This window comes from Protopterus annectens, chromosome 6.part0 (assembly GCF_019279795.1).
Source record: "Protopterus annectens isolate FY-2018-M chromosome 6.part0, PAN1.0, whole genome shotgun sequence".
Taxonomy (NCBI): Eukaryota; Metazoa; Chordata; order Ceratodontiformes; family Protopteridae; genus Protopterus; species Protopterus annectens.
Window position 1 is genome coordinate 760479462 of NC_056737.1, and position 72089 is coordinate 760551550.

Genomic DNA, 72089 nt, shown 5'->3' on the forward strand with positions numbered 1-72089 from the left:
CTCATAGATATATATATATATATATATATATATATATATATATATGTGTGTGTGTGTGTGTGTGTGTGTGTGTGTGTGTGCTCGTGTAAAGATAAAAAATTATACTTGCTGTAGAAGTCTGGCCTTCTCGCCTGAATCTGCTGGTCATCACTATGGTTTTGCAAGTCATCATATCAATAATGGCATTGCTGGCCAGAGCAGGTTAGACCTGTCAGGGATGACAGGTGATCACCCAACTCTTACCAGATATCAATTTTTTTCCATGCACTTGTGGTACATGTGCATGCCTGGATGTTCTCCAGGTATGAGTCATGCATATCGTGATTAAGGTCTCTTTCTCAGACCTGCCAGGATCATGGCCTTGTGCCTTCATAGGTGCTGCCATCATTCAAACAGCCAGAACCAGAATGAGGATAGTATGATGATGGCTGTACTAAGCACAGTTAGAACCACTCCCTTTTGTGTGTGACATCACCTTGACCAAACCCTTTTTACTAGCATGCTCATTAGACCAGGTATTGATAACACTTGCAGGTTTGATGCAACCAAAACTGCTTTGTCTCATTTTGTTTTCTTAAAGGGAACACTTACCAGACCTTACAATTACTAATGGATTATTTCTAAGTTTATTGAAAACAATTGTTGCCATTAATATTATCTTATAACATTTACATTTTATCTTATGTCTGAGTTTACCAGCATTTGGTTTCATGCAATGAAATAGGACATATTCCATTTTTTTGTTTGTTTTTTTTTAATCACCATGTTTTTTTTAATAGGCAGTGGAGCTAGAAATGTCAATACTAATGTGATGAAGTATTTCTAGGACTTTTGTATATGTATTACTTGTTAACAGTGTGACATACAAAATTGTATGGCCAAGGATTAACCTTCAGATTCATTACAGCCTGACATTCAGATGACTCCATTTTGAATTTTACCAGTATATCCTTATATTGGCTAATTTTGGCCTAGTAGCATGTGCCTTCAAACAGCTTGGCATTGCAGCAGACTGCTGTGGAGTTTGTAAACGTCCACATCACATCCATGGCTTTTCATATTCATTCATGTAGTATGTCACAAGCATTCACAATAGGCAAAAATCTGGAATACGCCAATGTACTTCGCAACACAATTGCATTACACTATGATTCATAGACATGCATATGAATTAGCCAAATTTGCATACTACACATGTAAATCAGCCTGAATTTATGCCACAGGGTTGAGCTGCACCATTTTGATTCGTGAATAGCCGAGATAGGTGTCAAATTACCGAGGATAACTCAGGCATCAAAAAGTAAGAAAACGTTTATAAAATAAATAGTAGTTATTAACAGGCCAATTTACAGTTGCTGTCATAATGTTTTAAAGGTCAGTTGCAATGCATTTTGAACTTTATTGAGCTTCTAAACATAACATTGAATGACTGTTTAATTATGGGGAAGTACTTGCAAGTTTTTTGGCATGCTGTGCTGTTCACTGAAAATGTCATAAATGAACAATAGATATTTACAAAACTTTGGTGTTGCCCATATGTCTGAGAATTTGTTATTGCAGCTGAGAATGTGTACTGTGCAGAAGGCAGAATACAGATGTGATGTGCAAGTGTTGTGTTATTACAGTCAGTGCAGGAGGAATACCTGGCAATGGCAGACAGGACTACATTGTAACGTAGGTGTAAGTGCTCTATCAGGACTTAATAAGCTGAACATGTGGTGCATGTTGAAACTACATTTCTGTTTTCTTATTTATGTACTGCTTTTTTTCTGACTTTTGCCCTTTTACTATTTTCCAGTACAGTATAGATGGAGAATAAGGTATCCAGGCACAGATATGATAATTTTAGCCATGAGGAAAATTGTGTGCTTATGGCAGCACTTAAGACATATGGCAAACTGCTTTTTGGTAAGGGGGGGGCAGACAAGCCAAGAGGAGCCAAACAGTTTTTGAAATCAATACAGTTGGAGGCAGAAACAGATCTCTGGTACAGTATAATTATGTGGTAGGATGTGTTAGAAGCAAGGCCAGGCAGAATGCAATTTTCAGGACCAGTAAAGGGGGCCTCCATATCCTATTAAGCTAACACCAGATGATGAATTCCTTCTGTTCATTCATGGTGATGACCACGGCACAGAAGAAGGTTTGAATGAAATAATTAGAGGTGGCGTGAACACTGTTCCATCAAACCAAAGTCTTCAGTATATTCATTCATTAGCTCCTGAAGGTTGGTTTAAAGTATGCACATTTTAAATGCTTAACACTGAATGGTGACAAACAGTGCTGTAATTAAACACATCACAATTCATTGTGATTAGGTCAGAGTTGCACATCAGCAGCTAATGAAAATGAAGGCAGATTGCATGGTAAGTGCCACACCACCACCACCACATAAGCATGCTACACCCTATGCTATTTCACTACTACTATCGTGTTATAAAGATTCAGCATCAGAAATAGTTTAGCTGAACCAATAAATATGGATGAAGTCAGGTTATACTTATGAGACAAACTGAGGGAAGTGGCAGGCAGTCTCCCAGTGTAATGGCAGGTACTCTTAACTCACAACACATTAGTAACTTTACAGAAGGTGTCAGTGCATCACAAAGTCAAACACAGACTCACATTCCACTCACACCTATACACCAGGAACAAACCTGCACGTCTAGACCAGTGTCTCCACACACAGAAGAAAAGTTTGAGGATGAAGGCAGGCATTCTGAAGTCACATTGCCCACAGTGACAAAATTACAAACAGGTGTTAGGGGCAGAAATTATTTTGAACTACCTCAGGAAACACATAAAGCATTGGCTGTACAATAGGAATTTTGCCATGACATAGTTAGGTCTCAAACCAGTGCATCACAGAGTCAGCTAGAAGAATATGAGTGAAGATTTCAAACAGTGTTTGAATTGGCAGAGAGAATGGATAATGCTATGGCTTCACTGAATAGTAGCATGGTGGCACACCAGGCATCAGTTGCAGCCTCCATTTGTACACTGATTTGGACATACCAGAGTCAAGCTTAACTCAGTTTTACCAGGGAAGGGGACAAGGACTGTCCGGAGGTATGGGGAAGATCACATGAATATCTCAAGACAGTAATGTCAGCACTCACATTGAGCAATCACAACACATTTCTCACAGGCTGTAAACAGTTATCTACACCTAGGAGAACCTCATGTTCCAGGTCACGGTCATGGTCACAAAGCACTGTCAGGTCAGTTACAGGAGGATCACCTTCCTCCTCTAGATCACCCCATCGGACTAACTCACCTTACAGTTCTCTTGGTAGCCATTCATCCAGATCAGTTACACCATCACCAGGCCTATCGATAGGAGATGTGTATGACTCATTTGATCTGAAGCTACTGTGACTTACATTTTGTGATAAATATGTCTGTGTAATGAGAATAAGATTTAGTTGGGAGTGGGGTTGGTGTGATCATATATGCAAAGTTATTCCCTTCGCAGCTATTACTTTCACCATATTCTGAAATTGCAATCTCGTAAATTTGTTTTTAAATGCAACTGCATTGTGGGGAAGAGGGAAGTCTATGTACATCTTTTAAGTACATAATTTAACACTGAGCCGAAAAGCAATGGTACACGCATTACCATTCCATATGCTTACAGTTAAATAAGAAGTCAAACCAGCAATGAGCCAACATTTCCAGGTCCACTATACCATACAGAAATGAAACACTGAAATAGTCCTCCTGCCATATGCACTTAATAGCTGCCAGTACAACCTCATCACTGCACAAATGAAGAAAGAGTTTGACCTCATAAATATTTTTAACCACAGTAAGACAGAAATCTGATGTGCAGTGAAACATAATTCTTTACAGAGAAATTGAAAATGAAACGTACATTTTTCACTCCAGACAGTACCATTTTCTATTGCATACTAAATAAATAAGCAAAACAGTCAGTAAATACAGCATGTCCAACTGTTGACTTATTTATTGATTTTCTGCCTTTCAGCATCACTGCAAAGGAATTAATGAGCACACAGGCAAGCATCTAGTAATAAAAAAAATATTTTAAGATCTGAGAGAATGCCAGATGAGCAGTGACAGCAGATCAAACACTACGCATCATAGCCCACAGGTATCACTACACCACAGGTATCACTACATACATCAGTTATAGTCTTCTTTTTTAATAAAAAAAGTGGAAACACTAATCTGACTGTCCTGATCCATAGTTCTGGACTAGACACCAGCTCTTAACCTGTGCAGCTGCATACCATGCATGAGCCTCCGGCATGGGGTCCCTGACTACTGCTGCCTACTGGTCATCAGTCATAGTGGGACTAGAACTGGTAGCTGCAGTGACAACATGGGTCACTTCACCACCAGACCGGCACATGATTATATTATACAGAATGCAACAGGCAGTGAACATCCTACATACAGTAGCTGGCTCATACTGAAGAGCACCCCCCAAGGTCATCCAGGCACCCGAAACAGCTCTTCAGAAGGCCAAATACCTTTTCAATCACAATATGGTTTTGGGAGAGGAATATGTTATGTTTCCCCTCTGCAGCTCCAGATGGGTTTTTTACTGGGTTCATGAGCCATGACTCCAGTAGTTATCCAACATCCCCTTATGAAAAAAAAGAGAGAGAGAGACAGAAAGGGGAGGGCAAACAAAACAAGAAAATACAGATTAATATACAGCAATTATGTTTAACATGAATAACTACTTACTTAAAGAAGTCAGCTTACCAACAAGATGATCACTGGGCATCCTACCATGCATGAAGAGGCAGTAAAGTGAGCTAGTGTGCCACATATGGAAATCATGTGCAATGTCAGGATGCTGGTCAGAGACATTGGTGATGCACCCCCATGTATCACACACTTCCTGGTCATTGATGGAATGGAAGCCCTTCTTTTTGCAATACTGCTCACTGTGTGGAACAGAGGGGCCATCCCATAAAAGGCACCCACAGTCTGAGCTTAGTCTTGAAGTGACACTGGGAAATAGATGTACTGATCTACATTTGCCAGGACTACATCCAGTAATTGCTTCAGTATCCTCAAACCAGAAGTCTGTGAGATCACAAAGGTGTCCCCAGATTGTCTCTGGAAATCCCCATAGCAAGCATAGTGAAGGCTCTACATACTTTGATGTCCACAGGAATAAGAATTCCACATATTCCTCCACTGCCCCTATGGGGGTCAAACATATCACTAAGACCCTTATAATGCCCCTGTCAACTCTAAACCTATCAAGAATTTCTTGATTATTAAAGTTATAACGAGTAATCCTTTGCTTATATTTCCCCCCTTCTTGGTGGGCAAGCGCCACTTGGTGCAAGCGGTTTTGGCCTGCCCAAGACAAGCACCTCTGACCTAGAAATAGCAAAACTTGCCACAAAAGGTAACATTTTAGTCAACTGCAACTCTAATGCATTCACAAGCCTTTGCTTTTTATATTGCACCTGTGATAAGTGCAGGAAAACCGGAAAAACTGACTATGAATTGCAAATGGAGTAAAATAGCATTAATCAACATAAGATCATTTACTTCACTTCTTATTACCATCTCATTATCTGCTCATTTGCATAACTACATTCTAGGACACCACAACTTGGTGTAAATAGCCTCTATGAATGGTGGTTCAGCTGTGCCTCTCTCTCTGCAGTCGGCCCCAAATTCCCTAATGCATTTGCATTAATGACTATGAATACCAGCAGATGTGTCATACAATTATTCCAACACATCTGTTCATTTTTGAATAATAGTATGAATTCATCCTATACCTGAGTCCCTATTTCACAAAGAGTTTCCTGAAAATTTGACCTGTGTAATTGGGTTCACTGTCAGACATTTTCTTCTCAAGCGTTTCAGATAAAACACCATATAACTGCAATGTGTCTGCAACTGCTTGGCTTGACAATAATTTTATTAACAGCAATATACTTGTAGCTGTCCATTGTCAAGAGATACTGCTAACAATTCAGTTCAGAAAGATATATTGCCATGGCTTTGATGGCATTTTATGTTGGCCTCTTGATGTTCTGCACATATGCTGCAGGATATTTTCTCAACATCAGCATTAATATTTGTTCAGTAAACACAGTCTCATTCAAGACGTGTTTTTTCAGTGCCTTGATGATCTTTGTAAAGTTGTTTCAGAATGTCTCCAGTCATCATCTCAGGAATAAGTACTTTCCTGCCTATGGGTACATCATCAGTAGCTAGTTCATCTCAACAAAAAACAATAAGAACATAAGTTGCTTGGCATCTTGTATCCTGCCTAGCTATCCCTAATAGAGTACTTCCCTGAATGCATTACATTTAGAATTATTTTATGTCACACTTCAAAGCATGTCCTGCTTATCCTCCTTGGAAAAACTGATAATTATGACAATGTACATTTCTGGGTCTACCATTTCTATTTATACATCCCTCTAGATCATTAGTCATCTTAATGTACCTATGGTTTTGTTTTTCAAGATTAGGCAGTCATCTGAATGTGTCTGCTACAACCATGTGAGATCCAAGCCAATGAATCGTTCTATAGTTCTATCCTTGTGTTGTGAGAAACACGCAGTGTGGTCTGACAGGTGCTGCAAACAGTGATGTCACATAAATGGTAACCAGTGGCTTGGGAGCTGTCACTACAAGAAATGACTTGTCATAAAGGTTATGTATGGCACTAATGTATTCTACAGACAATTGTATGCAAATCTTATTAAGGTATAAAGTGTTATAAACCCAACAGCAATCAACTTGTCATGACGCACCAAAGCTACACCTAAGTCTTTAAGCAATGTCTACTTCCAAGATTAGGGTTTGTTTTAAAGAATAAAACATTTAAAGCAGGCATCCGTAATAATCAACGACTTCATTCCTTCAAACAATGTCTGATAGACAGTGTGCCACATTTTTTTCAACAGACCTTGAAGAGTATGTGTTTTCTCCACAAACTTTAGTACTTACAGAGATAAATAATTCAACATTCCCAAGAATCTGTGCAAGTCATCTTCATTTGATGAGATACTTTTGTATGACTCTAATTTATTTGGATCATAATTGATAACACCGCTTGTGAAAATATTTCCAGAGGACAAAGTATTTGTTTTGTTTCATTGTGCACTTGTCACTATTAGACATTGTTGTCATGGTCCATTTGCTCAGTCCATCTTTAAGAATAAGGGTGATGTGCAGAGCTGCAGTAACTACAGAGGGATAAAATTGATCAGTCACAGCTTGAAGTTATGGGAAAGAGTAGTGGAAGCTAGGTTAAGAAGGGAGGTGATGATTAGTGATCAGCAGTATGGTTTCATGCCAGGAAAGAGCACTACAGATGCAATGTTTGCTCTGAGAGTGTTGCTGGAGAAGTACAGCAAAGGTCAGAAGAAGTTGCATTGTGTCTTTGTGGACTTAGAGAAAGCATATGACAGGGTGCCTAGAGAGGAGTTGTGGTATTGTATGAGGAAGTCGGGAGTGGCAGAGAAGTATGTAAGAGTGGCACAGGATATGTACGAGGGTAGTGTGACATTGTTAAGGACTGCGGTGGGAGTGACAGATACGTTTAAGGTGGAGGTGAGATTACATCAAGGATCAGCTCTGAGCCCTTTCTTATTTGCAGTGGTGATGGACAGGTTGACAGATGAGATCAGACAGGAGGCCCCATGGACTATGATGTTTGCAGATGACATTGTGATATGTAGTGAGAGTAGGGACCAGGTTGAGGAGACCTTGAAGAGGTGGAGATATGCTTTAGAGAGCAGGGCTAAAACAGAATGTATGTCTGTAAATGAGAGGGAGGGTAGTGGAATGGTGAGGATGCATGGAGTAGAGTTGGTAAAGGTGGATGAGTTTAAGTACTTGGGATCAACAGTTCAGAGTAATGGTGAGTGTGGAAGAGAGGTGAAGAGAGTACAGGCAGGGTGGAATGGGTGGAGAAGAGTGTCAATAGTGATTTGTGACAGACTGGTACCAGTAAGAGTGAAAGGGAAGGTCTACAAGAGGGTAGTGAGACCAGCTATGTTATATGGGCTGGAGACGGTGGCATTGACAAAAAGGCAGGAGTCAGAGCTGGATGTGGCAGAGTTAAAGAAGTTAAGATTTGCACTGGGTGTGACTAGGATGGACAGGATTAGGAATCAGTATATTAGAGGGTCAGCTCAGGTTGGACAGTTTGGAGACAAAGCAAGAGAGATGAGATTGCGTTGGTTTGGACATGTGCTGATGTGGGATGCTGGGTATATTGGGAAAAGGATATTAAGGATGGAGCTGTCAGGTAAGAGGAAAGCCTAAGATAAGGTTTATGGATATGGTGAGAGAGGACATGCAGGCAGTTGGTGTGAAAGAGCAAGATGCAGAGGATAGGAAGAAATGGAAACAGATGATCTGCTGTGGTGACCCCTAATGGGAACAGCCGAAAGAAGATGATGATGATGATCACACTGATCAATTTCTGTTGTGCATGTTCTCGGTAGACAACTACATATCAGCTATGCTGGCCATGCAATGAATACCCTCAAGAATTTGATCCATGTTGGTCTGGAAAATCTTCTGCAATGCACTTATCCCAAGTGACAGGCATTTCTACATTTACTATCTTAATGTAGCTTGAAACATTGTTAAAAACTCATGAAGAAATATAGATAAATGTTCTGCTTCTGCATCAAGCTTGCTGAATAAATTCACATTTGTAAAATGAAAGTTAAGCTCTTTAGCAGATGAAATCTTATCCAAATTTGTCTTTAGACTAGTATGCTATTTCTGGGGATCCAGACCCATGCAAAGGGAATCATCCCTTTTAGTTCTAAACACAAGGCAATGACATCAATCTGTATGTTCTTTCATTTCTAAGAACATCTATATTAGTCAGCCTATTCAGCTTTAATGGCAGTTTCTCCGTAATATTAATACTATAGTTCAGTGGTGGTTCGGTGAACAGTCATCTTTCAGCTTTAGGATAAAGTTAGCTATTCCTTCTTTAAATAAAACATACCTTTATGTGACATGTATTTCTTTGTATCATTCACCTGCTGTGAAACTACTGCTGTATCAAAACACTGACTGCAATGAGCTGTAATATCTTATTTGTGGGGTAGACCAAATATGGCAGGACATGGTACTTCCACAATATAAAAGCTGACATCTATCCATCTGGAAATTATGAACTGGGATGTCATAATTCTGGATCCAAGGCAAGGAACCTCAATATCATTCTAGTAATTCAACTTTATCTCATGGACCAACTCTGGCTACCCTAGAACATGTGTTACACTGAAAATTCATATATTTGCTGGATTGTGCCCCAAGGAAGGATAATGCCGGATACCCCTAAGCCATTTTTATGATGAATTGTGTACCTTTCTCCTGGTAATGGATATGATGTAATGTCTAAGGTTGTGTAGGCTTTGTCTCAGCCTGAATTGAGATCCAGACTGTTCATGTACAGTATGCTAACCATAATAGAAGTGATTTTGCTAATCAGTCTCCTCAGTATGTTCGAAACTGTCCACAGCATCAATGAGTGACTCTGCAGAGACTTAGTCTACATTTGGGCCTTCATAACTGAGGGTCAAGACTTACTCTTACAGCCTTGGATTGCAAATACCTCTGTAATTTCTCTGACAACATTTTGACCACTGCCCCTCTTGCCACACACAGAGCATGTAACATTATATGCAGGACAATGAAGTGTCTGTGCCACATCTTTGCCATTTCCTCCCTCTGGTCACAGCATGAATACTCTGTGAGTAAAATAGGATAAGTTGGTGTTACTGCTTATTACCTGCCAGTATTGTTTCATATCTCTGACCACTGAACACACCTGTAATTGAGTACCCTTTCAGTTTACTATAGATACCATTCAGAAGAGCATCAACAGAGATCTTAGCAATAATTAGTTCAGACACTCACTAAGTTTGTCAGTAAACTGACATTTCAAGTGCTAAAGTACACAATCTAGGAACAAAATCATCAGTGGTTTTGCTTGACATTTTGTATTTCCAGAAGGTGCAGTCTAGGTATGCTAAAAAATATTCAGTTTTAACTACTCATCAGATAATTCCACATGAATACAGAGTTGTGTTTTCTTTATCTGTGAGATCATTGGCATTCACCCTTCATCTCCAATACCTCTGCATATTTTGCTTACCTGTATCTGTAATCCCTTCTTCTAACCACATAGTAATCTTAAATGACAAGGCCTCACTCAGGTCAAAATCCAACTAGTTTATCAAAGCAACTGTGGTACAAAATCACAATTCAGACTGCTTTTTAAACATGTAAGGGGAAAAAGGTTTTCCTCTTTTATATTAATGCATTTATTTATGGTCATACAAGCAAAGGAATGCTTGTCTCATGATTTAACTGAATATCAACACTAGCATTACAAAATAAAAGTTGAGACATTCAGACTCTGCATTCTGCACTTTACCTTTTTACTTAAATTTTTTCAGCTCAAATTATAGTGCAGCAAGGTGAAGTGATGTAAAGTATATACGAAGCAGAAAATTATTTTTTCAGCACATTACAGTACCTCACAACAATTCCATGGTCTTAAAATGAAGGGCAGGCTGCATCTTATTTATTTATTTGACATTTGTTTACCGGGAAAGTTCAGCTGGGCTACAAATAACCCATTTTCAGTGGAGGCCCGGGAAGAAATACTCCAAGTACAAAAACATTTCAAGTAGAACAAAGTAAAATACTTAGTAGTTATAGACATGGACTTTCACTTAACAGGAACGAATTACAACACAGTACTACAGTAGCACAAATATAACAGAAAGATTACTTGCTTAGGATAATTACAGAATATTTTACATAACATTTAGTATCTATGCTAGTTATGGCATAATGGATTTATGGTAGTCGGAAAAGAAGCAAGTAGCTTATAGTTTAGAAAAGAAAGGTGGGGAATGTAGTATAATGAACATAAATGAAGAGAAGTGGAATAAGAGAAAGTTAAACTGAAATGGACAAGGTAAATAGAGCTAAGAGCTGGGTAGAGGAGGAGAGAGGAAATACTAAGAGGGAAAAGCAAGGTGATAAAGGAAGACAGAATTTATAGTAGAAGAGAAAGAAGGTGGACGGGTGTTGAAATGGCTAGAAATTAGCCTGGAGTGGAGCAGGAGCATATCCAAGATTTAAATAGGTGTTTATAGCATCTCTATAGAGTGTGCTATTCACTGATAGCACAGTACATGTATATATAAACGCAATTCATTTTAATAAAAAGGAGGTTTGTTAGAGCAGTGTTTTGATGCCTGAAAGTTACATGCAATACATTTGGCAATCAAACATTCAGTACATTGGCATGCTGCCAAAAATACTTGGCTCCAAAGCTATTTTCTATGGGGAAGAACATTATATGAAATGTATTTATTGCACTATTTTTAATAAAAAAGAAAAATGAAAAAACGTACTAGGTGGATGAGCTAAAACTATTACAGCTTTTATTGAACACAAAAAGTTGCAAGATATTTTTTCCTAGTACTTACTGCTAACAATAGAAGAAATGTAAATACAATAGGGCCATTTCAGCTTCTTAAGGGGCAAGTCACTGGAAATCTTTGGTCTAATTGTCCCAGTTGTGGCATCTGTCACCATGTTCTGGAGTTAAGGTCATCTATCTATAACTCTCAACCTACTGACATCAAAAATCTGGGTAAAGGCACTTGAAAAAGTAGGAACAGGTGGTCAAAATCTGGACACCTAATTTAGTGTAACTGTTACTTTCCAAATAGCATAACTACAAGCCATTCAGAAACACAAGTTTTAAAAAATGAGAGTAACAACAAAACAATGGGAAGCTGGTAAGGACTACAGGACAACAAGTATACTGGGGGGCTTTTTAGTCATGGTCCTTTGACCAAGACATGGGATGGAGTGCAAAGTTGTAGTGCAGTGAGTTTTCTTCAAAAGTCCTCTGTGTATCTACCTTCCCTAGTTCATATTGCAGAACACAAGAATAATCATACGGCTGACATTCATTCTGTTCTCTCATTTTATGATGCACCCTCCCTCCATTTTGGTTGTGTTATGCTTTTAAACATTACAAACTAACAATAATTCTCATACATCTTAGCAAAATTGTTACATTGTAAATTATGACATTAGTCCATGAAATAATAAAAAAAAAAACTCTAAAAGACAATTACATCACGACAAAAATGTACCAAACTATTCTTAGTCAACAATTGTCATAATAGATTTTTAACAGGCCAACTAATAAGCAAAGTAGAAGCTTTGCCTAACAGCGCTCTTACCATATTAACAACATACTGCACTTTTCCTTAAGACTTTATAAGAATAACCCAGATAATAGGTTCTTCACTAGATTCAGAGAAACAAAAATGAGACATGGCAGCAATCAATGTAGGTAGGATCAGTAAGTCTGTCCATACATTCAGCATGACTATGTGACAATATGTTCATCCACTTTGCACCAAAATTCTATTAAGCAATGGTAGTTTTTTATTTAAAACAAAAAAAAACATTATTATATAAGCATTTACATTTTTCCTGAAAATTGCCTAGTTGGCAATATCACTGTAAATCATAAAGTGTACTTCCCAGAATGCTCCTTTCTTGTGAAATGAGTAAGCTGATTATGTGTTACAGATAGAGCATGTCTGCAAAAGAACTTGACTAAATTGACCATTTGTGCACAGGAGAATAATATGTTGATAAATACATCACAAATTAAGCATATGAGATTTGGGAGACAAATTGAAAGGTGAAAACTGAATACAACACACAGTGATTGAAACTGTAGATTCATTTAAGGACCTGGGTACATGGCTAGCTGCAGCTTTGAGTTTTTCTAATCATATCAACCAATTGGTTAATAATAGTTGTAGAGCTATAGGTTGTATAATAAGGTTTTTAAAGTCTAGGAAATCAGAAATGATGAAGTCATGTTAATTACATTAGACTCAAACTTGAGTATGGAATAACAATATAGAAACATTCTAAGAAAACTAGCATGAGTAAACTGGAAAGAGAATAGTGGAAATATACTAAGGGATACCATGGATGTGAAAATTTAAGTTATTATGAAAGCCTAAACTATGGGTGGCCGTGGTGGTGAAGCGGTTAGCATTGCCACCTCACAGCAAGAGATTCTCCAGTTCGATCCTCGGCTGGGGTGCCTTCTGTGCGGAGTCTGCATGTCTTCCCTGTGGTTGCGTGGGTTTCCTCCAGGTGCTCCAGTTTCCTCCCACATCCCAAAATCATGCTGTAGGTAGGTTGGACACTCTAAATTGGCCCTAGGCATGAGTGCGTGCATGTGTGTGCCTTCTGTGGAAGGTTGGGCGCCAGGCTGGCAACTCGACACCGTAAAACTCCACTGCCAGTCGTGAGCGGACAGGTGATCCGCTGTGGCGACCCCTAACCTGGCAAAAGTTGAAAGAAGAAGAAGATGAAATACTAAAATATCTGAACTTGTACAGTGTCTCATATAGATATTTAAGAGATCTTATTTTAGTATATGGGGTATTTAGAGACACTACCTCTGGAAATGTTTGGGTTATCAAAAAGTAGTAGAGAATCATCAGACAACCTGTGTAAAAGATTCTATAGGAATGAGATGTGTACAATTGGATTCTCTGAGACAGCAGCTGATGCATGGAACAAATTAGCAAATTGCATTAAAGGAATCGTTAGTTTAGGTATTTTTAAGAACAGCCTGGACATCTATTATGGGAACAACTGTTTTGGTATATTGGCAAGTTAGAAGGGCATTAATGTCTGTGCTTGAAATATTTGTATGCATGTATTATCCTATTTTTTCATTCAAGTATACTTGCTGAACTTTTAATTTTCTGGGTCACTGTCTTAAGGTCAAACAATATTCTTTTGATCAGGTACAGGTATATAAAGTTAAAACAAATAATTACTCCTTTGACATACTTCATTCTGTCATTGATAGATGAAAAACATGTTACAAGAAAAATTATCAAGTCTTACTTAAAAAAAAACACTCATTCTCAGGAAGCAGAAGCTTTTCTGCAGTCTGTCAGAAGAGATAACAGTGGAGTGGCTGCCCTTCAAGTCCCTATGTCACAACATGCTGAAGGTTACAGTCTCCTATGCAGTGTATGTCTGCTGATTATGACAAAGAAAACCTCCCATACTCTGATGATCTTGTCACCAATATTTCTCCTGTCCTGAGCCGGCTTTACAGGACAGTTTATAATTCCAAGTTCCTGAATACTGTGGATGATACTGATGTGACGAGAAAGCTCTGTCATTCCAATTACGTAGCAACACTAGCTGTTTGAAGTTGAGCCTAGATATAAGACAGCCTGTACTCTACAAAATTCTTTTTAAAGTAACAGATATAAGCACAGTAAATGCAATACATATTTGGACTTATAACTAAAATAGTTTAGAGGTTCTTGCAAAGGCTGAATATTCTTTGCACTCCCCTTCTCTCTCCCTCCCTCCTCTGGTTACTATTAACTCTTAGCCCATACCTTGTACACTGTGCATTTTATATTCTTCACATTATATCTCGGGTCATCTTCTCATCTCCCTCTTTTCCCTCATTCACTGTCTTCCTCTCCATTTAAATTACTTCAACTTAACTGTTCACTCCCTTCTGGAAAACACCTCACCAGTAGCAGTCTCTTCCTCCTTTCACTGAACTGCTTGTCATTATAGCCACAGCACCACTATGCACAAGATGCATTTCCAGGTTTTACAGTCATACTTGGACCATTAGGGTTGATGGCAACAAGGGAGATGATGTTCTTCTCAAGGAAATTATGTTTATCCAAAGAGTCAAAAATCCTGCAGCATATTCATCAGTTGGTTTTGCATCCCTCTTCTGACCTCCAGAAGGTGTAATCAGTGAAATGAAGTTAGGACAAGTGGTGTCGAATTTACTCCTCCTTCATGTGGATCACCACCAGGAAGCAGCAAATTGATTCTGCACTGTCACAGTTTCACATCTTCTTAATATAATGGTATGAGCAGATTTACACTTGCCTATTGATGCCCAAGTCAATGGAAAGGATTTCTTTGGATAGAAAGTCTTGCAATGCCAAAAGAGACAAAAACACTGCCCTCCTCTCTAGAATAGTGATATGGAAGGCCAACTCTTAAAGAATCCAGATCCTTTAGAATGCTTGTCCAGGGAAATTGCCCCTCCACAAAGCACATGTACCTGTGACAACAGTCACCTGAGAGTTTGAAGTTCAGCTACATCCAGCCATTGTATCTTAAATGGGTGAAGAAAAGACTCAGAAGCTGAGACCACTGTACCTTCAGGGTCCATTGGCAAACCCTCCTATGGAACCTGGCAGGAGGATCCATGAAAGGATGATAAAGTAATTAAGCCCAGAGCCTCCAAACCAGTTTCCTTGGGTAGTTATTAATAGGACTCCAAAACAAATACTGCTTTCTGGGGGCACAAACCTGTTCTGGAGCTAAAAAGGCCTAGAAAATGATTTTATGTCCAGTGGCCACCCAATGAAAATAAGCAGCTGAAGTAAGAGAAAGTGAAAATCTGCAATATTAATCATAATTTTGAGGGAGGCGAACAAACTCAGAAGAGACTTTTGTTGCTGAATGGAAATGGCTTGTGATGAAGAGTCAAAGAACCAGTTACCAAGATAAGAGAAAAATTGTGGATCCCTGTGGCCAGAGCTGAGCAGCTACTGCAGACATTCATTTAGTAAACACCCTGGGATGGTGGTGAATTCAAGCAGAAATTTGAAATTGGTAGCACCTGTCCCTACCCCAGAAGCGTAGAAACCTACCTGATTCTTTCCCACTCTTTATGAGAAAATTCAAACACATGCAGTCTCTTTTGGACACACAGTATGACAGACTGTACCCTGACAACTTAAAACATGTTTGTGCAGATAATTATCTGTAGACCTCTGACATCCAAGATAAGCCTGATATCCTTGTTTTTTTCCCAAACACCAAAACATATCTGGACTAATACCTTAAAGCCTTTCATATCCAGTGGGATCTCTTGAAGAGCTCTTTGGTCAAGGTGTTTTTGCACCTCCTTTCTTGCTACCAGCTTCTGAAAGGTTATATGTCTGGCAAGAACAATAATGAACTTTAGGTGATGCAAAAAAACAGACTGAGTTATCCATGACAATGGTGACCCTGACCCAAGAAGCCTTGCAGATAGTCTGCCTGATAGGAAAAGGAGGGAGAATCTCCTCTCAAGTATCACCTGAAGGAGGCAGTTGGGAAAGTTGTCAGGATTGCTCTAGTCTACCCTGACATTGACTATGGTCTTCTGGAAGTCACTGAGGATCACAGCCACTGAGTCCATGACCTTGCTGATGGACAAACTGTCGAGACTGCCTGCTCCTAGTACTCACAGGTTGCTGTAACTGTGTACAACACCTGAACCAAATGGAATGATGGCTGGTCTGCAATCTGAAAAAGTTGTTATTCAGCTATCTGTATCAAACAGATTATCTTGGTATGTACTTTGGACTTCAGGAAGAAGATGAGATGCCAGGCACCTGCATGAACAGTTTTAAAAGTTGCAACTATGGGGCAGGTGCCAGGAGAAGATGAGAGAAAGTTGTGAGAACAGTGAAAAATAGAGGCCCAACTACTACTACTGGGGGTACAGAACATAATAAAGAATAGTATAAACACAGGAAGGCAAAGAGACTTAACAACTATGATGCTCTAGGTGTTTCAGAATTACTCTTTGTTAGCAACAGCCAGCTAAACTGTTTAAACAGACTTCCACTGGCCCCAAGACAGAATTAAACAAAAAATGATCAGACAGGAAAGAATGAACTACATGTACAGATTACAGAGTTGTTTTGTTTTTTTTTTTTTTTTACTAAACCAGCTCTAAGGATTTAATTCACTCTGTGCATAAAACATTATTTTATAGCCTGTAAGTAAAAGAAAATTTGAGTTGATGGTTTGGTCTCATGTGCAATACTCCATTCCAGTAGTTTATCTAATCCAGAACTGGATAATAATAATAATGTAGATATCAGCTTCACCTTTAAAAGTTTGCAAAAAGCAGTCTGGTAGCACAAATACAAATTACCATATTTACTTAAACCAGTTATTGCATGGTAAAAGGTATTTGTACTGTGCTTTTAATATATGAAGTCCTTTGACTTCCCAGAACTTTGTTCCAGTGATGTGGCACCTGGTGTGGGGAAGCACACAAGTCTAGATACTACTACTGTGCTTAGAACAATTACCGCATGACAAGGTAGTCTGTAATGTGCTTTTCAAGTTGGAGGCAAGTGCTTATAGATTGTACAGAATTGCTTCAAATCTTTTGTATATTGCTGGAAACTTGCCTGAACTGTTCTTTGCATAGTCATTTCTGAAACATTTGAAATAACATCGAACAGAGAGTTGCTTTATGGTTACAGAGTGCTTGATTACAGATGTTTGGTGGATGCGGATGTTTTAGCAGGTGGTGTTTGGTAGATGCGGATGTTTTACAGGTGGTGTTTGGTAGATGCGGATGTTTTAGCAGGTGGTGGTTGGTAGATGCGGATGCTTTAGCAGGTGGTGGTTGGTAGATGCGGATGCTTTAGCAGGTGGTGGTTGGTAGATGCGGATGTTTTAGCAGGTGGTGGTTGGTAGATGCGGATGTTTTAGCAGGTGGTGGTTGGTAGATGCGGATGTTTTAGCAGGTGGTGGTTGGTAGATGCGGATGTTTTAGCAGGTGGTGTTTGGTAGATGCGGATGTTTTAGCAGGTGGTGTTTGGTAGATGCGGATGTTTTACAGGTGGTGGTTGGTAGATGTGGATGTTTTACAGGTGGTGGTTGGTAGATGCAGATGTTTTAGCAGGTGGTGGTTGGTAGATGCGGATGTTTTACAGGTGGTGGTTGGTAGATGTGGATGTTTTACAGGTGGTGGTTGGTAGATGCGGATGTTTTAGCAGGTGGTGGTTGGTAGATGCGGATGTTTTACAGGTGGTGGTTGGTAGATGCGGATGTTTTACAGGTGGTGGTTGGTAGATGCGGAGGTTGTACAGGTGGTGGTTGGTAGATGCGGATGTTTTACAGGTGATGGTTGGTAGATGCAGATGTTTTATTGGCTGGCATGTAAAGCTGTTTGCTGCTGTTGCTGTCATTGCTTAGGGCCACTGGAAAGGTGACAGAGCTGTTAGAATAGATGTCCTGAGGAAGGCTGCAGAGCAGTCAGATTAAAAAAATTACAGTGATGAGTTTGGCATTTTAAGAAGTGAATTTGTTATCAATTTGCAGTGGTGATTTTTGAAAGTTTTGTAGCCAATGTATTACTGAAATTTGACGACATGGACATCTGTTTTTGGACAATATTTATAGCCATTTAGTTTTCATGTTATTTAGTGTTCTCATGTATTTGGTAGAAGCCTCATTCTCTTTTTCCTGTTGACTTTTAGTGGAAGACTTTGGTTGTAATTTACTATGGATGATTTATCTTTTCTTACAGATTCCCCATATGGAAGATTTAAGGTCTTTTAGATCTTGAGACTTTGATCAGTTAATTATCATTTAGATCCCGAACACTGTATGCTTGATTTCATTATGGAGTTGCTGACTTCCAGTTTTTACAGACTATATGGATGTTAAGCATCATTTTATATGTAAGAGTGCCTATTCGTCTTTGCCCTGTTTGTTACTGTGCAACATTATTACACATCTGCTGCTTTAACACAAATTCTTTTGCTTTGCATCATACAACATTGTTCATTTGCCAATCAAACAGTTTACTGCTGATATATTACTGTTTTTTTTTTCATTATACTGTTGTTTGAGTTTGTAGTTTCGTGAAATGAGTAGGAAACAACCATTATAGTAAAACTGAACTTGAGCTCTGACTTATTTTCGGGGCTGTTGATTCCCAGTGTGGAAAATTGCAGAGGTCCGTATACTACAAGACAGTTTTGAACAACTGTTGCATGAAAAATGTGCTTTGTAATATTATTAGCAGTAAAAAAAAAAAAAAGCAATCACGCAAAAGTGGAAATCAAAGATTAAAGCACCTTTAAATGAAGTACTGAGTATTGTAAAGGAAATAAAAGACCTAGAGTTGGGATCATTCAAAAATGGATGAAATAATTGTGTAGGAATAAATAGTGTATTTACAAACATTAGATTCAAAATATTGCCCAAATAGATGACTAAAACAACTAGGCTGAGAGGAATTAAAATGTGTATGGTTATGTTCTAATGGACAATAATAAAGGAACATACTTATGATGGAAAACTGTATGCATAATGCATGTATATGATAATAGAAAGTGTTAGCGTAATCTTTTTTCATAGTTATTAATGTATCTAACTTTGTCACAAATGATCAATGTGCTCAATAAATAAAGTTACTTACAAAAAGAAAGAAAGAAAAAGGCATTTGGTACAATGCAGTGCTTTTAATGTGCAGAGTTTTGTGATCTCCTGGCACTATATGCTTTTCAGTGACATTTATGCCCAGTGTGCAGAAGCACACCAGTCTAGCTACTGTAACTTGGTTTAGAACAAATGTTACCAGAAAAAAAACAATTTTGTTCTATGCTTTTCATGTGAGTGGAGTCCATTGACCTCCTAGGCCTGGCTTGTTTTCATTTATGCTAATGCCTTTATCTTCGGGGGTTGCACAGGTCCAGAGAGTACTATTCACTTTAGAACAATTGTTGCATAAAAAAGGCATATTACACTATCCTTTTAATAAGTGGAATCCGTTGACCTCCCAGCACTTTCTTGTTTTCAGTGATGATGAAGTCTACTGTGGAGTGGCATACAGACCCATATAACACCACTCAGATGAAACAGTTGTTCCATGACAATACAATTTAGTCAGGATGGGAGGCAAGTACTTTTTTTAGTGATTATCACCCCTGCAATTAAAGGCTGGATTTTTAACCTTTTAATTGATGAAGTGATCAAGTAAATCCAGGAAGTATCACTTAACTTTGTACTAATGGGTATTATTGGTTGGATCCAAACCAAAAAATACAGACTTAAAAATTCTCTTTGCTCTCCAAAAAAAAAAGTGGTTTTATTTTTTATAACAGACTTCTTCAGGAAAAATAATACACAAATTTTCTACCCTTTTTATATACAATGACCCCTCACAATTTTACAAATTGTCATTTTACATTTAATTTAAAAGACACTTGATATTAATGCTTTCATTTAAGCCTGGATACACATTGGCATTCAGCCTAATTTGCCAGGCTACCTTTTTAGATTCTAATAAAGTGTCAATATCTCCCCATGTGCAGTTTTTTCCATAGCTTCTAAAACAAAAAAAAAAATAAAAACTTGCATGTTTACTTAAAGAGTTATCTGCATTGTTCTTTATGGTGCCAAATGTTCTCCTATTCTTACTGCTAACTTTCTACTAGTCTTACCTACGTAGTAAACATTACATGTGTAACAGGTAGCTAAATAATTGTAATTTCTCTGAATTACAATTAAACCTACCTTTAGGGAAAAAAGGTCATGTTACAACATGGCAAAATGTATGTACCTACATTTTTTGCACATTCCACAAGCATATGTACCAAAAGTTTCTTTCAGCTTGTGATCTGTCCTGTTACTCTCCAAAATGTCCTTCATGTTCTTACTGCTCTGTTTTTGTATACTTCATGAAAACATTCAGATATATATCCATTAGTATAGTCCCTTTTATTGAATATATTCTTTAAAATATTAATTTCTTCCTCAAAAATATCTTCTTATGTTTAAGGATGTTATATAAACAATTAAGAGGGGTGGCTATGGGTTACAACATGGCACCCTCATATGCCAATGTAGTGACGGCAGAATGGGAAAGTGAAATAGTGATATCAGATATTGGTGGTGCAGCGGTAGCATTGTTGCCTCACAGCAAGAGGTTCTCCCATTCGATTCTCGGCTGGAGTGCCTTCTGTGTGGAGTCTGCATGTCCTCCCCGCACTCGAGTGGCATTCGAAAGACATGCGTAGAATGGGTGTGCCTTCGTTAAAGGCTGGGCGTCGAGCTGGCACCTCGGCACCCATAAAAAATCTACTGCCAATCATTTGTGGACTGGAGTTCTGCTGTGGCAACCCCTAACCGGGAAAAGCCAAAAGAAGAACAAACATTAGCAAGTCATCGAGCACAACTGAATCAAGAATTTATAGAAAACCAGAATTTAGGAATATGTACCCACGTAAGAGTAGTGCACATCCTGAGTTTGTTAAAAAAGTTATATAAAGGGTCGAGCAAATATGTATTTCACTGTTAAACAGTAGGGAGGACATTTTTACAGAAGAAATTAATATTTTCAAGGATATGTTCAATAAAAGGGGCTATACTAATGAATATATACATGAATGTTTTCATGAAGTATATGAACACAGACCAGATGTATACAGTCCAATTCTGAAAAACATGAAAGTTGGGAAAGAGGTTACTCTATTATCAAAGATAAATTAAAGAGATTACAGTATTGCATGCCCTATTAAGTACAGTATGGATTATAATTCTGTGAAAAACATTAAGGGAAATTGAAAGATAGTAAGAGGAAAGACAGACTTGTGTAAAGAAACAGGAGATAATCCTAATAATCCTACATTGTCAGATAAAGAAACTAACAAATTGAAGGACATTTTGGAGAGTAACAGGACAGATCACAAGCAGAAATAGTATTTTGGTACGTATGCTTTTGGAATGTACAAAAAATGTAGGTACATAAATACTTGTAAAAATATAATTTTACCTTGTTGTGACAATATTTTTTTGCCCTAAAGGTAAGTATAATTCTAATTCAGAGAAAATAGTGTATTTAGCAACCTGTTACACATGTAATGTTTACTTTGTAGGTAAAACTAGTAGAAAGTTAACAGTAAGAATAGAACATCTGACTGTCAAAGAACAAGCAGACAGCAATGCTTTAAGTAAACATGCAAGGAATTGTACAAATTTTAAAGTGTAATAAAAAGAGAAAGAAAATACTTTAAAAAAGTTAACCTTACAGAAGTGAAGCCGTAAGGCACAACTAAGTCAAGCATGATAGGAGGAGCCATTAAGTTTGATCAGTTGGATAAACAAACATCAGACATAGACTTCAGAAGATATAGAACTGAGAGCTTTATATTTTAACAGAATGGCAATGAAATTCATAATTGATTTGACAGAAGCTCATCAGATCAAATCAGAAAATGAGGAAAGAACAAATCTTTGTTTCTGTAAAATACCAGAATATATGAAAGGTGATGATTGCATGGGATATGTGCTGACTTTGAATGAATATTCAGGAACTGCAGTGGAGAAATGAAGATTTAAAATCCACATTTGTTATTTGTCAGTAACTCTGCTCTTGCTTTCCCAGACCCATAATGGTAAGAATGGTAACCTCTTTTCTAAAGCAGATAATATTAGCTGCACTTTGATCTCTAGGGAAAGTGATAAAGCTGGTAGACTGCAGGGTCTTCTGCGCACATTTTTTTTTTAGCAGAGACTATACAGAAGAGAATGTCATTCTTCCTAGTGGTAACACATTGTGGATAGTATCTGGGTCAGTCGAGGGTGCATATGCCGAGAGGTCCAGGTACTTTCATCTCTCCCAAGTAAGTGAAGTAAAGGTGCAGCAAACATTATCAGGAAGAAGTCACAAACTAATCTAAAACATCCGATTTGTCTGCAATCTCTGACTGGTACAGAAAGAAGGGGTGTCTGGCAGTGAACCTTTTCCCTCATTCACAAAGTATATGTGGGACACACAAAAGTCTGCCTTTGCAGTTAAAAGATAAAACAATACACTGGAAGAATGATGACAGCCAAGAACTACATGTTTCAGTAATCCCCACTTTTTGACTAATGGTCTGGAGACTGTGGGATGACATTTATTGCAAATGGGACTACTCTTACTTTTTTGAAGAACTGAAAGACAGAGGACCTGATGAAAGACAATTAGTAACCTTTTCAAAGGTTTAGTAAATCTTCAATATCTCTCTTCACCTGTGTGTATATATATATATATATATATATATATATATATATATATATATATATATATATATAGCCATGTTAAACCATATCTTCATAGGAAGGTACTAGGCTTTTAGCCCTAGGGCCTATATAAGCCAAGCCAAAAAGGTACCCTGGCTTTCGCCACCCAAGAAAATTATTTTCCTGTGCGACAGGGCGCAGAGCCACAGAAGTGATCTCCGGGGGAATTTCCTATCTCCCATCTTAGCTAGATATGTATTTGTTGTTATAAAGGAAGGGTTTATACTAACTGAAATAAGTTTAATTACTCTGTCTGCCCCACAGGGAAGTAACCATGACTGTTTCTTCAGAAGATGAGAGGTAAGGAGAGCTGAATGATAAGACTGAGAAAGACAGGACTTTGGTAAATCCCTGAAAAGCCAGCACTTAGGTACCCACTTCTTTCTGAAAATGGACATTCCCCCTATCATTGGGTAAATGTGACTGGAAAATCTTCTACAACAGCTGTACCCAGTAGTTCTACAAAAATATTGCAACGTGGATTTTTGAAGTATGTAGAAGAAGTTTATAACAGAGCTACTTATAAATAAATAAGATATGGGTAATGATGCATACATGAGCACAATTATACCATAAAGTAGGTAGTACTACCTAGTAAGAAGGATATGAAGTCTGGTAAGGGAAATTTAGGAGCTAAAGTAAATGGTACTAAAGAAAATACTAAGATATGTTAGGGAAGGTAATTGTGATTGTTATGGCACATACTAGTGATAGCAACTACCTGAAAGAGTTGCAGAAGCTTGGTCTAAATAAGACAGATACAACTACATTAATCAGAAAAATTACTGTAAATAACTGAGTTAATGGGTTCATAGGTGTATACTAGGCTAATGACCACTGAGGCCTTTATAAGCCTAGCCATGCAACCCAAATCTATCCCACAAGTTCTTTTGGTTATTTTAAGGGGTGTATGTTAATAGGGCACGACTAACAGTTGCCTCTGAACAGCAGAGACATAGCTGTCAGACCTAGGGTGAATTTCCAACTTACATACATACATACAACTACTTCAAGCACATGCATTAATGCCCTTCTAGCCTGCCAATATACCAAAATACTTGTTCCCATAATAAGTGTCCAGGCTGTTCTTAAAAATATCTAAACTAGAACTTGCTTTACTGTAATTTGGTAGTCTGTTCCATACATCAGCTACTCTGTCAGAAAACCAATTAGTACACTTCACATTCCTATAGAATCTTCTACATAGGTTATCTGATGATTCTCTAGTACTTTTTGATAACCCTGAACATTCTCAGAGGTAGTTGTCTCTAAATGACCTATATACCTGAATATCTGTAAGAGACACTGTACACGTTTAGATATTTTAGTCTTTTATAACTTACATTTCCATATCCTTGGTATATTTCCACTATACTCTTTCCAGTTTACTCATGCTTGTTTTCTTACAGGGCTTCCATATTGTTATTCCATACTCAAGTTTGGGTCTAATGTAACTAACAAACAATGATTTCATTATTTTTGATTCCCTAGATTTTATAAATCTTTTTATATAATCTATAGTTCTATAACTATTATTAACCAATCGGTTGATATGATTAGAAAAACTCACAGCTGAATCTACCCATATACCCAAGTTCTTAAATGAGTCTACAGTTTCAATCAGTGTGTGTCTTATTAAATATTCACCTTTCAATTTATGTCTCCCAAATCTCATATGCTTAGCTTTTGATGTATTTATCAGCATATTATTCTCCTGGGCCCAAATGGTCAATTTAGTCAAATTATTTTGCAGACATGCCACATCTGTAACACATACAATCAGTTTACCCAATTTCAGGTCATCTGCATATAGACTGTAAAACACCTCAGATGAAAAAGTTAGGTCTGAAAGATACAATCTAAACAAATAAGGGCCTAGGATAGAGCCCTGCAGGACACCATGACTGCAACCAAGGATTTCACCTGTCCAGTTGCTGTATGATACTTGCCATGTCCTATTTGTAAGCCATGAAGCTATCCATCTTATCAAGAATACATCAATACCTAGTTGTACTAATTTATTGATCAGTGTTTTGTGTATGACTGTCAAACACTGAAGTTAAAGCTATATAAATTACATCACAGTACAATTTTTCATTCATAGCTGCTGTTATATAACATCATGTTACAGGTGGTAATAGATCTATTTTCAACATATGCATGCTGATATATGGTTTCAAGTCCCAACCTATCCAATTCTGACAATAACTTATCCAGTATTATATTCTCCATTATTTTTTCACAACATGAAAGTAGACTTAAAGGTCTATACAACTCTGGGTTTGTCCTACTCCCCTTTCCCTTAAAGACAGGTTTAATAAGTGCATTTCTCCAATCCTTAGGAATCTCCCCGTATTTATTTGATTGAGTGAATAATAGATATAATGGTACTGTAAAGTGTTCTCAGGTCATTGTTACTAATGCTGACTTCTCCCTGTGCTTTGTTGGGATCCAGTTTGTGCAGTTCTTTTTCAATATAATCTTAATTTGATTCCAGTATTTGTAGTTACCTGAATGTCACTAGGACAACTTACCACTCCTTTTGTGGAGCCAAACAGTTTTGCATAAGATTTTGTAAATATATCTATAATTTGTTGTGTCTGAAAATAAATTTTAGAATCTGCACACAGTTTATCAATTTATATGTCTTTACTCCTTCCATATCTTATGTATCTATAAAAAGATTTCCTATTATGCTCAATATTTTTATATAAATGTTTTTCAAAATTTTCTTGATCTTGTCTCACACTATGCTTAATCTGTTTGTCCAACTTGTTTATTTCAGTTTTCAAAAGTTGTAGTTCAACCTCTATTCCATTTTATTTTTATTTTTTTTTGTCTCTCAAGTTAATCAGATATCTTGTTCTTATGGAAATATATCCCCCTGACATTGTATGCCTAGGTTCTGATGTTAAGCATTTTTTTTTATTTTTTGCACTCAAACAATTTCTCTTTCAAAATGTTCCACATTCCATCTGCTGTTTTTCCACTGTCTGAACACCTCACTCCAGTTAGTTTTACATAGTGACTGTTTTGCTTTCATCTACTCTGTAATTAACCTTCTGTGCATTGGTTTAGATTTCAGTTTGGCAGAATTGTCTAGCAATAAATTAACCTTTATAACCCCATGATCACTGAACATCAACGGCGGTAAAACTTGACTTGAAATAATAGTAATTTCTTTAGGAACACAATGTGTAGGATGTTCCATCCCGTGGTAGTTTTTTTTTACAATCTGAAGCAGTTGTTGTTCCTGAACATACGTTGTGAATAATTTCCTTACTAACATTGTATCAATATCATTCCAGTCTGTTTCTGGTAAATTTAAGTCCCTAGATAATATTATTCTTCACTCCTGTGTTTCATGCAAAAAATGTATAATTTTCTCTAGGTCATCTGCACTTGACTTTGGTGGTCGATACACTCCAACAATTGTTATATGTTCCAGGATTGTGTTTATTGTCACAGTTACTCAGTCTATAGTGTTGGTGTTATCACTGAACATGTAATAATCACAGGTCTCATAGCTATCTTTAATCCCCATCATAACACCTCCACCTGATTTTTTGTTAGAATGTCTGTTACAATAAAAACATTTATACCCTGACAGAACTGGTTTCCAGTCATTGCTCTTTAACCATGTTTTACAAAAAATAACATCAATCTTGTACGAATGTACCAGATTTTACAATAAAAAAACTTTATTATTAATGCTCCTAGCATTAACAAGCATCAGAGATGCATCAAATGTTGCTATCTGTGAACTGTTAAATGTTCGACCTGGTAAAGATCCTGCCTAGTGTTTGGCAAATATTGCAAAATATCTGCTGCAAAAATTCTCTTCCCTGATCTTGACAAATGCACACCATCCTGTCTGAACATGTGTGCTTAAAACTAGGCTTGGATACTCTACACATTTCCATTTTTTAAAACAAGACATTTTTTCCATTTACCCCAAAAATATTTTCATTCACTATCTTTTCTATAGGTTAGTTGTGAAAAATATGTACTAAAACCAATACAAGCTATACTATCTAAGAGGGCTGTCAGTTCCCTACTAACCAGTCAGGGAATCCTTGCAAATTACATCATTTGTACCAACACGAATAAAAACAGATCTGTACTTCCTTACATTAAGACGTTCCAAGGCTTGTCTCACATATTTTTGCTCCTGGCAGGCATAATACTATTCAATGTTCATTAATTTCTCTGCAAATATAAGTATCAGTTCCTTTAATAATTGAATCTCCAATTACAAGAATATCTTTGCTGACCAGCTCTGAAAAATCTTCAGCTTCTAATACAGTAATATCTGCTCTATCAATTATGAAGAATTGATCTTCATCACCATTAGTCTAATTAATCCCACTGTTTTCATTGTGTATTAAATTCTCATCCATAAAATCCACAGCTTGAGCCATATAGTCAGCATGTCTTTCTCTTCTTTTTTCTTACAGTAATGTTCTTCAATTCTTCCACATACAATTTTGATTTCTTCCTTTTCACCTGCCCCTTGCCTCTTTTTTCTATGTGCTTTTTTGGAAAAAATGATCCCTTTTTCTGTAGACTGAAGATTTTTTGATCAAAAAATGTTATCATTCCTTGTACTCTGTGTGTTACATAACAAAGCTGTGTCCTTTTTAGCACATATTCTCTTTACTCTACAGACATTAAACCATTTCTTTTTCTTCCTTGTTATTTGTTGTGAACTTCTTCCTTCCTTACTTTTTTTGTTTCCCTCTAAACAAACTGGATCGGGGATCCTCAGATTGCTGAATACTTGCATCCAGCATTCCAAAGTTGTCAGGGGCATCTTCTTGTTTCACAGCGGTTGAATGATCTTTGCAGGCAGTAGATGCATCATTTCCTACATGTGTTCTATTTCTTCTATGCCTAACATTATTTATCTCACCAGTCCAGTCATTAATATATGAAACAACATATTTCCAAGCCCTGCCAATTGCACAAGTGCAATCATCATCAAGTTTTGATTTACTTCTAAGAATTGTAAGCAATTCATCCAACTTTTGACATGAGGAACACAGACCACCAGTGTTATCAGCTGTTATCTTTAAATATGCATAGCATTTATTACACTGTACAAAGTATTTGTGCAAATCATTAATTGCATACCCATTTAAGGAATCCATATTCAGCTTCAAATGAATAAAATATTGTAAAAGAAAAGAATAATCAAATCAGTGACCACAGAATTCAAAGAGAACTTACATCAACCTCTATGACAAAAAAATCACACCAGCAATATACAACTAAATACTAAAAGTAAGTACAGTAAAGTTGTTCTGACCATACAAGTTCTGCAAGCCAGACAAAAGCTGTAATTCCTTTACATGGTGCCCACAGTAGCTTCTGCTCACTGTCGCTTGCAGTTGCACTTCTTTTTAACAGTAAAGATTAATAAATCACAAACCAATGTAGGATTGTTTAAATATGCTCAGGACTTTACATCAACTGGTCCAGGTTATACTTGAACAGAATTACAGAAGAACTCTGATTCACAAAGATGGGAAGCCTATTCCAGAGAATGCAGATTCTCTGAGACACATACCTGTCCCGCCATCATGCCCTATTTACATTCCAGGCAAAGTTTAAATCCTTAGATCTAGTAGTTCTGATGCTGTTCATTTTGAGGATATGCAAAAGGTCCATCAGAGTAGCATCCAAGGATGCCTTGAATGCCAGGCATTAATAGTCTTTCATCAGACTGTAGAAAATAGAGTATAGATATAGATCTTTGAAGCAATCTGCATAGGACATTGTGTTTATGCCCTGTATTCTTTTTGAGAGGAAGCTGTGCGGATGTCCCAGTTGTTCCATGTGCCTTGTCAGGTATATAAAGAAAGAGATCTCATGATGTTTGAGTGCAGTGGCATGAAGACCTCCCTGGACCTAGAGTCCATGCCTTTACTTATAAGTTGAGTGACATATAATGATTTTCTTACAACCTTAGACACAGTTGATCGAAAGTCATGTTACTGTCTACACAAGTCCCCAAATCCCTGGCCAAAATGTCTACTTTTAGGGGTGTTTTATCAATGAGGTAGTTTCCTTGGGTTGCTGACTTCCCAAAAGGTGTTATTATGCATTTCATGCATTGAGTTTTAAGCCCTGGCTTTGGCACCAGTCATTTGTCTGTGTAAGACCTTCCTGTAAGATGTTAGTATCTTGCGTGGTTTCTATGATTGCTCCTAGTTTGCTATAATTTGCAAACTTAGTCAGCCAGTGTCCCTTGTCTTTGGCCTTGACTTCCAAAAAATAGATGCGAAAGAGAAAAAAACCCAACACACAATCCTTATGGATGCCACATTTAACCAGTCTCTTTGTGAAGGTGGTCTCTCCATTCCTAACTTACTGGGTGCTGCCTGTGAGCCAGCTGGCTTTCCTGCAAGTTACATAGGGGTTTATGCCCAATTCCATGAGTTTGTTTGCAATGCCCGAGTGAGGTATTGTAACAAGTTCCTTAGCTAGGTCAAGTTAGGCAGCATGCACCTTTTTCCCTTCATCCATTGCCTTGGTGAACTTCTCAAAGAAGTCAACCAGGTTCAGTAGGCATGACCTGCCTTTGACAAAAGAAAACTGAGTTGGGTCCAGTGTCTGAAAGTTTCCTATGTCATTGTTAATTATTTCCATAAGAATTCTTTCCATGGTTTTGCATATGAGATTAGTCAATCTAATGAGTCTGAAGTTCCCATGACCCGTTGATGGTCCACCCCTGAGCAGGAGGATGATCGTTGCAGTCTTCCATTCATATGGCATGAAGTCTATACAGAGGTTATGGTTGAATAGTGACACCAGAGTATCAACGAGCAGCACTATCAAATAACTTGCAGCATAATCTAAATATGTGATATCTGGTGTCCAGTCTGCTGGATATGTGATATCTGGTATCCAGTCTGCTGGATGCTTACTAATTCCATAAAGTGGGTAGAAGGAGAATGTGTAGGGCAGTAAAAACTGGGGGAATATAGCAACCAAAGTACACACTGAAGGGAAATATAAAGGAAAAGCAGGTTGAAAAGTCAAAGGCACATTTTTGTGGGGATTATTATCCCATTATCAATAGAGAAGGTATAGTGGAAGTGTGACAAAGAAACAAGGGGGAAAGAATACTGGGGAAAGGTAGGCAATAGGGGCACACAAACAAAAACAAAAACAATATAAATGAATGCATTTACACAAATTAGAAAAGAGAGACATGGACTAGACAGAGAAAAAACAGGGTGGACAAAAAGTGATGGGGAGGACTGAATAGTACACAAATAGGATATGTTATGGCACAATAAGATAGGATCTGCCTAACTGGGGATAGAATGGGTTATTGGCAGAAAGCCAGCTGCCAAGTAACTCAGATGGATGTCAGTGTGATCCTTCAGATCGCTGAGATGGGTTAGAGTGATCAGTGGCAATGGTAACATCCTCCTCTAGTGGCCCAGGGACAAGGGACAAGGGACAACCAGTTGATTGCACCTGTTTTGTGCTCCAGAAGGGGCATGGTACTGACTACCAGGTGTGTCACTGCACCTTTAATCCCCTCTCTCAATCCTGATGTACTCAGATCTCAGCCCAACAGGCAAGTGTGCCCGGCTGCCTGCCTGGGAGAGGTAATGACCCCAGTGAAATACTAAAGCTCTGTCACTCATCACTGATCTAGCCACAGGGTCAGAGACCAGTAGTGGTGGATCCTCCTTTGACTCAGCATCATCACAACCTGTAGTAGGGAGGTAAAATAGGAAGGCAACACAAGCGAAGATGTTCAGCAAATGCTGCCATTACAACTGTCTTGTATGTACACATTTCATCCCATACACCTTCAGTTTTGCATTCCATTCCTCTATCATTTGCTTAAATTCTTGTTCAGAGTGTGCTTGTAATGCAACATAATTTGCAACTTTGTTGCTCTGTCTCCTCCAGCCATTTTGCTAATACAGTCCATCACCAGTTTGAACAAAAGTAAGCTCATATCTGAACTCTGATGCGCACCCATTTCTACTGGGAACTCCTCAGTGAGACGAAAACTGTTCATACTTGTGTCATCGGGTCATTATTCATAGTCTGCACTCATTTTACCAATGCTTCTGGGTTGTCAAACCATTGTAGGACTGCCCAAGTCAGCTTTCTTGGGATATTGTCATATGTCTTAAAGTCTTACCTCATTTACAAGTTCTCCTCTGTCTGTCTCACTAAAAACATTGGGCTGACTGGGGTCTATATCAGCAAACTGAAAATACTGGTAATCGAATGGCATTTGCATCGAAAATGCCATTCATCGAGGTGTTTATTGTGAGATTGCGGTACAGTGAAGATTGAAAAAGTTGGTATATACAGATTCATAGATTAGTACTAAGCTAACTGCCCTTGTGGGCCATTTTCAGCCTAGCCAATTACCCCATGTGAGAATCAAACTCTGCACCTGGTTTGTAAGTTAAACACCTTAACCATTATGCCAACATCCCACCCCCCCATAATTAGCAGGGGTGTGGGGGCCGCAGCCACCACAAGAGCGACTTCGATAAACGGCATTTTCGATGTAAATGCCATTCAATTAACAGTCTTTTTGATGTCATGATATAGACCTGGTTGACTGTGCTGCACCCTGATCGGAATCAGAACTGCTCATCTTCCGTTTTATCTTCTTCTGTGCACATTTGTTTATTAATTACTCTCTCTAGCACTTTCATGCAGTGTGACAGGAGTTTAATACATCTACACTGCCCACAGTTGTGAACACACACTTTACTCTTGGAGAGTGGCAGTAGAATGCTTACTTTCCAGTCACTTGGGATATGCCTTTGTCTCCATATTGCTACAAGTAACCATTTCTTCCATAATTCACCCAACATCTTGATCATATCTGTGGTGATTCATCTGAGCCTGCTTACTTCTCTGGCTTCATTTTCTTGTTCTTGGGTAGTCACTTCTTCCTCTTTCATTGTATGCTGTGCATGGGGCAGTAGCACTTCTGTGGCATTTCCTTCCTTCATAAGCTGCTGCAAGTACTCCTTCCATTTGCCTTTCATGTTCTGCAGACTGGCAAATAGGATGTTGCTCATCACTTATGAACAGTGTCTCATAACTACTTTTTTTTTTAATCTTTTTGTCTCTGCATTGACATCTGATAGAATTTCTTTGTGCCATCTACTGAGTCACTTTCCAGAAGCTGGTACAGTGGCTCTTATGTCTTGTTCTTTGATATTGCAACTACTTTTTTAGCCTTTTAGTCAGCCAGTCAGTTCTCCTTCTTAGCCTGATTTGTCTTTTCTATCTCCCACTTTTCCTACATTCCTCCTTTCTTTTGATAATTTCATACACTTCAGCATTCCATCACCAGCTTTCCTTATATACCTTATTTCCATTGCTGGCTCTGCTGCAGACCTATTCCATAGTCTTCACTCATACTGTTTTGAGGTGTACTCCTCTTTAACTCCACCCATTTCTACATCACCATGTGGTGCATGATTATTTCCTCGAACTCTTGAGCTTTCAACTCCAGTCTACTTTCAGGTCATCAGCATAGCCTCTGTTGACCTTAGAGCCTTCTCTGAGAACTGTTCCATTGTTTGCAGCGAACTGTGGCCATCAGTGATTCTACTGTCGAACAACTGTTGTAACTTTGCAATTCCCGATTCTAGCCCAATGCGCTTTTCTTACTAAGAAGAAGTCTGTCTGGGTTGCATGTTGACCACTCTTTTAATGTGATTGTGTGATCGCCTCTCTTGTTGAATCATGTGTTGGCAACTATTAAGCCATTTGACAGACAGAAAGCTAGAATGGCCTTTCTTTATTTCTGTTGTCCCATTCATGTGGACCCAGGCAGTTCTTATATCCCTATGTTACCCTGCTAGTTACAAATTTACATTCAGATGAGATACCAGCAATTTTTACAGCCTGTGATTACTTGGATAGACAATTTGTTACCTATAAAGCAACATCATCATCAGCCCCCTTTTTCCCACATGGGGTTGGGCTATCGTGTTAACTGTCGCTAACTCTCTCAATTCAGTGCCACACTCCTGCCTTTTTCAACACTCATACCCGACTGTCACAGATCTTCTTTCACACAATCCAGCCATCTCTCTGCTGGACATCCTGCTTCCTCTTACCTTCTTCCTGTCTGTCCCAAATCTTCCTCACCAGCTTGACTTCTGCTTTTCTACACATGCCCAAACCACCATAATCTGTTCTCTTTGATCTTTTCTGCAAATTGGAGTTACTTTGGCTTCTGCTCTTATGTCCTCATTTCTGTCTGTCCCACAGTGTGCATCCTACCACCTTTCTCAGGGACTTAATTTCCATCACCTCTAGCTTCAGCTGTTCTGCCTTTACTGCCCAGAGTAATATTGGTCACACCACTGTCTTGTACACCTTACTTTTTAGCTTCTTTGGCATTCTTCTGTTATAGACTACACCCAATACTCTATGGCCAGTTGGCTGCAGCCCCTCAGATTCTAGCTTTGACCTCTTCATTCAGACTACCCTTCTCCTCAACCACCCCTCCCAGATACATGAAGCTGTTTACCTGTTCCAGTATCTTCCCTTCTATCTCTATTCTCAGCTTCTTCTGATTTCCCCAATTTGCTGCCATTACCACTTATATGTGCTTAGTTTCATTCCATGTGCCTTCAGATTTGCATTCCATTCTCCTATCCTTTGCTGAAGTTCTAGCTCAGACTCTGCCCATACTGCCACATCATCTGCATACAGTAGCTTTGTTGATCTGTCCCCTCCAACCTGTTTGTTAATGTAGTCCATCACCAGTATGTACAGCAGTGGACTCAAAGCTGAACCCTGGTGTACATCCACTCCAACTGGGAACCCCTCTGTGAGGCTGAACATTGTTTGTACTTGAGTCACTGGGTCCTTGTACATAGCCTGAACTAATTCTACCAATGTTTCTGGGACTTCAAACCACCGCAGTACTGCCCAGATCAGCTTTCTTAGGACCTTGTCATATGTTTTCTCCAAGTCTAGAAATGCTCAGTTGGACTCTCTCCTCATCTCTAGCTTCTTCTCAAGTATCTGTCTCAATGCAAACATCAGGTCAATTGTGCTGTGCCCTGATCTGAATCTGAACTGCTCATCTCCCATCGTACATTCTACTACTCTGGGTATCATTTATCAATCGCCCTCTCCAGAAATTTCATGCAATGTGGTAGGTGTTTGATGCCTCTGTACTGCCCACAGTTGTGGATATCCCTTTTGTTTTTGTACACTGGCATGAGTATGCTTATTCTCCAGTCATCTGGGACACACCTTTTTCTCCACACTGCTATTAGTACCCTCAGGAGCCATTTCTCCCCTATCTCACCCAGCATCTTTATCATATCTGCTGTGACCTCATCTGAGCCTGCTGCTTTTCCTGACTTCATCTTCCTTAGTGCTGTTCTTACTCCTCCTAGGATGGGCTCCTCCTCTTCTCTCATCATAGGCTGTTTCTGGGGAAGTATAGCTTCTGTGGGGTTTTCTTTATTCAGAAGCTGCTGGAAATATTCCTTCAATCTGCCTTTGATGTCCTGTGGACTGGTGAGCAGGTTGTTGCTGGCATCCCTTATGAAAGGTGTCTGACTATCTTCTTAATCTTTCTGTCATTGCCTTGTAACCTGATATAGTTTCTTTGTGCCCCTTACTGAGTCACTTTCCAGAAGTTGGTAGAGTGCCTCTGATGCCCTATTCTTTGCTACTGCAACTTCTTTCTTAGCCAATCAATAGTCCTTCCTAGCCTGGTCAGTTTTTTCTATCTCCCACTTCTTCCTGCACTCCTTTCTTTTGATGACCACCAGCTTTCCTTATGTACCTTACTTCCATACCTGGCTCGGCCACACATCTTTTCTGTAGTCCTAACACATACTGTTTTTAGGCACTCCACTTATTTCCTCCACTTCTTGGGGTGCTAGATCCCTGAGTAATTCCTTGAACTGCTATACTTTCTATCTCGTCAACTTCCAGGTCTCCAGCCTGGTCTCTGTTGACCTTAGAGCCTTCTCTGACTACTGCTTGCAGCTGATTGTGGCAACTAGTGGTTTATGCTGTGGGCCGACTGTTTCACTGGAGATGACTTTGCAATCATGGATTCTTAGGGCCTTTTCCTTATTAAGAGGAAGTCTACCCGAGTTGCATGTTGGCTACTCTTGTATGTGATCTTGTGACTCTCTCTCTCTCTCTTTCTGAACCATGTGTTGGCTACTATCAAACCGTTTGCCAGACAGAAGTCTAGAATGGCTTCTCCTTCTTTATTCCTGTTTCCCCACCCATGAGGACCAAGGCAGTCTTCATATCCTGTTCTGTTTGTCCCAATATTTGCATTCAAGTCACCTATTATCAACACCAATTCATGCTGTCCTGCTTTATCTAGTAGGTCCTGCAACTGCTGTCTGAATGCACTCTTTTCCTCACTATCATAACCCTGCTGTGTGGCACAGGCTGAGATTATGAATACTGCCCTATCATTATACTGGAGTCTGATTGCCATGAGTCTGTCATTAATTCTAATGATATCTCTCACTGCCTTCTGAAGCCTCTCTCTCTCACCACAGTTCCTACACCATTTCTAGATTGTCCCCCATCTGAGTAGTAGAGTCTGGATCCCAAGCCAAATGGCTTTGCTGCACTGCCCTTTCATCCCATCTCTTGGATACATAGGATGTCCAGCCTCCTCCGTATCATTATGTCATCCACTTCCAAGCTGCATCCTACCAGTGAACCTACATTAAGCATAGAATTCTCAGTTCATGTTTAGCAGGTTGGTTGGTTTTATGTCCAGCTTTCACTCAACAGAGCTATCCCAGGTAACCCATGCTGGGCAACAAGACACCGGCCAGCCAGTAGCTTACTGATCCAGGGCTGCTGGGCCTTATGGTGGGCACACACTGGCCAATAGGGGCACATATACCCCTCCCACCATTAGCAAGGGTCCCTGGCATGGGTCAGAGTAGGCCTGGTCCTCAACCCACTTATCACCGGTAACTACACATGCCCATTTTTGGTGACATTAGTCAACATGACCGAATCACCTAGAGACATATTTTACACCTTCAAGTGGCTAACCCTGCTACAGCACACAGTCTGTGATCAGTGTTCTCCTATCTTGAGGATACTGTGCACCACAGTAAATGCCCAAAACAGTTAGTCTGTACAAATCTTCCCCCTATAGGCACCATGTAGAGTCTGTGCTGCTGCCCACAGCTTCATTCATTGGTGTGTTTGAGATGGAAAGACTCAGCATGTTTTTCAGTCATGGGAGAAACCCCACGGAAACACAGGGAGAACATGCAAACTTCAAACTGACATTGGTCAGAGGTCAAGATCGAACCTTGTACTTTGTGCATGGGAGGTAAAGACCTTAACCATTAAGCCATCTGGTCTATAAAGAAACACGATGGTTTAAATTAAGTTTGCCAGATTTTTTAATACCAACACGGGGGATAATGAAAAAGCTTAAGCAGATTGAGATAAGCAGCAGTGCCCACAGTTTCTGTAATCTTTTCAAATAAATTAATTAGGTCAAGGAGGCAGGACCTGCCTTCAGAAAATCAAGCTGAGTGGTGTTAAGATGAGTTAAACAGGACAATGCACTTGAGCTGATCCATGTTCAATTCACCATAGGTAAAATCCAATACCACTTCTTTGCAAGCTATAGGTCCCCCCTCTATGACCCAGGAAAACCCATACCATGTATTTAAACTTTTTAGAAACACTAATTAATTGCAGATAGTGCACATGAGTTTTGCTATGATGCACTCCATGGCCTTGCATATAAAGCTTGAGAGACTGATGGGCCTATAATAAATTGGGTCTGCACAGTGACAACCCTTGTATAGAAGTCACAGTAGCTATTCTCCATTCATCAGGTACAAATCAGGTCTATATTATATTGTTGAAAGCCGACAATATCGAATCTGATATTGTCGACACGACAATAGCGAATGTTCAGAATATTGAACGTGTAAATGGAAATCTCCCTAAGGGGAGTTTTCTGTTTACTTCAATGTAGTGCAGTCTCGGAGTTGGTATATTTAAGTAGTGGGAGGTGTGTCTTCCTGCCTACACCCTTTAAGTTTTCTTTTTTTTTTTTGAATTATTTTTTAGGAACATTCGATCATTAAAGGTCAACCTTTAGTGATTCGAACTATTAAAAATTCGATGTTCTAATATAGATCCGTACAAACCATGTGGATAGCCTTACATTTTTTTCAGGGAGAAAAAAAAAAAAACTACATCTTCCCCTTTAAGATGTTAAAGCATCATCTAAGTTGTACTTCTTGGTCATAAATCTAACCTGGCAAGTTTGTCTGTAGGCACGCCATGGAAATCAATGCTGGAATCCATGCTAAATTTCTTCCTCTCTACCCTTTCTTTATGCAAAAAGTGTCAAAAACATAAGCAAGGTCTATATTGCAGCAGTTCGTCAACTACTGTTGTTTCGTCTTCAAGGAAAATTACAAGGATGAGGGTGTATGCTCTTCCCTCAATAAGCCCATATAATTCCACCATTTCACGCAGACAAGTACATTACCTATATAATTCTGAATAATTCCCATACAGCACATCCCATTTCTTTAAAAGGACCCCAGACACAAACAACAGATCTGCAGTTCGCTGTAACAAGACTAACAATCCTTATGCATTCCAAATATCACTATCTGGGGATAGAGTTCATGTATATATCAAGTCAGCAAGAGTTTTTTTTTTTTGTACTATTACACATAGTGGTTTAAAGCCGTGGTGGTGCAGCGGTAGCATTGTCGCCTCACAGCAAGAGGTTCTCCCGTTTGATTCTCAGCTCGAGCGCCTTCTGTGTGGAGTCTGCATGTCCTCCCCGCGGTCGAGTGGCGTTCGAAAGACATGCATAAATGGGCGTGCCTTCGTTGAAGGTTGGACGTCGAGCTGGCACCTCGGCACCGTAAAAATCAACTGCCAATCAGCGGACTGGAGTTCCGCTGTGGCGACCCCTAACCAGGAAATGCCGAAAGAAGAACAACAACCAGTAGGAAGCCAGCTGAGATGCCAGGGCCCAAGAGATCTAGTGGCCTTGATTTTGCTGGTTGGACCCAGGAAACCCATACCATGTATTTAAACTTATTAGAAACACTAACCATCCAATCCAATACCATATTCATGGCTGACTTTAATTACCCCACTATTAACTGGGAATCCTATACAACACCAAATGCACATGCACTAAGATTCCTGGATTTTGTAAAAACAAACTCCCTGGACCAGATAGGCACTACACCAACCAGGGGTGCAACCATACTGGATCTGGTCTTCACAAATATGGTAGACTGCTGCACACCTCCTATTGCAATGCCCTCCCTGGTAAGGTCAGACCACAAAATGGTCTCCTTTGAAGTAAAAATAAACCCTGGACCACCAGCTAAACCTGGAATATTCATGAACTACTCTAAGGCTAACCTCCTGCGACATTAAAGCCGAGTGTGCCTCCAGGCGTTTCTGCAGTTACCTTTTACTGCACATCTAGGCATCAAATATTGCTTGTTCATATTTGCATTAATAATTCCAAAACCATGCTACATACAATGTGTCAGAATATTTTATCTTGAAGCACACATGATGGCAAACACAACTGAATTGATATTTAACCTCTGTCAATGTATATTTCTTAGAACTGTAAGGTGATAACTTCATTTTTAAAGGCTCAAGCCACACCCACTGGGAGTTAAAGGTACACACTCAAAAGAGCTATACTGAAGGGAATGAGTTTAAGTGAGAACCTGGCAAAATTTCAAGCCCCCCCATAAACCCCAAGAATACTTCTACCTATGCAAACTTGTTCACAGAAACCCTGTGCAAGCATGTTAATAGCTGCGTAGAGGCAGCTGCACCCACCAGGAAGTACAGAACTAACTTAAAAAGCAAGCCACCCTGGTGAAATCACAAAATCAATCATCTGTATAACAGGAGGAAGAAAATCATGGCAAAAATTAGGAGGTGCAGCACCCAGCAGGATAAAAGCACTCTCATCAAACTAAACAAACTCAGAGGACAAATAAAGTCTACCAAAGCCAAATTTGAGGTAAGTCTGGCCTCCCAGGCCAAGGACAACCACAAAGCATTCTTTAGCTATGTTCGCAACCTCAAAGGCAATGCACAATTGTGTGCAGAGCTCATTGTAAATGGAGCCACCGATACTGAGCTAGAAGATATAGCAAAATTCCTGGCTGACAAATTCATCTCTAACTTTACCCCTCTCTCCCACTCAACCTTCCCTCAGGAAATATCATCAAATATAACTCTCCCTACTATGACTAGGGAACAGGTCTTTGATGCTCTCTCTAAGACCAAGAACACTGCATAAATGTGCCCAGACAATATCCCAAGATGCATTCTAAATAGCATGAAACATGACTTATCAGGGCCTCTGGCATTACTATTTAACTGTAGCCTCCAAACAGGCTTTGTGCCTCATGAATGGAGAAAGGCAACAATCATTCCTCTGCACAAAGGTGGGCTATATACAGACCCCAGGCATTGCAGATCCTAGTCTCTTATGTAAAGCCATGGAAAGAATTATCATGGAGATGAACAATAGAGATATAGTAAACCTCCAGACACTGGACCCAACCCAGTTTGGTTTCATCAAGGGCAGATCATGCCTACTCAACCTAGTGGACTTCTTTGAGAAGGTCACCAAAGCAATGGATGAGGGCAAAGTCGTTCACACTGCCTACCTTGATCTGGCCCAAGGCATTTGACAAAATACCCCACTTGGATATTGTTGACAAACTCAAGAGGTTAGGTACAAACTTGTATGTCACCCAGTAGATAGCCAACTGGCTCACAGACAGGACCCAGGAAGTTATAATTGGGGAGTCAACCTCTACAAAGAGGCCAGTCACAAGTGGAGTCCCTCAGGGATCAGTCCTTAGACCGCTCCTTTTTGGCATTTACTTCTCAGACGTCAAGGCCAATGTCTGTGGTCTCTGGCTGACTAAATTTGCAGATGATTGCAAATTAGGCGCTGTCATTGAATCCCACACTGACACAAATGTTCTCCAGGTAGGGCTGACACAGACAAACAACTGGAGTCAGAGCCATGGAATAAAACTACATGCCAGTAAATGCATAATAGTATCCTTTGGGAAGTCATCCATCTCTGGTAACTATCATACTGACAACACACCCCTTAGAGTTGACCCAGTAGTCAGGGAATTAGGGACACACACAGATAGTAATCTAACCTTTGATCATCACATGTCTACATTGGTGAGGAAATTATTCTATGTTGCGCAACTTATAATCCAAAGTATGGCATCCAAGTACGAGGAAGTCATTGTTCCACTGTATTTGGCATTCATCAGACCTATCATTGAGTACAATGCCCCTTAGGTATTTACCTAACCAGGCATATCCAACAATTGGAACGTCCACAGAGGTTCCTCACTAAAAGAATACAGGGCGTAAGTCATATGTCTTATGCAGACTGCCTCAAGGCCCACAGGCTTTGGAGGGGAGATCTATGTCTGGCATACAGGGCATTGTCAGACCCCAATCTGATAAACCTCCTGCATATCTACAAAACACACAGCACCAGAATTATCAATTCTAAAGACTTAAACCTTGCCTGTGATTAAATAGGACCTGCAGGAGAGATAGGTATGTACCCATAGACTACCCTGTCTATGGAACAGGCTCCCCTTCCATGTGAAGCAGAGTTCCTTCCTAACCCAATTCAAGTGCAAATTGGATGGGAAACTGGAAATTCATCCCTGGTTTGGCACCTATGTCTTGAATGGACAGAGCTAACTTGTAAATGGCTCATCTCCCAGGCCCATGCTTACACTTATCAAGGGTATCAGAACTTGTCAGAGATTTGGGATGCATGGCTAGGCTTAAAAAAGTGGTCATTAGCCTAGTAAACACCTATGCACCTACGTTCCTTGCATGTTCAAGTGTCTTATTTATCCCCGTGAGTACTGAACTTGGCATAGAATTTATGCATCAATACACTAATTCTGGCCAGTGACTGGGACACTGCCCTAGTGACATTATCCTGCACTCACAATTCATTACAATTAGCTTTTAAATTTAGTTACATTTTACTGCTGTCAAATAAGACAGCACATTTTGGGTTGCATTTCTAAGACTTACAGTTATTTCTGTATTTGAAGCAGTGCCTCTTTTTCTAAGTTTCCCTGTACATTTATGATTGACAGTAAAATATGACAACTTGAATGCAGCAGTTAAAAGCAGTTGATGTCATCCTTAACAGTTTCTGTGCCCTTGCAGAAGTCTCTTCCTAAAATGAATTCAGACTTACCCCAATGAATTCTAATAGTAGTGCAGGCAAAAATTTTGATTTGTTGCAAGCTCTATGGCATAAAGCTCTGACTATGACTCAGACATCCAGTAGTGTATTTATTGCATTACACAGGATCATCTAGCCAACAAGGGATGTAAGTGAGCAACTAAGCTGTGTTCATCCATCCCTGTGGGGAAAATGGTTAAGATGTGCTGCAAGACTACTTCCTGACAGATGTCTCAGTACTATGCTCCAATGCAGAGGACCTTGAGAGCACTAACATGGTCAAGAAATGTATATACTCCAGAGAAGCATTAAAAAATGCATTCCTAGGTTAATATGTATATACTAGGCTAATGATCATTAGAGCTCTTATAAGCCTAGTGGCTCACAAATTTGATTTATACAGGAATGATACTGCTTCTATCCTCCAGACAAGGGTAATTTCCGATTACCTATCCCTTGGTGCATGATGCTCTTAAATAGGGATAGGGAGGAACTCTTATTCACATGGACCGGGAGTCTGTCCCAGAGAATGGGAATTCTTTGTGAAGCATCTCTCTCTCTCTCCAACATGTCCTATTTATGTTGAAAAGCAAAATTTGTCTCTTTTAATGCAGTAGTACTGATGCTGTTTGTTTTGCGAATATGCACAATGTTCAACAAAACAGGCTCCAGGGATGTCTTGTATGCCAGGCAAAGACCACCTGTCAAAAATCTGTACGATACTGAGTAAAGAGACAGGGCTTTGAGGCAATCAGCTTAATACACTGTGTTTACTCCCTGTGTTCTTTGTTTTAAGGAACCTTTGTGGACGTTCCAGTTGCTGCATATGTCAGTTCAAGTACATACTGAAAGAGGCATTATGAGTACAGTGGCATAATGACCTCTCTGGACCTAGATGCCATGCCTTGCTTATAAACTGAGCAATACAGAAAGATTTTTCTTACTACCTTGGACAAGTTCCCAGATCCCTGACTAGTGAATCAACTTTTAGGGATGTTTTATTGATAATGTTGTTATCTAGGGTGGCTGACTTCCCAAAAGGTACTATAATGCATTTCTTGGTTTTGAGTTTTAAGCCATGGCTTATGGCACCAAGTGTTTGCCTGTGTTAGACCTTCCTGATGGGTGCTCTTACCAAGGGGGATTCAATGACTGCTCCCTGTGAACTTGGATAGCCAGAGGCCCTTGACATTGACATCTGAGATGTAGATGCCATAAAGGAGTGGGCCTAACACAGCCCTGAGGGACTTTACTAGTGACCATCCTCTTTGTGGAGGTGGCCTTAATGATTCTAACCTTCTGGAATCTATCAGTCAGTCAGCCAGCTAGCCATCCAGCATGTTATGAAGGGGTTTATACCTAGTTCTGTAAGTTTATTGACAACATCTGAGCGTGTTATTGTATCAAATGATTTTGCCAAATATAGGTAGGCAGTATGCACCATTTTCTCCTCATCCATTGCCTTAGTGAACTTTTTCAAAGTTGTCCTCCAGTTCAGTAAGCATGATTTTCCATTGACAAAGCTAGACTGGCATGGATCTAGTATCTGGAGATCTTCTATATGCTTGTTGATATCTTCCATGATGATTCTTTCCATGGTTTTGCACACAAGACTAGTCAGACTAATGGGCCTGTAGTTTCAAGGATCTGTTGAAGGTCCTCTGTACTAAGGGGGATGACTGTTGCAGTTCTCCATTCACATGTTAAAAAGCCTGTTTTGAGGCTATAGTTAAATAATTACACCAGGGGTCCTGATAAGCCTTATTTGAAACTGTTCAGGAGGCATCCTGGGATGTTACTGGGGCCTGCTGAGGCCATGCTCTTGGCTTTAACAAGCACAGCCAGTAGATGCTTCCTAGTTATAGTTGGAAAGGCTATGTTTGAAGGTATTTTTTGGGGAAATGGGGGATGAAGTTGTAACTGAATTTGTCCTCTTACAGGTTCGCTATATCGCCAGGCTCAGTGAATGTGGCACCATTAACCACCAATTCAGCATATTGCTGCTTACTCCCCTTGAGGTTTCTGATACAAATAAGACATTATGGTTATATTTCACCTGGGAGGTTATCTTTAACCCTCAAAGTTGGCTTTGCTTGACCTAATTGGCCACCTTAGTTGTCTATTAATTTTGATGAGAGAGTTTTTATAATAAGCAGTTCAATGCAGCCAGGCAGTAGGCACAACACTGTGTCTGCCAACAGACAGGGATGGCTATTAGGTGTATAAAAGAAATTCTAACATTACACAGGATGATGGCCACTGCCCATGTCTCCAGCATCTCCCTCTTAGCACTTTCTGATGTCAGGAGAAGGAAGGAACAAATGGCCAAACAGAGATGTGACTTAGTAATGGGGAGGGGAGACAGGGACCAAAGACAAGATAAAAAAAATGCTGATTTCCAGAAACTGACAACATTCCTGAAAAGAGTGAAGGTCTCTTCCTCTGATTAGAGAATTTTTTGTGCATTCACCACCAGCCAGTTCGTTCATAAATACCCTTGGGGTAAATGGAAGACCTAAGTACTATGAATCTATAACACTTGCAGCCCACTTTAAGATGGTGTTTGTTTATATTGTATTGGTAGATGACTTTTTAATATAGATTCATATCACATGTTTACAGAGAACATTTACTTTCTCTTAGACAACAGGGAAATGTCAGACTCAACATCTGGAACTTCTTGTAGATAAAGAAATGATTTAGGATCTCTGAGGGCCAGAATAGATCTACAGTCCAAAAAAATTTGGGAAATGTGAAAAATCAGGATAAAACCCTTTCCATAGATGTTTCTTTGTAATGGACTAGAAATATTTTTTTCTTGCAGGTTGGTGACTTCATGCCAGATTCTCATCTTTTGTGTGGGTAGGGATATGAGAATGTAAAGAAGAACTGCAGGCATGTCTAATCTTCAAATACTACTACAGCATTATTAAACCCAATACTTAGTTGTCTGTGGTGACCTTTTATAACACACGGCAAAAGACTGAGCCTCCCTGCACTTCTCCATTGTGGTGGAATGAAGGCAGAGGCATGAAGCCTAAGGAAGGACTACCCAAAGTAACTGATTTCCCTTTTTCTCTCATACTGTGATGCTGACTGGAACAGTCATGTCTGAAGCACACTGGCTGACTAAAGAATGGTGGAGTGCCCTGAAGTACACATGGTGCTTATGCTTTGGGGAAGTTATACATTTGATAACAAATGAGAAATCATAATTGCTCTCATACTTTCAGGTCTTCTGTGCTACTTCTCTAGCCACAGCATGGCCTGTGAATGAAGTATTCGTGAGATTGCATTTAAAGTACTTTTCTAAGATTGTAAGCCTCAACTAGAATAGTCTGTGGATGTGCAAACCTACTCTGTCTGCAGTGTTGTACTCTTTCCCCATAGGAACTTGTCTGCAGTTCCAGTACCTTCACCACACTGTCCCATTTGTTCTGGTGAAATGGAAGCCGTGTGTTCCTACCCAACAACCAATTTTTAGGCCAGCTTGCCAGAACATCCCCTCTCCTTTTGTGAGCATCTTCCTCTCCCTTTGGCAACTCCTCTAACCCCACAATCACTGCTTCCCTAGGCCTCTACATGCCAATTTCCCCACAATGCATAGTGGGAATGGACTATGGCAACACAGGCTCAGAATGCTACAAAGTGAACAGTTAGTGCTCCTGATGGATGTCACCTCTGTGGTAAATTGGCAGTGGTTACTCATGCCCAAACTCCATAGCCAGCTTTTACAGTCAACTGAGCTAACATAACTTGGGTCAACTACAGTGTAGTTAGGACTTTCTCCTTCCAACTCCAATGGGCTGGCTTACTGTAATAATTCTTGGAAATGTCAAATGTTTTTCTGAAATTAACTGCCTCATATTCTTTAACTTGTATGGGGAAATGGGAGTTCTTTATCATTGCTAATGCAACTGCAGAGAGGTAATTAATCACCACTTTCATTCAGTTGAGGGTTTGGATGCTTCTTCAGTCTGTTCAGTACATATGGTTTCCTGTGTGGGAATTTGGATTCAAAAAATGTGGTGATGGATGAAGACCATGAACCTACAGGAAAATTATAGTCTGCATGTGCAGCACAGATATGACTGGCATTTCATGTCACTGAAGCAAGGTACCCTGATGTGCCAAACAAAACTGAACACATTCTTCTACAAGTCTGTCAGCACTAGTATGACAAAAAGTTAGAAAAAGGGTATTTCTCAATTCTTTCAGGTGTTGCTTGGCTGAATCTGACCTCTAAAGTGGCCAGTCACTTCATTTCAGTATTTTGGATGAAAATTTCCCAAATGCAGGATTCACCTCTAGCATATTTTGGAGAATAGGAAGGCCACTTACTTCATCCAGAGAATAATGTTGAATAAGTCAGGTGACAACTTTCTGGGATCTGTAAAAAATAAATAAATAAATAAATAAATAAAACTGTAATGAGACCTCTTCCTACCTTTGGGGGAGTATCTCTGTGTTTTCAGGGTATTCTTAAGTCTCTTCCCATGCTGTCTGGTTCAGGAAAAAGAAGACAAAATTATCAGAACTGGCACTGCCTGTGCCTTGGCTTTTATCAAGTCTAGCCTGCAAAAATGTGTCTTGTGACACTGACACTAGGGATTTTGACACTGTAGGGAGGCAGGGCTACATTACTGATAACTAACAATCTCCAGGACAACCTAAATAAAAAGGTGTGGATGAATTCAAGCTCAAACCTTAATATATTCTGAAAAGTTCAATCAGGAAACACAACTAGGTTCTTGTGACAGTGCTCCGGGGTCATGCAATCATAATTGATTAACATCAATGCGATGAACACAAAATTTCATCTGCTAGACAGGGTCTTTCATTAAGTGTCACCATCTTCTCTAATGCTGCTGTGGCAAAAAATAGCACTGGTGATAGTGAAACATCAAGATAAGGTTGCTGCATATGCGGGTGATAAAATGGAGATAGTGTGACCGATATCAGTAAGATGACTTTAATAAATATAAAAATGGTCGAAATCATTACGATATTGTGGATATAATATTTTATCGTAACCTGCCAATACCTGTATCATCATCAGTTTGGACATAGGCACTTCTCCGTAAAGATGGAGCTAATGACATGGAAGAAGATAGGATCTTGAATTTCTCATTGAAGGCCTTCTATTGTTAATTTCTTTCCAATATGGAAAACCTGTCCACCTTTCAACTCCTTCAACCTGCCGCTGTCTTTGGAAAAATTTGGAGGCTCTACGTTTTGTTTATAAAGAGTCAGAAGGCATTTTCTCCTTAACAGGTACAACTCAATATGTCTTCCTTCTCAAAGTACCTTGATTAAAATCAACACAGGATTTGTAGCATTCATTACTACAGTTCATGCTTACCAAATAACAGAGATGAAGTTCAAAGCTGAAGTTCTCTCAGGAGGGATATAGTGTCCACAATGGCATTTAAGGATGATGTGTTTAGACAGCTAAGATCTATAGATCTGGACATTAAAAGAATAATCAAAATAGATGATGATCTAGTGAGTGAGTAGATTGCTTTGAACAACATGCAGTACAAAAAGAGGCCCTGTTCTGTTCCAGGTAAGAAATGGAGAATGCAAGATAAAGCCATCCTTAAATGGAAAATGCTGGTGACAGTGGGCAGCCTACCTCTCAGTTGCCCCCGATTTTGATTCATATTGTACCCCATTCCACATGTTTGATATTCTCATAAATCACTGATGATTACATGAGTCAATAATGCCGGTCATTAATCATTAGAATTTTACACTTCTTATTGTTCAAAAATGCATGTTAATGCAAAATCTGTTTTCTTAACATCTGAAATGAATTACAGAAATATTTAGAATTTGTCCCTGATTTTGGACCTTTCATCTACCATTACTTTTGGCTTTGGTCAGAATTCTTGAGCAAATATGTTGAGAGGTATGGTATGCAACATCAGTACACTGAAATGTGATACCAGATAGTGATGGCTACAGCTTAAATAGTGCCCCATTTCTATGTAATAATAAAGATGTATATGCATAAATATTTGCTTTGTCAATTTATCTTTGACAGTGCTCTCTACAAGAATGGATTCCAGGGTTCTTTTTGTAAATGTCTTTATCTCATCACCTGTTGTTGACCACCATCAAATGGGGAGAATGGCATCTGCCAGCAAAAGAAGACAATAACAAGAATACAAAAACATCTATTAAACATAGCTGAAAATATATGCTCAATAGCATAGGGGTGGAGTGAGGACAAAGGGTACACAATGCACACAGGATAAACAACTGATATGACTAGTTGCATGAATTATAACTCACACTGATGACACCAGTAGAGTAAGCCAGTTCTTGGGTAAAAGCTCAAGCAGTATACATCAATTCGTAAAAGAAATGGAAGGAGGAAGCTGAGATGTCATCTGAAATGAAGTCAGAAGGCTGAAACTTGTAACACAGACAAGCCAACGGAAGCTATGCTTCAATAGTGGGGATCCAAATAACAGTGCTTAAAGAAGGTATGCATGAAAGGACAAGAGGCCACCACAGCACAAACATCAATTTCATGTTATTGAAATAGATATTATAAGCATCCTACAACTTGTAGAATGACCAGTGGTAGCATTAACTAACAGACAAGCCAAATGGTTTCACAAAAATACAAAAGGAGAGCAGAAAAGAAATCTGTTCCAACTTCCAGAGTTAATGCATCCTGTTATAAAGCTATAAGTGACAGTTATATTCCAAAGTATGAGAGACAGATTCTCTCAGATTATGCTCCAGGAAGAACATATAGAGATAGATGATATTAGTTAAGCAGCACCTGTAACATCATTCTGAGTGGAAGTGAATGTTAGTACTGAATGTTTGATGTTCTGCAAAGACTGGTTGCCAGAGCTCCTCACAAATCAGAACTATCGCAAAAAGCCATTTGGCAAATATATGATATATTAGGAACAAAATCTTCAGAGAGACAACATTAACGACTTTTAAATCCAGTTTGCGCAAAATGGTGGATGGAAGAGTACATTAAATATGAAATTCAAGTTCCGACTACAGCAGCTGGCCAATCTAATGAATGGTAATGTGATGAATGTAGATTTTTCCAAACCATTAAAATTGTTATACTGAAACATGGGAGGGAGGGTCAATGCAAGGCTGGGGGCATATTATTACCTCAAAGATGCAGCAACCCCAGAGGCAGTTTACTGTGCAATGTATTGTGAGGTGCAACCTTTGCCCCAACTACAAGACAATAAATGGCTGAATGTAGCTTTCTCCATTCAGAAACATATAAAAATGTTTTTCAACATATCCACCTAAAGTCCAAGAAGGAAGAGGATACTTCATAGACAGAAATAGGGACATCCTTAAAATACACTTTTGTTTGGATTGCCTGCCTTCCTTCTAAAGTTTGATGAACAGAAATGGCAGATGTACTTACTCGGACAATGAAAAGTGGCTGGGGTAACATGTGCAGACTTGCAAGTCCAATGAATAAGGTGAATGCAAAGTACTTCCTGATTCAAATGGATATCCACTTGACAGCATTCATACTTAATGTACAAGGTTTTCTGTCAGCTTTTAAGACCTCCAAAATTGCTGAAAAAGATGGAAAAGGATTAGAGGAGCGAGAAAAGCCAAAGTCAAAAGTAGAAAAGTTTGAAACAAGATCCTCTTGGGACACCATCAAGTGACCAGGGTGATCTTTGGCCTTTTGGCTATGAATATTAGCAGCAGACAAAGGATTAGAGTGAAGTCATAGAGGAATTCACTTCCAATCTAGGGTAGAAAGAAAAACAATGGATGAACAGCATTATCCTAGGTGGCAAACAAAACAACCATCAAGGTACCTATGCCATGCCTGGACTATATAACTACTACAGTACTGAAAGCCATTTTGCTAAAAGGAAATTTGTGCTGCAGTTGAACATGTTTATGGTGATATCTGACTTCCCTAGAATGTGAAGAGCCAGCAAGGAGATACCTTGATCAATGTCCCTCTTCAAAACTTACTAATAGTCCCAGTGCAAAGGGAAAGAGTGCATAGTTCCTTGCTTGCTCAGACATAAAAAAATATCCCCAGTTGTCTAACTTCATTAGGAGAGGTCATCACATCACAAGGCTCTAAGCACAAGTACAGCAAGCAACATTGCTCTCAAATATGGGAGAATAATATGTGACAGAATAACCAGAAACTGCCCCTTGGGTCACCCTTGTAAAGAGGCAGTTACCCCTTGTGAGTACAACTGGTTAACAATTAGTAAAATAAAACCATTTCTCAAACCCATTCCACAATCCCTGAACTAAGGCTGTCCTACATATTGCTCTTCATCCCAACAGAGACGTCCCTGTTGGGTCCATGTAAACTTATTGAAAAGCATTATACTGAAAGTCAGAACATTGAATGAACAAAGTAAAAATGTCAAAATTCTAAAATCAAAATAATTACATGTGTACACAGCTGGACTTCTCCTCGAAGACCCATGATAGCACTCTTTATATGGACAGGGGAATGATATTGCTTGCTGAAAGGCTGTTTACTGAACATGTATGTAGTCCACGAACGTTATTAGTAGACATTGAGTTCAACATTGTAGTTTCGATATTTTAGGATTTTGCATTCAGTAAGTTGTCATGTCATTAAGAATTTAGTCAAATTACTGAACAAATGGGAATCCTACCTTCAGGTTGATGGCACATGGCTACCAGTCTAGGCAGCGGTAACAAGGATCCATACTGACAGCTAACATCAAGTGAAGCATCCTCGTACAAAGGCTTGACAACAGACTGAAGCAAGTCATGGCTGCTCTTAACTCCAGCAACTGCAAAATGATTACAATTCTGACCCATCAGAAGGTCAAAATCCTGATCTTTTGAATCCTCTCTAAGGGATGGAAGAGGTGGTACTGGAGGGTGTTCAGTTCACCCACTCACAGTGAAGCCAAAGAAGAAGTGGTCAACATGAAATGCTATGAAGAAACTATAGGCAGTCTCTGCTCTGTGGACACCTTGACCTTACAATCAGGTAGCATGGGCAGTCTACATATAGCATGAGCCACAAGGGATGACAAAATGAGACAGGAGAGGGAGGAGTAAAGGGCATGAAGGCCTGCCATGGAAGAAATAATATATATTCATAAGTACTAATTGATCTATGAGCGGACCCTCTTACAGGATCTATAGTTGGGATAATTTTCTATCAATTCAACTGGGATTTTTTTTTCTGAAGCTCATATGTGCATGCTGTAATATTACACTGAATACTAGAACACTGTACCTAACTTGTGAGCCAATAAGTTTGGCTCACGTCATTGAGCAAATTGCCTGCAAAATCAAGAAAAATCTGTGAATATTTAATACACTACTACAATGATATAGCAGTAAATACATGACAGACCAGCACCAAACTCCTATCTGCCAGTGAATGGAAAGGAAACCCAGATGCAGGGAATGGTAGGAGGATCTCCTTACAGAGCAACTGATACAATAAAAAAGTACAGATGTGTTAAGAACTTAACTATAACTGTAGATGTTCTAGTATTTTCATTGTTGCAAACATTTTTGGGCTTCCTGTCTGCCTCAGGATGACCAACTCAATTTCCCTCTAATGGTTCAGCTGACTCCTCCCACTTGGATGTTAGCATGAAAGGAGGATATTATCAGTGCCAGTGGTGCAATAGGTAAACACACTCACCTTTGGTGCATAAGGCTGTGGTTTCTATTCCCACACCATGTAGATCGATTACTCACACTGAAATGCAGCAAAAGGGGTGTGCTGCACTCCTGAGTGTGTAGTCCTTTGGAAGAGACCGAGTCTGCAACATCTTGAGTTGGTGGTAGTTCATGTGGATGTAAAAGATTCCACACCACCTATTGAAAAGACTACATGTCCTTTATTTATATACAAAAATAACTCTTCTCGACAAAATATTTACAAATTTACAAATATTTACATATGTACAAACATATAAATATACAAATCTGTTTACACATATTCATAATTTCCTTTACAATCATACTAAATTTTCATCCCTATTAGACCCCCACTCCTTTTTCCATAACCAACTGATTTTACTTAATATTGTTGATACAATTCACTTACCATTAAACAATTTCATATTCTTTCACTCCATATAATCCATATAATAAAATGACTTTTTATCTGTTCTTTTAACACATTTACTTCTATACTTATAATGTCCATATTTAATCCTATCCATGTTTATTTTATCCACTTCTTTTATATCTTGAAAAAAAATGTCTTTAAATAGTTTTTCCTATTTATCTTTTACATTTTTAAATATATGGTCCATAGAATATGTTTGTCAAGAAGAAGAATCCATCACTTCTCTTTTAATATGGCATATTCCCTTTTGCTGACAATTTAGCTATTACCAATCTCCACAAAAAAAAAAATCTTGGCATTCTACTTTCAGATTACACCATTTGGTTATTTTTATAGCATTAGTTTTTCATCTGTTAGATTTTCCCATGGTTTTACATGCTGTTTTATCATTACATTCTTATACCATACTTTATCAGTTTTTATTTTCCACAAACATATTTCCTTCTTGGTAACATTTTATTTCTTCATTAATACACACTTTTACTTTTTTTTTTTTTTTTTTACCAAACTCATGCTTCTATTTATACAGTTTTACTACTAATCTTTCATCTTTTTCATTTATCCACTAACACGTTGTACAAATTTAATGAAGCAGCATATACCACTGGGTTAATTAACCCTAACCTCCTCCTCCTTTAGTTACATACAAAACTCTTTTTTACTGGCTTTATCTAGAACGCCATATAAATGAAAAAAATATATGTCTGCAATAATTCCTTTTCAAATACTGTTGGCAGCAATAATATACTTGCTAAGTATGCCATTTCTCCATCAGTACTGAATTTATCAAATACGTGTTTTTTTTTTTCCTGAAAAATAATTTATATGCTTTACAGACAAGACAGGTTTGTTTTATTTCTTCTATTCTTTTTCCTATTGACTTCGACTTGCATCTTTATTCTCAAATTTTATATCTAACACAGTTAATTCAATATAAAATATATACCGTTCATCTTTATTACACCACCTAAACCTTTACTTTTCTCTTTATTTAAAAGCCATTCTTATCACCTCTAGACACTCATTTGTGAAAATTCTTTTATCCTTTTTTTTGCAATGATGTAATTTGCATATGTTAACAGAACTGGAATTCTTAACTCTTTAGATGTATACAGCCCTTCTCCTTTATTTTGTAATTTATTTCACATACTGTCAAATTCAAAACGAATGCAAAGTGTATAGAGATTATTGGACATTCCTATCTTACACCACTCTTCATATGTACCTCCTGGCTTAACCAGACATTTACAAGTATTTTAACTTTATCACTATATGCTGACATACATAATTTACTAACTTACTTATATTCTTTCATTATTGGCCATAAGAATTCATGTCCCTTTGTGGCAAATACCTTATTAAGGTCTCCTATCATGATTTTCACTTCTATTCTGTTTTTAATATCAACAATTTCTTTTACTATCATTAATAATTCTTGACAACCCTTCCCCTTTACCCTATATATGTTATATTCCATATTTTCGATTTCAGTTTCAAATCTCTTTTGTATTATTTTCTTAAAGATCTTATTAGTATTCAATATTAGTCTCCACTTTTTTAACTGTCTTCTATCTTCCTTCTTCCATTTGAATTTAAGTACTCTACTATATAATTCTTTATACATAAAACATTCATTTAACCATTCATTCAAAAGCCTTAAAATATGTTTTAACAATCCCTTAAATTTTTATACATTTCATACCCTATTCCATCTGGACCTGTCCTAATACTTTAGCTCATTTAAAGACATCTTTTCCAACTATTCTCTTTTTCTCAATAAATAAAGCTACATCGTTTTGATTTTCTCACTGTCGCTCAGTTCCTGGCTTTATTTATTGATTTTAAACTTTTTTACTGTGAACCTGAGCGTTTACCTGCCCTAGTGGATTTATTTTGTTATTCTATTATTCTCTTTTTCTCTTAACTTTTTTTTTACTTGCCATATTTTTTACTACCTTCTTTTTATCTTTAAACATTTCTTGTACATATTGTACTGCACTACTCATTTTTTTACCGAGTTTTTCTCTCTCTCTCTCATTACACTATCATTTACCTTTACTAACCTGATTAAGTAACTTGATACTTATCTTTCTGCTTGTAAAATATCTTTGCTTATATAACAATTCCTCTATTTTTTTCTTGATTTCATAATTTTTTTTGTCAAAGTACTTTTTTTCATTATGTTCTACATCTTCCAATGTTTCATATTTTTTTGCTTTTTTTCATATCATATTGCCACTATAAAAAAATTGTTTCCTTAAATATCATCCACCATTCAGACCATTTTTTTATAAAATGTTCTCATAGTTCTATGATCTTTCCATAACTGTATTACCCTTTCCTTCTTTATTCCATGCTTTCTCATTTATCCATTTTATTCCTTTGTCTGTTTTTATATATTCCTTGTTTTCCTTTATCTCTAGCCACATTGCAAGATGATCAGAAAATCCTGTTTCAACTACCCCCTTTCTCCTATAAACAAACCCTCTGATACTATAAAATAATCTATTTCAGTTCTGTATATGCCCCTTTTTTAAGCTCATGAATTTTTGTCCCAAAGTTTTAACTTATCACATCTTATAACTTCTTTTTTCTTGTATCATTTCCTATCTTTTTATGCTTGTCTCTTAAATCAAAGGTAAAATCTCATGTTATTATAATATCCACATTTATCACTATATAGTCTAAAATTTGCTGAAATAAAATTCCCCTTTCTTTACAGTCAATATAAGCATATGTTATAATTATATATACTTATTTCCATTTTAAATCTAGAATAGTTAATCTTCCCATTTTTGCTAAAGTTACAACTCTCGTTTCCCAAATTCTAGATTATCTTTCCTCCCCATAGTTTCTCTGTTTGCAATCTTTCAGTTGTTAAAAATCTTGTGTCTTTTAATATAATTACATCTACAGCACATGTATTACACCACTCTAAAATTACTATTCTTCTTAAATGTATTCCTAACCACATTCACATTTACAGACAGCGCTCTAAAATTTTCATTTTCCCTTTTTCTTAGATTCATGGTTTCATAAGATTATAGCTAATTACTAGGCTAGCTTTCTTAATAGGCCATTCTAAGCCTAACCAATTTCCTTCTCAAAGGTGAGAAACACTGTACCTTAAGTCAAACACCTTAACCAGTATACAAACCCTTTGTCTTTATATGTATGTTATTTTTCATCCATTTCCCTTTTTTCTTTTGTACTTATCCCTTTAATTTTTCTTTTTCTGTCTTTTACCCTTTTACCACTAGATTTTTTTCTTTTACTACCATCCCATTTATGTCTTCTTCATAACTTATTTTGGAATTTTCTATGTCCTCTATTTTTTCTTCTCTAATTTATTTCTACTACATCTAAAATTTATATTTAATTTTCTTTCTTTTTCATTAATTTTTGCAATCCATCCATAAATGTCCAATTTTGTCACATTTACATTTCAATTCATGTTTTTTGCATCATGTCCCATTCCCCCACAAATGCATTTTATTTTGTCAAAGTCACTTATCAAATGTCCTTTTCCACAAAAACATGTTTTGGGTTGTTCCCAGTATTTTACAACACCCATATTTCCCCACATTTATCATGCTTGACATATGTATATTTTTTCTCTTTCTATTTTTAACACAATATTACAATCCCAGCCACCAATCCATAATCTCACTTTGTCATAAACTTCTGCAATGTCTCGTACTTCTTTGCATGAAGCTTTCAAATGTTCTTTCAAAGTCTCTCTTCTATCTCTGTTTGAAATTGTACATGAATCTTTATTGTTTCCTGGTAAATGCTTTTATCACATAAAGATACCATGGGTTACAGTCTTTTTTTAATTTCTCCAAGAAAATTTTCCATTGAAAAATCAGTCTCAAATTATGACACACAATGTCTCTCTGTTAAAAAGAATAAATGCTGTTACCTCATATGTGCTTTTACACCCAAAGGAGCTATTCAATTGTCCCACACTTCACAATTGTCCACTTCTGTCTTCCTTACTTTGAATCCTTACCATGTACTTCTGTTTTTCATTTTCTGCTACTCCACTTCTGCCTTCTTTTACTTTCTCTGCATATGTTTTCTTTTCCATCTCACCCTCACCACTAATCTTCAGGATTGTCTCTTTATGCTTTGTATTTTCAACATCTTATCCCACCAGGAAGCATCTCCTCCATTTTCTGGCTCACTTGGCACCAATATTTCTTAAGTAAATCATCCTGCAACCCTCCCAACTGGAGGGTTGTAATTATACATCCATCATTTACTGAATCATCTCCTTCAAACAGGTTTCTTTGAAACCTTTCCTCAGAATCCTTCAAACATTCTCCGGTCTTGAAATTTGCTTTCTACTTCATTTTTCTCACCACACCATCATCTGCTTATCTCTCCATTTGCCTCTCAGTTTCTCCAGGCCACCTCTGCACCTGAACAGAAACAGGAAGTGCTCCTCCAAAATGGGTCCCATTCACAACAATGAAGAGTAGGGGAAGATTTCTCATGCCCTGGCCAAATTACCCCTGACAATATAAACACTACCTTGGGTCTCCCCAAAAAGGAGCTATTAGCCTAGTGAGATTAACCCGGTTAAACAATAAAAAAATAAATAAATTATTGGCTGATGCTATCCTTGTATCTTTCTTGCCTTGATGGACAGGTAGCTTTTCCAAGGTACTAGAGCAGTAGCAGAAGACTACTACAGAAAACATCACCAGTGGCAATGACCCATCCATGGGCACTAAACTGCCTCTCTGAAATCTAGGAAAGGTCAGAGGAAGGGCAGTTCCTGCTGGAAAAACAGAAGAAAGGTGGCAGAAATAAGGTGAAAAGAGTACCCACCCCAACCCCAGAATGCCAAAGGAGATAAGCAGTTGAGATGGTGGGAGAACAGGGACTGTAACAGTGGCTATACATGAACATATGCAATTATAGTAAGCTCCCAACACAGTTGTACTATATTCTTCATAATATTCCAATTCAGCATTGCAGTAATCACTTCAGGGAAAACTCCCACAGCATAAGACTCAAAAGGTGGATGGCCCTGAATGAATTAGGATGGCAGGCCATGTATGATGGTTAAAGCAAAGCCTACCCTGGTCCTGGATGCAAAACCAAATTGTAATGTTTTGAGAAAGTGTGGACAGAAGACAAGGTTGGTGCTTGTGGATTGTTACAGGCTACACATCTCTAATGGAACTGGCCTTGACATGGCCTGCTGCAGCTTTTCCATGGAGAGAGAAGCAAAAAAAAATTCAGTTAGCAAGACATTTTAAAATGGACCACTGATTAACAGTCTCTCCCTACTTCTTGCAAAGGAAACAAATGACCTGACGTTTTGACTTCTTCAGCTCTGTCCAAATAAAACCTCAGTTGTTCAGCAATGTTTTTTTTTTTTCTAAAATCTGTGTTTGAATTTTCAGATATTAACAGCAATACATCCAATCAAACACACAAAACAACCAGTATATACAAAAAGGAAACATTCAAAAAAAGAATAACACAAGAAATATATATACACTATATACAATAGAAGTCACATCATCATCAAATGGAGTACAAAAGGTTTTTAAAATCACTTAAGAAAGTAAGGGATAGTATAAGGGACATATTTTATGAAGAAGATAAATATAGAAATTAAACCACTTATTATACTTAATGTAATTAGGGAATACAATTAGATCTATAAAGAGGAAAAAGAGAAAAAAAGAAAAAAAACTAAAAACTGGTTATAATGTATTGCATAATATAAATTTGTCTTATGTCAGACCATCTTTCTTTAAGAATTACATCTAGTAAGTAACCCCAATATTTCTGATAAGTGTTTCTTTTTTCTTTTTGTATAAACTAGTTTGTGAGATGAGATATATTTAATAGCAAGGTTGCTAAAGCCTTCCCATGTAATTGGAGATGTGACATTCCAATTTTTATTGATATAAAATTTAATAAGAGCACACATTGTGATAATGACTTTTTTTATTTTTGGAAGTCGAGTTGTGTTAATGTGTAATATAGCTGTCTCCCATGACAGGGTTGATTTTTCATATCCCATCTTCACTAATCTAGCTCTTAAAGAGCATCATAGGTTGCGTACCTTGCTACATTTCCACATGACATGGAGAATAACTGCAGTTTGGTTTGGGCAGTGAGGACATATAGGCGAGAAGTTGGAATTGAACTTATTTAGTTTTGATGGGGTATAGTATACATTGTAATTTGTCATAATTTGTGTATACAGCAGCTTCTTAAAATGAATTAATTTTATCATATTCTCAATGGCCAATCTCTCTTATTTTCATCTGTCAGAGATTTGTTTTTTCTTGCCAATAGTTTGAAAATAATAGAGAATTCCGGTGTTTTATGTTTGTTACAAGTTTATATGTCTTAGAAATTGTTTTCCTCTTCATCTTAAGGTTTTCTAGTATTAGTTTTACTAAGTTAATATCCTGCAAGTCAACTTGTGTTTGTGAGAATTTAGCATTTATGAGATAATAGATTTGGGTAAAAATAACAGTATATTTCTTAGTAAGATTTAGTTCTAGTCTTATTTGTTGTAGTTTGGATTCTCTCCACTGGTATATTTCCCATACTGTGAGATCTTTTATCAGAGGGTAATTTGTTAGATTTAAGGATTTATTGTTTATTAGTAGGTTGGGATTTAGGTGGAGTGGTTGTACAAAGGCAAGAGCATCTAATAACTGCAATGATTTAAATAATTTCTGTGTAGTAATAATCATGTACTTAATTAGTGGGTGTATATTCTTCATGAATATGCCATTTTGATTTAGGTTTAAAAATGGTAGGGATTTGCTGTTATACCCAAGGGATTTCAGTTGTTCAGACCAGATTTTGGTCCAGTGGGATGTCCAGGTATTTACATATGGGTCATGGCTTATTATCTGTATTAGTCTTTAGGCAGTAATTATACTATAATATAGTTTAAAATCGGGTAACCCCAATCCCGCTTTATCTTTGGTAAGTACAAGTTTGTCATATTTAATTCTAGTGGATTTGGGGTATCATAAGAATCTTGATATAGCTTTTTCTATATCAAGAAAGAATTTTGGGGGAATATTTGAAAAAGTAGCATTTAGCTGAAAGAGCATTCTCGGTAAAAGGTTCATCTTAACAACACTAGCTTTTGAGAGTAATGACATATTAATATTTTTCCACCTATTGATGTCACTTTCAATACTGGTCCATGTACTCAATAGGTTTATTCTTTATCATATCCTTAAAGTCAGGAGTAAATATTATTCCTAGGTATTTTATCTGGTAACTTATCTTGATCTCACTCATGGGAAAGTAAAATTCCTTATGACTTATAAGATTCATCGGAAATATGTGGGATTTGTTTAGATTTATAGTTAGAGATTTCAGAGAACTCATTTACAGCTTTAAGTATTTTTGGGAGGTCAGTAGTGGGAAGTTGAAAATATATATTTAAGTCATCAGCAAAAGCAGAGAATATAAGATTTGTATTATAGATTTTAGGTATGTGATGGAAGGTTTTTTGTGAAATAAACAGGAGGAGAGGTTCTAGATGAAGATTAAAGAGGTATGGGGAAAGAGAGTTTTTCGGCAATGTTTAAGGAATGCACTTTCCTTCCACCTTGTTCTGGTACTTTTAAAAGGAAAAAAGAGTGAATAGCTTCAGTCAAACACCTCTCTGTCACTACTTTAGACATGAAAGTAGGCTTAGTAAATTGACCCTGTCTTTGTGAAAAATCAAAAAGGTTTTGCTGGATTTATGGCTTGTAACTCAGAGACTCCCCTAGCACAAGCAAGAGCCAGCAACAGCAGTGATACTTTAAGACAGTGGAAGCAACTTTTTCAAATGGTACCAGAGTGAGTTTTTTCCAGTATATAATCTAGGTCCCATGGTGGAGTAATGTCCTTTTTAGGTAGTTTGAGATGAAGTACCCGTTCAGGAACTGTTTAATGATAATTCAGAATATGTGTAGGGAGTCTACATGCAGACAGTTCAACATGGCTGAAACATGTACCTTCAGAGAGGCAGAAGAACAGTTCAGTTTTGTAAAGGTTTGACAAAGTTGAGAACTAGACATGAACGAGCTGAATTGGAGTCCTGGTCTGCAGCGAGACAGCAGAGGTTGAATATATTCCACTTAGCTAGGCTTGAATGCCCTGGATCTGGACTTCCAACTGCCTTAGTAATAGTTAGCGCCTCCTCTGAAAACATGTACCTGGGAAGGGATATCACCTAAGCTGTCAGCCTTAGAATCTCTGGCTTGAGTGCAGCAGAGACCCTTTATTCAGAGTCAAAATGTCCACTTGCTGAGGTAATATAATTAGTTCTGACTTTTCTAGATTCAGCAGGAGGAAGAACTAATACTATCTGGGCAAAAAAGAGTGCATTCAATAGCACGTCTGTTTTAATAACTTTGACGTTTTGCAATATAATGAGGATTCAATGCATCAGAAGTGAAAAGTGAAGAGAAATAAGACACACCCAAGGCATCCCTCCTCCAAGCTCCTGGAGTGGCTGTCCAGCAACCAAACATTATGTACTGTCTGGTGTCTAGTGAAGCAAAATGGTTGCCTTCTTGCACACTTCACCTGTGGTCACGTCCAGAAATATATCCCGCTTCAACTTCTGTTCATGACAGCCTGGCTGTGACCTGCTCAGTTTGTCTAAGACATTCACCACGAATGTTGCGTTAGCTGCGCTGAGGGTCAAAACTGACTCTTGGGCAATCTCCAAGGCTGCCTGTAAGGCCAGTCTACATAAGATGCAAAAGTGGTTGACCCCCTGCTTGATGACATGCTACATCACAATGGTATTATCTGTAAGGATGTGCAGGGTTCTCAGAGTGCCAATCTGTTTGAATTATTTTACTGCTAAAGCAACTACTGTAATTTTCTTCACATTTACATGTTTGCTTCTCATGTCTATCGCAAATGCCCTGAACCTATACAGTAGGCAAATGAGTTGGAAGAAATCAAACCCTATACCACTGACCACAGGAAGCAGCTCATCTCCCTAGTCTGAGATGCACCCCATCTAATATCACAACAGTTCCTTTTTATACAAGGCAAAATGGAGATGATGGGAGCATCCAGTAACTGATAATGCTGGGACTGGGACCATCTGTTCCTGAGGTACCATACACCTTCTTCACATACAGTTGGCATTATAGGGACCATAAGTATATAATGTGCTGTATACCCCCAAAGCCTGAGAAATTACATTGTCCTGATGGTGTCTTTTTCAGGACTGACTCAATAAAGTGCAACAGAGTACTTTGTTTTCTGGGAGTAAGCATAACTGTGACATGGATGGGCTGACAAGAGAAAGAGTTAACCTATGAAAGGATGTCAGGATAAACTGCAAGAAAATACAGTTGTGTAAAATCTTACTATAAAAGTAGATGTCATTTTCTTCACGGTTGCAGTATTGTTTACTAAAGGATTCCCTGCCAAGGATAGCCCAAAGTCCAGCCAGTATATCAAAGCCTTATGATTTTATACATGTGGTACGTCACATATGCTCCCCACACAAGGCGTAGGGCATAAAGGTAACATAAGTATGTACATACCTCAGAAATGAAAAGCCCCAGGAGGAACAACAGTCCAACCAATTAGGAAGAACATGTCCATCCAGAAGGAGAAAAAAGAAATGAGCAGAAGGGAGAGGAGGGAGCAAATACTGCAACAGTTGAAGGGAAGGACATCTAACACGATGACCTTCCATATCACTGTTGAATATTATTTACTAAAGGAAGAGTACACAAAAGTTCAAGAGGAAACTTGGCAGAAGGAAGGTCAGGAAGAGCCCTCAAGAAACCCATGCAGGACAGCTCTGGCAAAGCCATCTCTTGCTATGGAAATATCCATAATACTTAGCAAAAGTATGGACAGAGGTCTAAGTAGCAGCCTCATGAATATAATTGGTATCCAATCCTTTGAAAAAAGCACCAGCGGAAGCCACAGCCCTGGTAGAATGAGCCTTTACAGAGGCAGAAAGGCATTTTCCATGAAAGGAATAACAAAATGAAATGGCCTTATTAATCCATGACAATATGGTTTGCTTATAAACAGCCAAACCTAGTGATGTGGGATGAAAGGAAATAAAAAGTTGCTCAGACATATGGATGGCCTTCATCTTATCCAAATAATATCTGAGCTGAATATGCAAACCAAGGTGTGAAGAGCCTTCTTACTACCAGACTGCAGAGATGGAAAAAATGAGGACAAATTAATAGACTAAGAGACACTTTGTTAACCACCTTGGACATGATACAAGGATTAGTATGAAGAGACACTCTGTCCCTATGAAAAGCCAAAAAAGGAAGAACAGCCATAACAGCCTGGAGTTCAGATACTCTCTTAGCTGAAGTAAGGACCAAAAGAAGAACAGTCTTCCATGTACAATGTTGTAAGGAAGCTGAAGCTCAAAAAGAGCCTGAGTCAATTTTTCAAGTACAAAAAATTAAGGTCCCAGGAAGATGCAACAGGCTTCCTGGAAGGCCTGATATGAGTTACGAAGAAGTCTGATATGTAAAAAAATGAAAGTGCTTAACTATATTTCTGGTTTTATTTACTTTTTTTTAATAAATTGTGAATATTTTTCTGCCCTCGCTTTTTGCTGCTTTGCTTGTTTAGTTTCATTTGCATTCGTAGTTTTGGCTGCTGTGTGTCAGATATGTACTGTGAGAAGTTAATGGCAGACGAGCATAAATAGCTGATAAGTGAGCTTTGAACAGAAGAATATGGTTAACCAGCATGGAGCAATTCACACAAATAAGAGAGAACCAGATCGATCTTCATAAAAAGTGGATCCTCGTTACAAGCAAGGCACCAAACAGAAAATCTCTTCCATTTGGGCACACAGCATTTCCTGGTAGTGGGTTTTCTGGATTCCTGCAGTACCCTAAGCAGATCTTCAGTACAAAGTTGCCTAAAAGGGATCAAAACCCTACAACCCACAATGTCAATTGAAGAGCGGACAAGTGAAGATGGATCAGGGACCCTTATCTTGTGTGAGTAGGTCCACCCTGTGAGGTAACTTGTGGTGACTGCCGCTGGCTAGGTGAAGAAGGGGGAACCAATGCTGTTTGGACCAAAAGGGAGTCACCAACAAGATTTTGGGGGAGTCCTGCTTTATATTGTGCAGGACTCTCAGATGCAGAGAACGGGGAGGGAAGGTGTACAGAAACAACTCCTGCCAAGAAAAAGATAGGGCTCCCACCTTCCAAGTCAGAGTAATTGGGTCTCTGTTGAAAAAAAAGAGTAAGTTGTTTGTTCAAAGGGGAAGCAAAAAGGTCTGAGAAGTACTCCACTGATGGACAATGTCCAGAAGCATTTCTGGGTGAAGCATCCATTTGTAAGCCCATGTTTTGGACCTGCTCAGTCTGCTGGACTTCTGAAAGAATGTATACAGCTTGAAGAGTCAGTAGATACTGGAAAGCTAGATCACAAACTTGAACAGCTAGTCTGCAAAGAAGGCAGAATTGTGCCCCCCCCCCCTTCTTTGTTGCTATATCACATCAATGAGGTATTGCCTGTAAAGATTTTGAGAGGCCCTGGAAGAAAGAGGGAATGAAATGTCTGAAGAGTGAAAATCAGAGCTGTCATCTCCTTGACATTGATGTGGTCTGACCTGTGATAAGGAGGCCAGAAACTCTGGACCTTGAGGGAACTGAAAGAAGCTCGCCACTCCATATTTGACTCATCCAAAGAAAGTTCCTGAGAAGAGATTGCGGGTTGAAAATTTCCAGGATGACAGACTGCTAATGAATACACCACTGAGGCTCAAATTTGAGACGTATAAGAAGAGGGTCTAGAAAATCTAGTGGATGACAATATTGGAGCCATATTGACTTTAGGAACCACTTAGTTTTCTCATATGAAGTCTGGCTAGAAGTGGCGCAGGAATGGTGGAGGCCATGAATCCTAGCACCCTGAGAAACTCCCTAGCTGTAATTGAAACCAGAGGAAGAAGGGATTGGAAAAAAAAAAAAGGTGATTAGAGAAAAAGCCTTGGAAGGAGGGCAGGGAAGCCAGCATAGGAATTGTCTAGAGCCTACGACCAAGAAATACAATCCTGAGAAGGAACCAAGACTGATTTCTGGAAGTTTACTGTAACCCCCAGGCTTTGTAACAGAAAAACAGTATACTGCAGGTGCTGAAGCAAGATCTCAGGGGGGAGGAAGCCTGAATGAGCAGATCACCCAGATGAGGAAAGATCCGAACCCCTCTCATCCTGCAAAAGACAATCCCAGGAGTGAGGCATTTGGTGAATACCCTTAGGGCAGTAGAGAGGCCAAAGGGCAAAGCAGAGAACTAAAAAGGCAAAGAAGAGACAGAGAAATGCAAAAACTTCCTGAAAAGGGGATGAATTGGGATGTAAAGAGAAGAATCCTTGAGATCGGGGGGGGGGCAAGAAAAGACTAAGGAAGGCGGACTGGAAACATGGTTTGAAGGGCTAACATCAGAAAGGAAGGGACCTTCAGAAAGGTCTTGAGAGAAAAGGTCTAGAATGGGCCTCCAGGTGTCTTCCTTCCTGGGAACCAAAAACATTCTGGAATAAAATCCTCACCCTCCTGGGAAGGGGGCACAGCTTGAATAGTGCTGTGAGCAAAAGGCCGGGATGTAGTTCTGAGAAGAAAGGAAGCTGTTTCTGAGGAGCGGGATGCCCAGAAAAGGAGGAAGGGATTTCCATAACATGAAGTATCCCTGGTGGATGATGGACAGAACCCAAGAATCTTGAGTTTCCCTTAACCAAATGGGAAGGGACAGGGAAAGATGAAGGGATAAGAGGACCTGACTCAAGAAAAGGGGAAGCAAACAGACAGAACCTGGCTTGTCTTGAAAAGGAGGTTTCTAAGAAGCAGGAGTCACAGTAGACTTAGCAGGAGGAACCTGCGTAGAACTCTTCTTACCTTTGGGAAGAGGGTGAAGCTGTTTGCGAGCAAAGGCAGACTTAGATGGATAACACAAAATATGCTTCAATTCCTGCAGGTCCTTACTTTATCCTTAAGAGACTTAAAATGCTCAGTAGCTGCAGAGTCAAACATGTTCTTACTGTCAAGAGAAGCAACCAACAATTTAGTCTTAATATCATCAGGCAAAGGCTGGAGATGAAGCTGAGTAACCTCTCAAAACAACCAAAAGCAGTAGCCCTATATGAGGCATCAGCTGCAACATGGCTACATTTAATAGTGTGGCAAGCTACTAGAAACGTACAGCCCAGTAAAGAGAGGGTTGAAGCCTTCCCCTCGGAATCAAGGAGGTCTGAGATAGACTGGGAAGCCTGAGAAAGAAGGGCTAAAACATACCCGGTCATATAGGTCTTGTAATTAATAGTCCAAAAGGGCAAGGTGGCTGCAGTATATATCTTTTTGCCTAGCTGTTCCATAGCTCTACTGAACTTGTCTGAAGGAATTAGTTGAGTACAAGGGAAAGTTTAGTGGGTTGGTCAGAAGAGACAGATACTACAGAAGGCATTTGTAGAGGAATTTACACTCATCATGCACTTTGTTAAATGTATCGGGTTTCTTAGGGCCTGGAGGTTGAAAATCCGGTGCCAAGAAACTACTGTAAAGGTATCTAGGAGGGCAGCCAAGACTAGAGGTACAGCAGAGGGCTTAGGGGACTCCATCTGGAGGAGCTCATAATACCTCTTTTAAATGTCAGAAACCTGAGAACAGTCCCAATTAAAATATTCCATCATACGAGAAACAGTAGCCCCAAAGGGGAGTTCTTCCATGGGAGAATCAGGGCTAATAGAATCCTCCTCCTCACAGCCATTATCCAAGGAAGAAGAGATTGGAGAGAAAGACTCTTCCCCAGAATCCAAATCCTCTTTAGAGGAGTCCTGCTGTCTGGGCCTCTTCAGTGAGGTAGAAAAACAAGGGGAAGCAGGCACAGACACTCCTTGGGGAGGCTTTAAGGTCAACAATGCATTAAATAAGCCATGGGTAAAATCCTGCCATTCCCCTTGAGGATTTTTAGCAGCAGGGGACACGTTTGTTTTTTTTTTTTTTTTTTTGCTTTTTTTTTTGAGGGACATCTACCCTAAATACGCTAGGAGATTCAGACGGTTGCCTAAATTCAATCAACATAGTATGAATCTCCTCCCAAACAAATATCTACTGTAACCCCCTCAGTCCCTCTGAAATAATCAGCCAAAGTTCCCTTCGACATCCAGAGCGGACGTTTGGGGAGCCTCTGAGGATGTGCGAGAAGTCATATCCATGCAGCCTCTGATAGACTGTAGCACAGGAATTCAAAATTACCAGATAACCCTCTGGGCTTTCACCAGCCTTGGGAGAGAGGTCTAGGGCACACGTGACAGAAGCCAAATCAGACCTGAGTTTCTTGGGCAAGCAGCTGATCTTCAAGACAAGAAGATTCTGCCATAGTGCCCTGCACAAACTTAAGCCACTGGTTTTCCAGGTACATAGATAAGGAGGAGAGACAATTATGCAGGGTCTTGGGGACAAATGCTTGGCCGATGGAACATTAGGTATGGTCATAAGAAGCACCCAAACAGAACAGACACTGCCCATGATGATCCTTATGGGGAATATGCCTCCCACATTGAATTTTCCCTTCCTGGATGAAATGTAACCTCACAAAATTATAAAAAAAAAAAAAAAAAAAAAAAAAAAAAAGAGAAAGATAAGAAGAAATCCCAATGGGGCACTCATCTGAAACATGGCTTGTTAACCAGCACAAAAGGAGGAGTGTTCAGATGATTAAAGATGGTGTTCAGACTGGTGGCAAAGAAGTTCTGAGGTATGTACATCCGTATGCCACCTTTATGCCCTATGCCTTGAGAGGGAGCATAAGTGTGATGTACGATGTCTATAAAATCATAAAGCTTTGGTATACTGGATGGGCGTTGGGCTACCCTTGCCAGGAATCCCTTTAGTAAAGAATACTGCAAGAGTGATATGGAAGGACATCTTCAGAATTTCTTGTACCGAGTTCACATGGATCAGACATCATCCAGGCAGGGATAATTGTGCTTCAGGAAAAAAGCAATTACTAAAGCCAGGCACTTTTATGAAAATTCTGAGTGCAGTAGAAAAGCCAGAGGGCAAGGAGGTGAACTTGGAAGTGAAGGCCCTCTGCTTTAAATCTTAACTACTCTCTCTGTACATTTGCAATGGGAATATGGAGGTAGGCATCCTTTAGGTGTAAGGTGGCCATGAAAGCTGGTGGTGAAAAAAGAGGAAGAAAGCCTTGAAGTGCGAGCATTGTGAAATTTCGTACCAAAAGGAACTGTTTATCCTGAAAAGTTTAAAATATGTCAAAGTCCTTACATTTTTTCTTTTTTTACACATTTTTTAATTTCAGCAATTGTATTTTACACATTTTCTTACTTTTCAAAAATTAGCTTTTACTCCAACACTAAATACATTGCTCAATTCCTGCCTTCCCTGTTCTTGAATATTGCTCTGCAAGTATTGTTCCAACAAATACTTATTTCAATGCAATATGTTCCTTCCCTTAAGATCTCATTTCCAATTCTTTTTTCACCTTTACAATATTCAATACTTCAGTTACAGTAGTTGGTTTAGGTTTTGATTTTTTATTTTCTAATAATTGCTTTTTTGACAGCATTAAACTTTGCAAAACCTTACTATGTCAAGACAATTCAAGTCCTGTGTTCCAGCTCAAAAGAATAATTTCTTTAGTTGCAACCATTTGCTCCCCCAACATTTTTGACAATACTTTGTAGGAATTCCTTTACAACAAGCCAAATTATTACCACACTGATTTACATCAATTTGGGCAACATGTCTGTCATTCTCTTACAGACAAATACTCTACAATCATGGTTTAAATTTGAAATGGGTCTACATGAAGCTGGGTCTGAAAGGACTTGACCCTCTTTGGGTAATACAGCCATCACAGCTTTCTTCCAAGAAGCTGGTGCTTCCCCTTCTTTTACAATAATATTAAACAAAATCTTCCAGATATTTATCACTTTCTTCCCTTCAAGCTTCCACACAGGAATAAATCAGTACCTGGAGACTTCCCTGTTGATTGATTAAACATAACTGTTTTTATTTCACTTTTTATCTCAACTATTATTTGATGACCCTCTTCAAATTACCTTATTTTTTTGGTACAAAAGAGTCTTGAGTAGAATCCTGTATTTTCCTCCCCTTTTGGTACTCATTCTATGGCTCCTTAGTTTAGGAGGTACTCCAATACTAGAGGGACCAGAGGCATTTCTTCCTTGGAGACTGAGAGGGAAACCTTGAAAAACTGGATGTACTCTTGAACTGAAGTTTATAACCTTACCTCAGGATGCTGAGGATATATTGGCCCTAGAAAACATTATTCTATCTTCTGCAAATAGACTCAGACAGCCTCCTTGTTTTCAGAAGGGTGAAGCTGTAAAGGGAATATGATTTGAGAACCAGGACTGTGTAGGATTTCTCTGCAAGGAGGAAGGGGGAACTTGACTGAGTCATAACAGATCCTGGAGTTGGTCATAGTCCTGAGGGACTCCAGGTTTATCATTTTTCTGAGCTTACCTTCATTTTTATAGGGTTCCTTCACCTTTTCTTGTTTAGGGAAGACTGGCTAGATCTTATAAGGCCAGTTTCTGCTGCATGTTTGTATATTTGAATGAAAAACTGACCTGATACATTGTCTTACCTTTTTCCTCTAACCACTTACAAACGTTCTTAGCCAGGGGTCTGTCAAGAAGTCTTTATTTACCCAAGGGGTCGTTAATGAGCTCTGTCTTCACATACAACAGCGGTCATCTCCTCTGGCATGTCTAAACATTACTGATCCTTAAGCTGCTGTCAAACATGATGCATCTAGTACATCATAGGCCCATTCCTTGGAATGCTTAGCCACACTGGTAGAGAGAGAGAGAAGCATTTTTTGTCTTAAGCCCTGTCCTAAAAATTATGTGCCTCAGAATAAAGCTGGTCAAAAAGAAATTCATGTAGCTTAAGAATTTCAGTTTGGAGGTTCACAGCCAAAAAAGCTAGGGTAGCATTTTATATATATATATATATATATATATATATATATATATATATATATATATATATATAGTGTGTGTGTGTGTGTGTGTCTGAATGTGCATCTATAGGAGTAGTACTAACTAGCAAAATCTGTTAAAGTAAACACTTGTGTTGTAGACACACTTTAGTTAACAGAACAGATGGCTGACAGATGTTTGAGACTGACAATTTGCAGGGTAGGGGAATATGCCTTTTTCCCTGGGATTGTGCAAGCTTGGAAACTGTGTGTGTGTGTGTGTGTGTGTGTATATATATATATATATATATATATATATATATATATATATATATATATATATATATATATAAACATTAACAAGGGGTATGAGGGTGTAGGGGGCCTGCCCCCTGTGAAAAAAAGAAGTTATGTACTTACCATAACGTTCCATCTGAGTAGTTATACTACATTTTTCTGCAACCTGTGAGTATTCGGATCCATATCGGATCCAAGCCGGCAACTTATTTTCTAGCATCTGCTCAGAGCTCCTCCCCCTACCCATAATACACCACCATCTCCTATCTTTCCTCAGATCGAGTTTACTGCAACTATATACTTTAGCAACCCAACTAAATAAATCTAACATGTTTATCCACATGAAAAGGTCAGGGGACCGGAGGGTGGGAAGGTTGCAGAAAAATGAAGTATAACTACTCAGATGGAAAGTTATGGTAAGTATATAACTTCTTTATCTGAAGTAGTTAACTTCATTTTATCTGCAACCTGTGGGACAGAGTTCCCAGCTACTCAACAAATCCTGAGACGCCCTCATGGAAGGATATTCCTGAGCACCGCAGAGCCAAAGAATGCTCTCCCTCTGGAAATAAGATCTAATTTGTAATGGAAGATGAAAGTATGTGAATTTGCCCAAGTTGCTGCTGCACAAATGTCATCCAAAGGAACCTTAGACCAAAAGGCAGCGAAGTCACCATGGACCTGGTAGAGTGAGCTTTAATCAGACTAGGAGGAGATAAACCCTTGGATTTGTAAATATGTAAAATGCAAAGAGTGATCCATCTCACTAAAGAAACCTTGGAAATGGCCTTTCCCAAACGAGGTTTAGAAAATGAGACAACTGATCAGACTTATGGAAGGGTTGTGTTCTATGAAGGTAGAAACGAAGTTGTCTATGAACATCTAACAAATGAAGTTTATATTCACCTTTGTTCTGAAAATTTGGAAAGAAAACAGGTACATTAATTGTCTGGTTTATGTTGATTGAGATGCCACTTTGGGTAGAAAAGAAGGATTTGTACGGAGAGAGATCCTGTCCTTATGGAAGACCAAATAAGGAGGCACGGCAGACAAAGCCTGAAGCTCAGAGACCCTCCTAGCTGGCGTAATAGCCACTAGGAAGGCCGTCTTCCAAGATAAAAACTTTAAATCCACTGATGATGCAGGTTCAAAAGGAGGAGTTACTAATGACTGGAGAACCAAAGTGAGATCCCAAGGAGGAACCGAATCTTTGATAGGAGGACGCAAAAGAAAAGTGCCTTTTAGAAAGGCTTTATACAGCCTAGAAGAGGTCAGGGCAATCTTATTTTCACCGACATGAAAATTAGAAATGGCTGCCAGCTGTACTTTTACTGAGGAGGAACTAGCTCTACTAGTCAAGAAATCCAACCCCGTTGGAACAGGGGCTGTAAAGGATCCAGGTTTCTCTGAGAGGCCCACAGAGAAATGTCTCCCTTTACTGCAATAAACTTTCCTAGTGGAATCTTTGAGAGAAGCCACTAGTATAGATTTAACAGGGGATGAAAGACCGGGGGTCCTGGCAATCAAGGGAACTGGAGCAGCCAAGCTGTCAGCTTGAGACTGTTCAGAATGGGAGGGTAGGCACCCAAAGGATGACAGATTAGATCCAAGCAGGGATCCAGAATCCACAAAGGAGCTAGAATATGAGACCAAAGGAAGGGGAACCACACTTGACGAGGCCAGAATGGGGCAATGAGGATCACTTTGCACCCCAGTCGGCAAGCTTTCTGAAGAAACTTCGGAATGAGTGGTAATGGTGGGTAAGCATACAATAACCCAGGGGGGTGCCAAACATGGACTAGTGCGTTTCTGGGGGCATCACCTGGTGAGGGAATCTGAGCAAAGAACTCACTGCACTTTGCATTGGAAGGAGATGAGAAGAGATCGCAGCAAGGCTGTCCCCATGCAAGGAATATCTCCTCCACTACTGACTGTTTCAGAGACCACTTGTATGGCATCAGAATAGCCTGAGTCAATCTGTCTGCTAAAATGCTGGAACATCCCAGGATGTGCGTTGCAATCAGAAACCGACAGGTGGAAATCACCCACTCCCACACTCTCATGGCCTCGCGACACAGAGGGTAAGATCTGGTTTACCCCTGCTTGTTGATATACCAACCAACATGTTGTCTGACTGAATTGTAATTGTACCAAGAGGAAGGACAGTGTGGAAGGCTTTCAACACAAAGCATTGCCCTCAACTCCAGAACATTTATGTGCAACTTGGTCTCTATCTGGGACCAAGTGCCTTGGACCGTCCTTCCCGAACAGTGTCCCCCCCACCCGAGTTAGGAGGCGTCCATGGTCACTGTGGCTTAGGCTGGAGATGACACGAAAAGGCATCCCGCTGCAATGTCCAATGAATGAAGCCACCAAAGGAGAGAAGTCCTGCAGGTGTAACTGATCCTTATCGGAAAATCTATGGGCAGGTCGAGCCAAGACCATTGGACAGCTAGGGTCCATTGAAGGACTCGCATGTGAAGGCGTGCACAGGGGAGAATAGAGATCGTGGCAACCATGGAGCCCAGGGTCCGAAGAACATCACTTGACTTTGGAAATTTGAGGTCCACGATTAGAGCGATGTGGTACCTGAGGTTTAAGATCCTTTCTGATGTTAAGAAGACTTTTAGTTGCAAAGTGTCTAGCCATGCCCCGATAAAATCTAAAACTTGTACTGGTTGCAAAAGGGATTTGTGAACACTGACTGTAATCCCCAGCCGATCTGCCAAGAGAAGAAAATAGTCTTGGGCCAGACAAAGACGACGCTTGGTGGACGCAGCGAAGAGCCAGTCATCCAGGTAAGGAAATACCTGAATTCCCTGAAGCCTCAGGTGAGCTGCTACTACTGCCATTACCTTGGTAAACACCCTGAGGGCTGTGGTAAGACCAAAGGGTAAAGCTCTGAACTGGAAGTGACTGGCTCCCAACCAGAAGTGAAGAAACCCCCTGGAGGTTCTGTGGATCTTGATATGGTAGTAAGCATCTTGGAGGTCTAACGAGCAAATCCAGTTGCACTCGTGGAAATAAGGCAGAAGGGACTGTAGGGTGACCATCCAGAACTTTTGTTTGGTGACATAAAGGTTCAAAGTTGACAGGCCTAAAATGGGCCTGGGGTCCCCCATCTTTTTTGGTACTAAAAAGAACCTGGAGTAAAAGTCTAATCCGGAGGGGGACCAGTTAGATGGCTCGTTTGTGAAGCAGCTTTGAAACCTCTAGAGTCGCGGCCTCCCTGTGAGCGGGTGGGACATCCAGGAGGCATCTTGTAGCACTTGGTGGGGCAACAAATGAGATAGTGTAGCCTCTGGATATTATTTGTAGCACCCAACGATCTGCAATTATGGACTCCATTGCAGCTGGGTGCAAGGACAATCTCCCCCGACTGCCTCCAGAGTAGGACAGTCGGGCAAACCCTCAAGGCTGCTGCATGGGCCTGTCAGAAAAAGGTTCCCTAGACCCGAAATTCCTGGGACCCCTCTA